The 72,089-nt window shown below is 50.2% G+C and overlaps 1 protein-coding gene across 1 annotated transcript; it reads left to right on the forward strand.

Moving 5' to 3' along the window:
• Nucleotides 1-7,614: 7,614 nt before the first annotated feature.
• Nucleotides 7,615-50,989, forward strand: LOC144673701 (adhesion G protein-coupled receptor L1-like; the record flags this gene model as incomplete). The annotated part of the gene is made up of 5 exons (XM_078535403.1): nucleotides 7,615-7,695; nucleotides 7,919-8,204; nucleotides 11,602-11,850; nucleotides 33,768-34,577; nucleotides 50,699-50,989. Coding segments are annotated over exons 1-5 (1,717 nt in total), but the record flags the coding sequence as incomplete, so codon positions are not given.
• Between the last annotated feature and the right edge of the window lie 21,100 nt (nucleotides 50,990-72,089).

Below are 72,089 nucleotides of genomic sequence, written 5' to 3' on the forward strand. Positions count from 1 at the left end.
GAGAAACCCAGTCAGATCATCAGTGCCAGAGACAAACAGACTCAGGGCGTCAGTGCCCCAGTGGAACACACTGAGGGCTGCAGTGCCCTATAGAAACTCACTCAGGGCATCAGTGCCCCAGAGAATCCTTGACAGAGCGTCAGTTACTCAGAACAATACATTCAGAACATCACTGCTAATAGAAACCCAGACAGCGCATCAGTGCCCCAGAGAAACACACTCAGGGCTTCAGTGTCCCAGAGAAACACACTCAGGTCATCAGTGCCCCAGAGAAACACACTCAGGGCTTCAGTGCCCGAGTTAAACCCAGTCAGAGCAACAGTGCCCAGAGAAACACTTTCAGAGCATCAGTGTACCAGAGAAACACACTTAGGTCAATAGTGCCGAGAGAAACACACTCAGGGCTTCAGTGTCCCAGAGAAAACCAGTCAGAGCATCAGTGCACCAGAGAAACACAGTCAGATCATCAGATCCCGAGACAAACACATTCAGGGCATCAGTGCCCTAGAGAAACTCACTCAGGGCATCAGTGCCCCAGAGAATCCTTGACAGAGTGTCAGTGACCAGAACAATAAATTCAGAGCATCAGTGTCCATGGAAACCCAGTCAGCGCATCTGTGCCCCAGAGAAACCCACTCAGAGCATCAGTGCCCCAGAAAAACACACTCAGAGCATCAGTGCCCCAGAGAAACATACTCAGGGCATCACATCCCCAGAGAAACCCAGTCAGAGAATCAGTGCCCAGAGAAACACATTCAGGGTATCAGTGCCCCAGGGAAACCCAGTCAGAGCATCAGTGCCCAGATAAACACTGTCAGAGCATCAGTGCCCCAGAGAAACACACTCCGGGTTTCAGTGCCTGAGAGAAACCCAGTCAGCGTAACAGTGCCCATTCAGTGCATTAGGGCCCCAGAGAAACCCAGTCAGAACATCATTGCACCAGAGAAACACAGTCAGATCATCAGATCCCGAGACAAACACACTCAGGGCATTAGTGCCCCACAGAAACACACTCAGGGCATCAGTGCCCTAAAGAACCTCACTCAGGGCATCAGTGCCCCAGAGAATCCTTGACAGAGTGTCAGTGCACCAGAAAAACACACTTAGAGCATCAGTGCCTAAAAAAAACCCAGTCAGAGCATCAGTGCCCCAGAGAAACCCACTCATAGCATCAGTGCCCCAGAACAATACATTCAGAGCATCAGTGCCCATAGAAACCCAGACAGCGCATCAGTGCCTCAGAGAAACACACTCAGGGCTTCAGTGCCCCAGAGAAACACACTCAGGTCATCAGTGCCGAGAGAAACTCTCTCAGATCATCAGTGCCCCAGAAAAACACACTCAGGGCTTCAGTGCCCGAGAAAAACCCAGTCAGAGCAACAGTGCCCAGAGAACCACTCTCAGAGAATCAGTGGCCCAGAGAAACATACTCAGGGCATCAGTGCCCCAGGGAAACACAAGTCAGAGCATCGGTGACCTGGAGAAATACACTCAGGGCATCAATGCCCTAGAGAGCCTCACTCAGGGCATCACATCCCCAGAGAAACCCAGTCAGAGAATCAGTGCCCAGAGAAACACAATCAGGGCATCAGTGCCCCAGCGAAACACACTCAGGGCTTCAGTGCCTCAGAGAAACACACTCAGGTCATCAGTGCCTCAGAGAAACACACTCAGGGCTTCAGTGCCCGAGAGAAACCCAGTCAGAGCAACAGTGCCCAGAGACACACATTCAGAGCATCAGTGCCCCAGAGAAACCCAGTCAGAGCATCAGTGCCCCAGAAAAACCCAGTCAGATCATCAGATCCCGAGACAAACAGACTCAGGGCATAAGCGCCCCACAGAAACCCACTCAGGGCAACAGTGCCCTAGAGAATCTCATACAGGGCATCAGTGCCCCAGAGAATCCTTGACAGAACGTCAGCGACCCAGAACAATAAATTCCGAGCATCAGTGTCCATGGAAACCTAGTCAGGGCATCTGTGCCCCAGAGAAACACTCTCAGAGCATCAGTGCCCCGGAAAAACACACTCAGAGAATCAGTGCCCCAGAGAAACACAGCCAGAGCATCAGTGCCCAGAGAAACACATTCAGGGTATCAGTGCCCCAGAGAAACTCCCTCAGAGCATCAGTGCCCCAGAGAACCCAGTCAGATCATCAGTGTCCAGAAAAACACACTCTGAGCATCAGTGCCCCAGAAAAACAAACTCAAAGCATTAGTGCCGCAGAGAAACCCAGTCAGAGCATCGCCGCCCAGAGAAACCTAGTCAGATCATCAGTGCCAGAGACAAACAGTCTCAGGGCATCAGTGACCCAGGACAATACATTCAGAGCATCAGTGCCCATCGAAACCCAGACATCGCATCAGTGCCCCAGAGAAACACACTCAGGGCTTCAGTGTCCCAGAGAAACACACTCAGGTCATCAGTGCCGAGAGAAATACTCTCAGAGCATCAGTGCCACAGAGAAACACACTCAGGGCTTCAGTGCCCGAGAGAAACCCAGTCAGAGCAACAGTGCCCCAGAGAAACCCAGTCCGAGGAACAGTGCCCCAGAGAAACCAGTCAGAGCAACAGTGCCCCAGAGAAACCCAGTCAGAGGAACAGTGCCCCAGAGAAACCCAGTCAGAGCAACAATGCTCTGAGAAACACTTTCCGAGGATCAGTGCCCCAGAGAAACCCAGTCAGAGCATCAGTGCCCCAGAGAAACCCAGACAGAGCAACAATGCTCTGAGAAACTCTTTCCGAGGATAAGTGCCCCAGAGAAACCCAATTAGGGCATCAGTGCCCCAGAGAAACACACTCAAAGCATCAGTGCCAGATGAATATTCTCAGAGCATCAGTGCCCCAGAGAAACACACTCAGGGCTTCAGTGCCGAGAGAAAACCAGTCAGAGCAATAGTGCCCCAGAGAAACAATTTCAGAGCATCAGTGCACCAGAGAAACACAGTCAGATCATCAGATCCCGAGACAAACACACTCAGGGCATTAGTGCCCTACAGAAACACACTCAGGGCATCAGTGCCCTAGAGAAACTCACTCAGGGCATCAGTGCCATAGAGAAACTCACTCAGGGCATCAGTGCCCTAGAGAAACTCACTCAGAGCATCAGTGCCCCAGAGAAACCCAGTCAGAACATCATTGCACCAGAGAAACCCAGTCAGATCATCAGATCTCGAGACAAGCACACTCAGGGCATTAGTGCCCCACAGAAACAAACTCAAGGCATAAGTGACCTAGAGAAACTCACTCAGGGCATCAGTGCCCAGAGAAACGCATTCAGTGCTTCAGTGCGCCAAGGAAACCCAGTCAGCGAGTCACTGCCCTAGAGATCCACACTCAGAGCATCAGTGCACCAGAGAATCACACTCAGGGCTTCAGTGCCACAGAGAAACCCAGTCAATGCATCAGTGCCCCAGAGAAACACACTTAGGGCATCAGTGGCCAGAGAAACACATTCAGAGCATCAGTGCACCAAGGAAACCCAGTCAGTTCATCAGTGCCCCAGAAAAACTAAGTCAGGGCATTGGTACACCAGAGAAACACACTTAGGGCTTCATTAGACCATAAGACATAGGAGCAGAAATTAGGACATTCAGCCCATCGAGTCTGCTCCGCCATTCAATCATGGCTGATAAGTTTCTCAACCCCATTCTCCCGCCTTCTCCCCGTAACCTTTGATCCCCTCACCAATCAAGAACCTATCTATTTCGGTCTTAAATACACTCAATGACCTGGCCTCCACAGCCTTCTGTGGCAATGAATTCCATTGATTCACCACTCTCTGGCTAAAGAAGTTTCTCCTCATCTCTGTTCTAAAAGGTCTTCCCTTTACTCTGAGGCTGTGCCCTCGGGTCCTAGTCTCTCCTACTAATGGAAACATCTTCACCACGTCCACTCTATCCAGGCCTTTCAGTGTTCTGTAAGTTTCAATCAGATCCCCCCCTCATCCTTCTAAACCCCATCGAGTATAGACCCAGAGTCCTCAAACGTTCCTCATATGTTAAGCCTTTCATTCCTGGGATCATTCTCCTGAACCTCCTCTGGACCCTCTCCAGGGCCAGCACATCCTTCCTGAGATACAGGGCCCAAAATTGCTCACAATATTCTAAATGTGGTCTGACCAGAGCCTTATAAAGCCTCAGCAGCACATCCCTGCTTTTATATTCTAGTCCTCTCGAAATAAATGCCAACATTGCATTTGCCTTCCTAACGACCGACTCAACCTGCAAGTTAATCTTAAGAGAATCCTGGACTAGGACTCCCAAGTCTCTTTTCACTCCAGATTTCTGAATTCTCTCCCCATTTAGAAAATAGGCTATGCCTCTATTCTTTCTACCAAAGTGCATGACCTCACACTTACCCACGTTGTATTCCATCTGCCACTTCTTTGCCCATTCTCCTAACCTGTCCTAATCCTTCTGCAGCCTCCCCACCTCCTCAGTACTACCTGTCCCTCCACCTATCTTTGTATCATTTGCAAACTTAGCCAGGATGCCTTCAGTTCCTTTATCTAGATCATTAATGTATAAAGTGAAAAGTTGTGGTCCCAACACTGACCCCAGCGGAACTCCACTAGTCACCGGCCGCCATCCTGAGAAGGACCCCCTTATCCCCACTCTCTTCCTCCTGCCAGACAGCCAATCTTCTATCCATGCTAGTACCTTGCCTCTAACACCATGGGCTCTTATCTTACTGAGCAGCCTCCTGTGCGGCACCTTGTCAAAAGCCTTCTGGAAGTCCAAGTAGATAACATCCATTGGCTCTCCTTTGTCTAACTTACTCGTTACCTCCTCAAAGAATTCTAACAGATTTTTCAGGCATGACCTGCCCTTGATGAAACCATGCTGACTTTGCCCTATTTTACCATGGACTTCCAAGTATTCTGAAATCTCATCCTTAATAATGGACTCTAAAATCTTACCAACGACCGAGGTCAGGCTAATCGGCCTGTAATTTCCCGTCTTTCGCCTCACTCCCTTCTTAAACAGGGGGGGTTACATTAGCGATTTTCCAGTCCTCTGGGACCCTCCCTGACTCCAGTGATTCCTGAAAGATCGCCATTAACGCCTCCACTATCTCTTCAGCTTTTTCCTTCAGAACTCTGGGGTGTAATCCATCTGGTCCAGGTGATTTGTCCACCTTCAGACCTTTCAGTTTTCCTAGCACCTTCTCCTTGGTAACGGCCACCATACTCACCTCTGCCCCCCGACTCTCTTGAACTTTGGGGATGTTACTCGTGTCTTCCACCGTGAAGACTGACGCAAAGTACCTATTCAGTTCCTCCGCCATTTCTTTGTTCCCCACTACTACTTCTCCAGCGTCATTTTCCAGCAGCCCAATGTCCACTTTTGCCTCTCTCTTACCCTTTATATATCTAAAAAAACTCTCGCAATCTTCATTTATATTACTGGTTAGTTTACCCTCATATTTAATCTTCTCCCTCCTTATTTCTTTTTTAGTTGTCCTCTGTTGGTCTTTGTAGGCTTCCCAATCCCCTGGTTTCCCACTGTTCTTCGCCGCATTGTATGCTTTCTCTTTAGCTTTTATGCTGTCCCTGACTTCCCTTGTCAGCCATGGTTGCCTTGTCCTCCCTTTAGTATGCTTCTTCTTCCTAGGGATGAATTTTTGCTGTGTCTCCCAAATTACTCCCAGAAACTCCTGCCATTGCTGTTCCACTGTCTTTCCTGCTAGGCTCATCTCCCAGTCAATTCTGGCCAGCTCCTCCCTCATGCCTCTGTAGTTGCCTTGATTCAACTGTCATACCGTTACATCTGATTCCAGCTTTTTCCTCTCAAATTGCAGGGTAAATTCTATCACATTATGGTCACTTCCTCCTGAGGGTTCCTTCACCTTAAGCTCCCTTCTCAAATCTGCCTCATTACACATCACTAAATCTAGAATTGCCAGTTCCCTAGTGGGCTCCACCACAAGCTGCTCCAAAAAGCCATCTCGTAGACATTCCACAAATTCCTTTTCTTGGGATCCACTACCAACCTGATTTTCCCAGTCTACCTGCATATCGAAATCCCCCATGATCACTGTAACCTTGCCTTTCTTACACACCTTTTCTATGTCCTGGTGTATCTTGTGCCCCACATCCTGACTACTGTTCGGAGGCCTGTACATAACTCCCATTATGGTTTTTTTACCTTTGCGGTTCCTCAACTCTACCAACACAGATTCTACATCATCTGACCCGACATCATTTCTTGCTATCGATTTAATTTCATTTCTTACTAACAAAGCAACCCCACCCCCTCTGCCAACCTGCCTATCTTTTCGATAGGATGTATATCCTTGGATATTTATCTCCCAGTCCTGATCCACTTGCAGCCATATCTCCGTAATGCCCACCACATCATACCTGCCAATTTCAATCTGCGCCACAAGCTCATTTACCTTATTTCGTATACTGTGTGCATTCAGATACAACACCTTCAGTCCTGTATTTCCCGTCCCCTTTCTCATTGTTGTCCTTTTATCTGATGTGCTTGAAGTTAGATTCCTAGCTCTTTCCAAACACTCTGTCCTATTTTGTGTTCTGGAGACTTTAACAGCCTCTCGTGCGCTCTCCTTTCTTTTCAGTTTTTTCATAATTTTCCATGAAGTTGAATCCACCCCCCCACACGCTAACCTGCTGCTTTGTTTCCCATTAGTCATACTTCTTGGAGTTTTACCCTTCCCTTCCCCCCACCACTTTCTAGTTTAAAGTCCTGTTGACCAGCCTATGTACCCTTTTCGCTAGAACATTGGTCCCAGATCGATTCAGGTGGAGACCGTCCCAACGGTACAGATCCCTCCTGTTCCAATACTGATGTCAGTGCCCCACGAAATGGAACCCCTCTTTACCGCTCCACACCTTTAGCCACGTGTTTACTTCCCTTATTCTCGCGTCCCTATGCCAATTTGCACGTGGCTCGGTTAGTAATCCATAGATTATAACCCTTGAGGACCTGTTCTTTAATTTAGTTCCTAGTTCCTGATAATCCCCAAACAAGTCCTCTTTCCTAGTCTTACCTATGTTATTTGTCCCGACGTGGACCACAACAGCTGGATCCTCCCCCTCCCTCTCCAATATCCTTTCAAGCCGGTAAGAGATGACCCTCACCCTGGCACGGGGCAGGCAACATACCATGCGGGACTCTCGATCCTGCTTACAAAGGAAGCTATCAATTCCCATAATTATAGAATCCCCTACAACTACCACTTGTCTTTTTGCTCCCCCCTCTTGAATGGCCACAGAGAAACATTCTCAGTGCCCCATACCCCAGAGAAACACTCTCAGAGCATCAGTGCTCAGAGTAACACACTCAGAGCATCAGTGCATCGAGAAAAACACTCACGGCATCTGTGCCCCAGAGAAACATAGTCAGAGAGTGAGTGCCCCAGAGAACCACTCTCAGAGCATCAGTGCCACAGAGAAACACAGCCAGAGCATCAATGCCCCAGAGAAACACACTCAGGGCATCAGTGCCCTAGAGAGACTCACTCAGGGCATCACATCCCCAGAGAAACCCAGTCAGAGAATCAGTGCCCAGAGAAACACATTCAGAGAATCAGTGCCCCAGAGAAACCCAGTCAGATCATCCGTTTTCCAGAGAAACACACTCCGGGCATGATTGTCCCAGAAAAACACACTCAAAGCATTAGTGCCCCAGAGAAACCCAGTCAGAGCATCAGTGCCCAGAGAAACCAAGTAGGAGCATCAGTGCCCCAGAGAAACCCAGTAGGAGCATCAGGGCCACAGAGAAACACACTCAGAGCATCAGTGCCCCAAACAAACCCAGTAGGAGCATCAGTGCCCCAGAGAAACACACTCAGGGCATCAGTGCCCCAGAGAAACCCAGTTAGAGAATCAGTGCCCCAGAAAAACACACTCAAAGTATCAGTAGCCCAGAGAAACACACTTGGTGCATCAGTTCCCAGAGAAACACACTCAGAGCATCAGTGCACCAGGGAAACCCAGTCAAAGCAGCAGTGCCCCAGAGAAACCAACTCAAGGCATCAGTGCCCCAGAGAAACCCAGTCAAAGCATCAATGCCCCAGAGAAACCCAGTCAGAGCATCAGTGACCCTGAGAAACCCTGTAAGAGAGTCAGTGCACTAGAGAACCACTCTCAGAACATCAGTGCCCCAGGGAAGACCAGCCAGAGCATCCGTTCCCCAGAGAAACCTAGTCAGAGCGTCAGTGCGCCAGAGAAGCCCAGTCAGAGCATCAGTGCCCCAGAGAAACCCACTTAGAGCATCAGTGCACCAGAGAAACACACACAATGTATCAGAGCCCCAGAGAAACATACTTAGGGCATCAGTGCACAGAGAAACACATTCAGAGCATAAGTGTGCAAGGGATACCCAGTCAGAGCATCAGTGCCCCAGAGAAACACACTCAGGGCTTCAGTGCCTCAGAGAAACACACTCAGAGCATCAGTGCCCCGATAAACACGCTCAGAGCATCAGGGCACCAGAGAAACCCAGTCAGGGCATCAGTGCCCAGAGTAAAACATTCAGAGCATCATTGCCCCAGAGAAACACACTTAGGGCATCAGTGCCCCAGAGAAACTCAGGGGCCAGTGTACATAGAAACACATTGAGAGCATCAGTGCCCAGAGGGACACATTCAGGTCATCAATGCCACGGAGAAACACACTCAGATCATCATTGCCCCAGAGAATCACACTCAGAATGTCAGTGCCCAGAGAGACACATTCAGGTCATCAGTGCCCCAGAGAATCACACTCAGGGCATCAGTGCCCCAGAGAATCACACTCAGAATATCAGTGCCCAGACAAACATGCTCAGGGCATCAGTGCCCAAGAGAAAACACTCAGAGCATCGGTGCCCCAAAGAAACACAATCAGTGCATCAATTTCCCAGAGAAGCCCAGTCAGAGCATCAGTGCCCAGAGAAAGACACTCAGGGCACCAGTGCCCCAGTAAAACACACTCAGGGTATCAGTGCCCCACAGAAATACACTCAGAGCATCAGTGTCCCAGAGAAACAAATTCAGAGCATCAGTGCCCTTGAAAAAACCAGGCAGAGCATCAGTGCCCCAGTGAAACACACTCAGGACATCAGTGCCCCAAGAAACACACTCAGGTCATCAATGCCACAGAGAAACACACTCAGATCATCATTGCCCCAGAGAGTCACACTCAGGGCATCAGTGCCCCAGAGAGTCACACTCAGAATATCAGTGCTCAGACAAACATGCTCAGGGCATCAGTGCCCAAGAGAAACACACTCAGGGCTTCAGTGCCCCAGAGAAACACGCTCAGAGCATCAGGGCCCCAGAGAAACCCAGTCAGGGCATCAGTCCCCAGAGTAAAACATTCAGAGCATCAATGCCCCAGAGAAACACACTTAGGGCATCAGTGCCCGAGAGAAACCCAGGGGCGAGTGCACATAGAAACACATTGAGAGCATCAGTGCCCAGAGAGACACATTCAGGTCATCAATGCCACAGAGAAACACACTCAGATCATCATTGCCCCAGAGAATCACACTCAGAATATCAGTGCCCAGAGAGAGACGTGCAGGTCATCAGTGCCCCAGAGAATCACACTCAGGGCATTAGTGCCCCAGAGAATCACACTCAGAATATCAGTGCCCAGACAAACATGCTCAGGGCATCAGTGCCCAAGAGAAACACACTCAGGGCATCGGTGTCCAAGAGAAACACAATCAGTGCATCAATTTCCCAGAGAAACCCAGTCAGAGCAATAGTGCCCAGAGAAAGACACTCAGGGCATCAGTGCCCCACAGAAATACACTCAGAGCATCAGTGTCCCAGAGAAACACATTCAGAGCATCAGTGCCCCTGAAAAAACCAGGCAGAGCATCAGTGCCCCAGTGAAACACACTCAGGACATCAGTGCCCCAGTGAAACACAGTCAGGACATCAGTGCCCCAAGAAACACACTCAGGTCATCAATGCCACAGAGAAACACACTCAGATCGTCATTGCCCCAGAGTATCACACTCAGGGCATCGGTACACCAGAGAAACACACGCAGGGATTCAGTGCGGCAGAGAAATATTCTCAGAGCATCAGTGCCCAGAGTAACACACTCAGAGCATCAGTGCACCGAGAAAGACACTCACGGCATCAGTGCTCCAGAACAATACATTCAGAGCATCAGTGCCCCAGAGAAACATATGCAGGGCTTCAGTGCCCCAGAGAAACCCAGTCAGAGCATGAGTGCCCAGAGAAACACATGCTCAGCATCAGTGCCCCAGAGAAACCCAGTTAGAGCATCAGTGCACCAGAGAAACACACTCAAAGAATCAGAGCCCCAGAGAAACATACTTAGGGCATCAGTGCCCAGAGAAACACATTCAGAGCACCAGTGCGCAAGGGAAACCCAGTCAGAGCATCAGTGCCACAGAGAAACACACTCAGATCATCAGTGCCCCAGAGGGTCACACTCAGAATATCAGTGCCCAGACAAACATGCTCAGGGCATCAGTGCCCAAGAGAAACACACTCAGGGCATCGGTACACCAGAGAAACACACTCAGGGCTTCAGTGCGCCAGAGAAACATTCTCAGAGCATCAGTGACCCAGGGAAACACAGCCAGAGCATCAGTGCCCCAGAGAAACACACTCAGGGCATCACTGCCACAGAGAAACACAGAGCATCAATGCCCCTGTTAAACACTCTCAGGCCATCAATGCCCCAGAGAAAAACTCTCAGGGAATCAGTGCCGCAGAGATACACACTCAGGGCATCAGTGCCCTATAGAAACCCTCTCAGGGCATCAGTGCCCCAGAGAATCCTTGACAGAGCGTCAGTGCTCCAGAAAAATACATTCAGAACATCAGTTCCCCAGAGAAACACACACAGAGCATCACTGCCCCAGAGTAACATATTCAGAGCTTTAGTGCCCCAGAGAAACCCAGTCAGAGCATGAGTGCCCAGAGAAACACACTCAAAGTATCAGAGCCCCAGAGAAACATACTTAGGGCGTCAGTGCACAGAGAAACACATTCAGAGCATCAGTGCCCCAGAGAATCACACTCAGAGCATCAGTGCCCAGAGAAACACACTCAGAGCATCAGGGACCCAGAGAAACCCAGTCAGAGCATCAAAGCCCAGAGTGAAACATTCAGAGCATCAGTGCCCCAGAGAAACACACTCAGAGCATCAGTGCACCAGGGAAACCCATTCAGAGCATCATTGCCCAGAGAAACACACTCAGGGCACCAGTGCCCCAGTGAAACACACTCAGGGTATCAGTGCCCCACAGAAATACAGTCAGAGCATCAGTGTCCCAGAGAAACACATTCAGAGCATCAGTGCCCCTGAAAAAACCAGGCAGAGCATCAGTGCCCCAGTGAAACACACTCAGGACATCAATGCCACAGAGAAACACACTCAGATCATCATTGCCCCAGAGAATCACACTCAGGGCATCACTGCCCCAGAGAGTCACACTCAGAATATCAGTGCCCAGACAAGCATGCTCAGGGCATCAGTGCCCAAGAGAAACACACTCAGGGCATCAGTACACCAGAGAAACACACTCAGGGCTTCAGTGCGCCTGAGAAACACACTCAGAGCATCAGTGCACCGAGAAACATACTCACGGCATCGGTGCACCAGGGAAACCCAGTCAAAGCAGCAGTGCCCCAGAGAAACCAATTCAAGGCATCAGTGCCCCAGAGAAACCCAGTCAAAGCATCAATGCCCCAGAGAAACCCAGTCAGAGCATCAGTGACCCTGAGAAACCCTGTCAGAGAGTCAGTGCACTAGAGAACCACTCTCAGAACATCAGTGCCCCAGGGAAGACCAGCCAGAGCATCCGTTCCCCAGAGAAACCTAGTCAGAGCGTCAGTGCGCCAGAGAAGCCCAGTCAGAGCATCAGTGCCCCAGAGAAACCCACTTAGAGCATCAGTGCACCAGAGAAACACACTCAAAGTATCAGAGCCCCAGAGAAACATACTTAGGGCATCAGTGCACAGAGAAACACATTCAGAGCATAAGTGTGCAAGGGAAACCCAGTCAGAGCATCAGTGCCCCAGAGAAACACACTCAGGGCTTCAGTGCCCCAGAGAAACACACGCAGAGCATCAGGGCACCAGAGAAACCCAGTCAGGGCATCAGTGCCCAGAGTAAAACATTCAGAGCATCATTGCCCCAGAGAAACACACTTAGGGCATCAGTGCCCCAGAGAAACTCAGGGGCCAGTGCACATAGAAACACATTGAGAGCATCAGTGCCCAGAGAAACACACTCAGATCATCATTGCCCCAGAGAATCACACTCAGAGCATCAGTGCCCCAGAGAATCACACTCAGGGCATCAGTGCCCCAGAGAATCACACTCAGAATATCAGTGCCCAGACAAACATGCTCAGGGCATCAGTGCCCAAGAGAAAACACTCAGAGCATCGGTGCCCCAAAGAAGCACAATCAGTGCATCAATTTCCCAGAGAAGCCCAGTCAGAGCATCAGTGCCCAGAGAAAGACACTCAGGGCACCAGTGCCCCAGTAAAACACACTCAGGGTATCAGTGCCCCACAGAAATACACTCAGAGCATCAGTGTCCCAGAGAAACAAATTCAGAGCATCAGTGCCCTTGAAAAAACCAGGCAGAGCATCAGTGCCCCAGTGAAACACACTCAGGACATCAGTGCCCCAAGAAACACACTCAGGGCATCAGTGCCCCAGAGAGTCACACTCAGAATATCAGTGCCCAGACAAACATGCTCAGGGCATCAGTGCCCAAGAGAAACACACTCAGGGCTTCAGTGCCCCAGAGAAACATGCCCAGAGCATCAGGGCCCCAGAGAAACCCAGTCAGGACATCAGTGCCCAGAGTAAAACATTCAGAGCATCAGTGCCCGAGAGAAACCCAGGGGCCAGTGTACATAGAAACACATTGAGAGCATCAGTGCCCAGAGAGACACATTCAGGTCATCAATGCCACAGAGAAACACACTCAGGATATCAGTGCCCAGAGAGACACATGCAGGTCATCAGTGCCCCAGAGAATCACACTCAGGGCATTAGTGCCCCAGAGAATCACACTCAGAATATCAGTGCCCAGACAAAGATGCTCAGGGCATCAGTGCCCAAGAGAAAACACTCAGGGCATCGGTGCCCCAGAGAAACACAATCAGTGCATCAATTTCCCAGAGAAACCCTGTCAGAGCATCAGTGCCCAGAGAAAGACACTCAGGGCACCAGTGCCCCAGTAAAACACACTCAGGGTATCAGTGCCCCACAGAAATACACTCAGAGCATCAATGTCCCAGAGAAACGCATTCAGAGCATCAGTGCCCCAGAGAAACATATTCAGGGCATCAGTGCCCCAGAGAATGACACTCAGAATATCAGTGCCCAGACAAACATGCTCAGGGCACCAGTGCCCAAGAGAAAACACTCAGGGCATCGGTGCCCCAGAGAAACACAATCAGTGCATCAATTTCCCAGAGAAACCCTGTCAGAGCATCAGTGCCCAGAGAAAGACACTCAGGGCACCAGTGCCCCAGTAAAACACACTCAGGGTATCAGTGCCCCACAGAAATACAATCAGAGCATCAGTGTCCCAGAGAAACACATTCAGAGCAGCAGTGCCCCAGAGAAACATATTCAGGGCATCAGTGCCCCAGAGAATCACACTCAGAATATCAGTGCCCAGACAAACATGCTCAGGGCATCAGTGCCCAAGAGAAACACACTCAGGGCATCGGTGTCCCAGAGAAACACAATCAGTGCATCAATTTCCCAGAGAAACCCAGTCAGAGCAACAGTGCCCAGAGAAAGACACTCAGGGCATCAGTGCCCCACAGAAATACACTCAGAGCATCAGTGCCCCAGTGAAACACAGTCAGGACATCAGTGCCCCAAGAAACACACTCAGGTCATCAATGCCACAGAGAAACACACTCAGATCATCATTGCCCCAGAGTATCACACTCAGGGCATCGGTACACCAGAGAAACACACGCAGGGATTCAGTACGGCAGAGAAATATTCTCAGAGCATCAGTGCCCAGAGTAACACACGCAGAGCATCAGTGCACCGAGAAAGACACTCACGGCATCAGTGCTCCAGAACAATACATTCAGAGCATCAGTGCCCCAGAGAAACATATGCAGGGCTTCAGTGCCCCAGAGAAACCCAGTCAGAGCATGAGTGCCCAGAGAAACACATGCTCAGCATCAGTGCCCCAGAGAAACCCAGTTAGAGCATCAGTGCACCAGGGAAACACACTCAAAGATTGAGAGCCCCAGAGAAACATACTTAGGGCATCAGTGCCCAGAGAAACACATTCAGAGCACCAGTGCGCAAGGGAAACCCAGTCAGAGCATCAGTGCCACAGAGAAACACACTCAGATCATCAGTGCCCCAGAGGGTCACACTCAGAATATCAGTGCCCAGACAAACGTGCTCAGGGCATCAGTGCCCAAGAGAAACACACTCAGGGCATCGGTACACCAGAGAAACACACTCAGGGCTTCAGTGTGCCAGAGAAACATTCTCAGAGCATCAGTGCCCCAGGGAAACACAGCCAGAGCATTAGTGCCCCAGAGAAACACACTCAGGGCATCACTGCCGCAGAGAAACACTGTCAGAGCATCAATGCCCCTGATAAACACTCTCAGTCCATCAATGCCCCAGAGAAAAACTCTCAGGGAATCAGTGAAACACACTATCAGAGCCCCAGAGAAACATACTTAGCGCATCAGTGCACAGAGAAACACATTCAGAGCATCAGTGCCCCGATAAACACGTTCAGAGCATCAGGGCCCCAGAGAAACCCAGCCAGAGCATCAGTGCCCAGAGTAAAACATTCAGAGCATCAGTGCCCCCAGAGAAACACAGCCAGAGCATCAGTGCCCCAGACATACAGACTAAGGGCATCAGTGCCCCAGAGAAACCAAGTGAGAGCATCAGTGTCCCAGAGAAACTCAGGGGCCAGTGCACATAGAAACACATTGAGAGCATCAGTGCCCCAGAGTAACGCACTCAGGGCATCAGTTGCCCAGAGAAACACACTCAGGGCATCGGTGCCCCAGAGAAACACACTCAGGGTATCAGTGTCCCAGAGAAACACACTCGGGGCATCAGTGCTCCCGATAAACACACTAAGGGCATCAGTGCCCCAGAGAAACCCAGTCAGAGCATCAGTGCCCCAGAGGAACTCAGGGGCCAGTGCCCATAGAAACACATTGAGAGCATCAGTGCCCAGAGAGACACATTCAGGGCATCAGTGCCACAGAGAAACACACTCAGGGCGTCGGTGCCCCAGAGAAATACACACAGGTCATCAGTGCCCCAGAGAAACACAATCAGTGCATCAATTCCCCAGAGAAAACCAGTCAGAGCATCAGTGCCCAGAGAAATACACTCAGGGCTCCAGTGCCCCAGTGAAACACACTCAGAGAATCAGTATCCGAGAGAAACACATTCAGAGCATCAGTGCCCCTGAAAAAACCAGGCAGAGCATCAGTGCCCCAGTGAAACACACTCAGGGCATCAGTGCCCAGAGAAACACACTCAGGACATCAGTGCCCAGAGAAACACACTCAGGGCATCAGTGCCCAGAGAAACACACTCAGGACATCAGTACCCCAAGAAACACACTCAGAGCATCTGTGCCACAGAGAAAGACACTCAGTGCATCAGTTCCCCAGAAATAACCAGTCAGAGCATCAGTGCCCAGAGAAACATACTCGGGTCATTAGGGCCCAGAGAAACACCCTCAGGGCATCAGTGCCCCAGAGAAACACAGTCAGAGCACCAGAGCCCCAGAGAATCACAATCAGGTTATCAATGGCCCAGGGAAACGCACTAAGGTCATCAGTGCCCAGAGAAACACCTTCAGAGCATCAGTGACCCAGAGAAACACACTCGGGGCATCAGTGCACCAGATGAACACACTAAGGGCATCAGTGCCCCAGAGAAACACACTCAGGGCATCAGTGCCCCGGAGAAACACACCCGGGGTATCAGTGCCCCAGAGCAACATACTCAGAGCATCAGTGCCCCAAAGAAACACACTCAGGGCGTCAGTGGCCTGAGAAACACAGTCAGAGCACCAGAGCCCCAGAGAACCACAATCAGGTTATCAATGGCCCAGGGAAACGCACTCGGGTCATCAGTGCCCAAAGAAACACCTTCAATGCCCCAGAGAAACTCACTCAGAGCATAAGTTCCCAGAGAAACACAGTCAGAGCACCAGAGCCCCAGAGAATCACAATCAGGTTATCAGGGCCCAGGGAAACGCACTAAGGTCATCAGTGCCCAGAGAAACACCTTCAGAGCATCAGTGACCCAGAGAAACACACTCGGGGCATCAGTGCACCAGATGAACACACTAAGGGCATCAGTGCCCCAGAGAAACACACTCAGGGCATCAGTGCCCCGGAGAAACACACCCGGGGTATCAGTGCCCCAGAGCAACATACTCAGAGCATCAGTGCCCCAAAGAAACACACTCAGGGCGTCAGTGGCCTGAGAAACACAGTCAGAGCACCAGAGCCCCAGAGAACCACAATCAGGTTATCAATGGCCCAGGGAAACGCACTCGGGTCATCAGTGCCCAAAGAAACACCTTCAATGCCCCAGAGAAACTCACTCAGAGCATAAGTTCCCAGAGAAACACACTCAGGGCATCAGTGGCCCAGAGAAACGCACTCAGAGCATCAGTGCCCCTGAAAAAACCAGGCAGAGCATCAGTGCCCAGAGAAACACACTCAGGACATTAGTGCCCCAAGAAACACACTCCGAGCATCAGTTCCCCAGAAATAACCAGTCAGAGCTTCAGGGCCCAGAGAAACACACTCAGGACATCAGTGCCCCAGAGAAACCCAGTCAGACCATCAGTGCCCAGAGAAACACTCTCAGGGCATCAGTGCCCAAGAGAAACACAGGGGCCAGTGCCCAGAGAAACACATTCAGAACATCAGTGCCCCAAAAGATCAGTGCCCCAAAAACACAGCCAGAGCATTATTGCCCAGAGAAAACCTGTCAGACCATCAGTGCCCCAGAGAAACCCAGTCAGAGCATCAGTGCCCAGAGGAACACAGTCAGGGCATCAGTGCCCCAGAGAAACACACTCTGAGCATCTTTGCCCCAGAGAAAGCCAGTCAGAGCATCAGTGCCCAGAGGAACACAATCAGGGCGTCAGTGCCCCAGTGAAACACACTCAAAAGGATCAGCGCCCCAAAAACACACTCTGAGCATCTTCACCCCAGAGAAAGCCAGTCAGAACATCAGTGCCCCAGAGAAACACATTCATGGCATCAGTGCCCAGAGAATCACATTGAGAGCTTCAGTGCCCCAAAGAGACACATTCAGGGCATCAGAGAAACTCAGGGGCTAGTGCCCAGAGAAACACAATGAGAGCATCAGTGCCACAGAAACACAGGGGATCACTGCCAAGAGAAACACACTCAGGGTTTCAGTGCCCCAGAGAAACACATTCAGTGCATCAGTGTCCCAGAGAAACACACTCAGAGCATCACACTCACACCATCAGTGCCCCAGACAAACATATTCAGAACTTCAGTGCCCCAGTGATGCACACTCAGGTTATCTGTGCTCCAGAGAAACACACTCAGAGCATCAGTGCCCCAAAAAAACACACTCAGAGCTTCAGTGGCCTGAGAAACATACTCAGGGCATCAGTGCCCCAAAGAAACACACTCAGGGTAACAGTGCCCCAAAGAAACACATTCAGGGCATCAGTGGCCAGAGAAACAGACTCAGGGCTTCAGTGCCCCAGAAAAACACACTCAGAGCATTATTGCCCCAGGGAAAGGAATTCAGAGCATTAGGCCCCAGAGAGACACATTCATGGCATCAGTGCCACAGAGAAATACACTCAGGGCATCAGTGCACCAGAGATACGCACTGAGACCTTCAGTGCCCCAGTGAAACACAGGGGATCAGTGCCCAGAACAACGTACTCAGGGCATCAGTGGCCCAGAGAAAAACATTCAGACCTTCAATGCCCCAGAGAAACACATTCAGAGCACCAGTGCCCCAGAGAAACACACTCAGACTTTCATTGCCCCAGAGAAACACAATCAGTGCATCAGTTCCCCTGAAAAAACCAGTCAGAGCATTAGTGCCCAGAGAAACACTCTCAGGGCATCAGTGCCCAAGAGAAACACAGGGGCCAGTGCCCAGAGAAACACATTCAGAACATCAGTGCCCCAGAGAGGCTCATTCAGGGCATCAGTGCCACAGAGAAACTCACTCAGAGCATCAGTGACCAGAGAAACACACTCAGGGTATCGGTTCCCCAGAGATCACAGGGGCCAGTGCCCAGAGAAACACATTCATGGCATCAGTGCCCCAGTGAAACACACTCAAATGGATCAGCGCCCCAAAAACACAGCCAGAGCATTATTGCCCAGAGAACACCTGTCAGACCATCAGTGCCCCAGAGAAACCCAGTCAGAGCATCAGTGCCCAGAGGAACACACTCTGAGCATCTTTGCCCCAGAGAAAGCCAGTCAGAGCATCAGTGCCCAGAGGAACACAATCAGGGCGTCAGTGCCCCAAAGAAACACACTCAAAAGGATCAGCGCCCCAAAAACACAGCCAGAGCATTATTGCCCAGAGAAAACCTGTCAGAGCATCAGTGCCCCAGAGAAACACACTCTGAGCATCTTCACCCTAGAGAAAGCCAGTCAGAGCATCAGAGCCCCAGAGAAACACATTCATGGCATCAGTGCCCAGAGAATCACATTGAGAGCTTCAGTGCCCAAAGAGACACACTCAGGGCATCAGTGCCCCAAAGATACATTGGGGATCAGTGCCCAAAGAAACTGATTCAGAGCATCAGTGCCCCAGAGAAATGCACTCAGGGCACCAGTGCCCCAGAGAAACACATTCAGACCTTCAGTGCCCCAGAGAAACACACTCAGAGCATCAATGCCCCTGGGAAAGTAATTCAGAGCATTAGGCCCCAGAGAGACACATTCATGGCATCAGTGCCACAGAGAACTACACTCAGGGCATCAGTGCACCAGAGAAACTCACTGAGACCTTCAGTGCCCCAGAGAAACAGAATCAGCATTCAGTGCTCCAATGAAACACACTCGGGGCATCAGCGCCCCAAGAAACACACTCAGGTTATCAGTACCCCAGAGAATACATTCAGAGCATCAGTGCCCCTGAAAAAACCAGGCAGAGCATCAGTGCCCCAGTGAAACACACTCAGGCCATCAGTCCCACAAGAAACACACTTGGGTAATCAGTGCCCCAGAGAATCACACTCAGAGCATCCGGGCCGCAGAGAAACACTCTCAGGGCATCAGTGCCCCTGAAAAAACCAGGCAGAGCATCTGTGCCCCAGAGAAACTCAGGGGCCAGTGCCCAGAGAAACACAGTGACAGCATCAGTGCCCTAGAAACACAGGGGATCAGTGCCAAGAGAAACACACTCAGGGCATCAGTGCCCCAGAGATCACAGGGGCCAGTGCCCCAGAGAAACCGACTCAAGAGGATCAGCGCCCCAAAAACACAGCCAGAGCATTATTGCCCAGAGAAAACCTGTCAGATCATCACTGCCCCAGAGAAACGCAGTCAGAGCTTCAGTGCCCAGAGGAACACAGTCAGGGCATCAGTGCCCCAAAGAAACACACTCAGGGTATCAGTGCCCCAAAGAAACACACTCAGGGTATCAGTGGCCTGAGAAACACACTCAGGGCATCAGTGGCCAGAGAAACAGACTAAGGGCATCAGTGCCCCAGAAAAACACACTCTGAGCATCTTTGCCCCAGAGAAACCCAGTCAGAGCATCATTGCCCAGAGGATCACAATCAGGGCGTCAGTGCCCAGAGAAACACATTGAGAGCTCCAGTGCCCCAGAGAGACACATTCAGGACATCAGTGCTCCAGAGATACATAGGGGATCAGTGCCCAGAGAAACTCACTCAGAGCATCAGTGCCCCAGAGAAACACACTCAGGTTATCAGTGCCCCAGAGAAACACACTCGGGTCATCACTGCCCCAGAGAAACACACTCAGGGCATCAGTGTCACAGAAAAACACACTCAGGGCATCAGTGCCCCAGAGATCACAGGGGCCAGTGCCCTAGAAACACATTCAGGGCATCAGTGCCCCAGAGAAACACACTCAAGAGGATCAGCGCCCCAAAAACACAGCCAGAGTATTATTGCCCAGAGAAAACCTGTCAGAGCATCAGTGCCCCAGAGAAACCCAGTCAGAGCTTCAGTGCCGAGAGGAACACACTCAGGGCATCAGTGCCCAGAGGAACACAATCAGGGCATCAGCGCCCCAGAGAAACACATTCAGGACATCAGTGCTCCAGAGATACATAGGGGATCAGTGCCCAGAGAAACACCTTCAGAGCATCAGTGCCCCAGAGAAACACAGGGAATCAGTGCCTAGAGAAACGCACTCAGGGCATCAGTGCCCCAGAGAAATGCACTCAGGGCACCAGTGGCCCAGAGAAAAACATTCAGACGTTCAGTGTCCCAGAGATACACACTCAAAGCATCAGTGTCCCAGAGAAACACACTCAGAGCACAAGTACCTGATGGAAACATTTTTGCCCACACACTGTAGCGCTGCCGCCCTTTCATTTACTTGGATGTTGTGAGAATTGGGTAGATGCAACTGATGGGGTGGATTGAACACACTTCTTCACTGGACAGGAGAACACTAAGTGGGGCCCTGATAGCAGTCCTGAAAATTATAAAAGCGTTTGATAGCGTGGATGAGGAGAAATTGTTTCTCTAGGGACAACTGCTACATGGCCAGAATCACTTTGCACTGACATTAAAGAAAGGAACCGTGGCGCCTGGTAGGGTAAAATGAGCAATATCGAATTGGCAGACGTCAAAATTACCTTCCACTTGTGACTGAGTCCAGAACCAGAGAGCATGAATATATGATTGCTGCTAGCCGTGCACAAAATGGCTGCTGTATTCCCTACATTACAACAGAGACTGCATTTCATAAGTACTTCATTAGCTATAATGTCTTTTGATCTTTAACGTGGTTGTGAAAGGTGCTATCAAATAACCAGTTTCGATAGAACTTCATTGCACAGCAAGCAATGAGAGCATGAGACTCTCCCATGTTAAGTGATTAAAGCAGAGAGTATCGATATGTTTAAGAGGTGGCTTGATGAGGGAGAAGTGATTAGAGGCATGCAGGGCGGGGAGAGATAATTAGGGTGGGAGGAGGCTTGTGTGTAGCGTATATAACAGCATTGGCCATTTGCATCAGATCATCAATACATATGCTGCACATACTATATAATTCACAATCTTTTGTCTATTCATCTCACTCCATACCTTTAAAACTCTTCTAAGGAACACTTGTGACAATTGTGCTTTCAGTCCCTCCTGTTAAATATTTTATATATCTCAGAGCAATGCAGGGATGACACCAGTTTTGAGGTGTGCAACAGGTTTATTTACAAGAGTTTTAAAATATCTCTGCAATCACAAAATGTCTGCACTCATGCTTGCTGCTCAGCTTCTAGTGATGTCTATTTACTTTGCTCTGAGTCCACACCCAGGCTTAACCAATCGAGTACAGTGGGCATAGATCAGCCACCAGACACATGTAATCAAACACTGAACAATTGAACACTGCACCTCCTGAAATGCTCTCTTCTTCCTGCTCAGTATTCACCATCCTGTAAAGTTTTCCAAAACATCTGATGACAAATGAGGAACATTCTTGAGCCTGTTACCATGGGATACCCCTGCTCTCTGTGTGTTTCTCTGAGCTCAGCCATGATTAATGGCGAACCATTCATCTGTACAATCTCAATGTAAATGGTTAGGTCCAGTTAACCCAGTGTTTCATTGCCACTTTATTCATGTTTTGCATCACCAAGTTGCTTTTAAAGGTGTGATCAATGCTCACTCTCTGTTTTGCCCTCGAACAGTGAGGAAACTTCAAAAAGGACCCTTTTGGAGTTGAACCCCTTTACTCTTCTTGTTTTTTCCTCATTCTTTCATGGGACATGGGTGTCACTGGCAAGCCCAGCATTTGTTGCCCTTCCCTAACTGCCCTTGAACTGAGTGACTTGCTAGGTCATTTCAGAGGGCAGTTGAGAGTCAACCACATTGCTGTGGGCCTGGAGTCACATGTAGGCCAGGTAAGGATGGCAGATTTCCTTCCCTAAAGGACATTAGTGAACCAGATGTGTTTTTACAACAATTGATAGTAGTTTCATAGTCACTATTCCTGAGGCTAGCTTTCAATTCCACATTTACTAATTGAATTTAAACTCCACCAGCTGCCATGGTGGGATTTGAACCCTTGTAGCCAGAGCATTAGTCTGGGCCTCTGGATTACTAGTTTAGTTACATTGCCACTACACCACCATGTTTACCACACTCAGCCATTACATCCACATGACAATCTATCTGCCATCTCACAACTCTTCTACATCAGTCACTCTGCTGATCATAATTTCTAATTGCTAGCTGCACACACAGGACTGTGTCTTCATCGAGCTTAACGCCACTACTTTAGACACCCCGTTACCTCTCCTATCGCACTGTTACCACTCCTATCGCACTGTTACCTCTCCTATCGCACTGTTACCTCTCCTATCACACTGTTAACTCTCCTATCACACTGTTACCTCTCCTATCACACTGTTACATCTCCCATCACACTGTTAACTCTCCTATTGCATTGTTCACTCTCCTATCACACTGTTACCTCCATTTCAGAATGAAACCAGTCGGGTGCGGTCCCACCCAGCTAGGTGACAGTGGAGAGGGGCTGGAGGAGGATGGTGCAGTCAACTGTGTCCAAGGCTGAGAACAGATCAAGAAGGGCAAAGAGGGAAAGTTTACCCTTTGTACCCCAAGGGTCTATCCTTGCATCCACCCCCCCACCACCCACCCTATTCCTTATCTACTTGTTGTCCCTTGGCAACATCATCCAACAACACACTGCCAGTTTCCATATGTATGCTGACACCCAACTCTACCACCACCTCTCTCGACCCTTCCACATTCTCTCAATCGTCAGACTGCTTATCCGATGCCCAGTATTAGAATGAGCAGAGAAGTCCTTTAACTAAATATTGGCAAAACCGAGGCCATTGCCTTAGATCCATGTGACTGACTCCATCCCTACCCCCTGGCAACAGTCTGAGACTGAACTAGACTGGTTGTCAGCCTCGGGGGAGGATTTTCCCCTCGTTGGGCGGGCCTGGGAGAGGGCGTGCAACAGTCCGCCGCCCGCAATCGGGCCCCGACTGCGATTTCACGCTGGCTGTCCAATTAACGGCCAATTAACGCGTGCTGAAATGCTCAGCATGCCTGGGAGGGTGGGGAGGAGGGTGAGCGCGGGGAAGTCAGCGCGCGGACGTGCTCAGTGAAAGCTCCCTGAGGGCACAGGGCCAACTCGGGGAGCTGGAGATTTTTATCAGGAAAAATAAAGAATAGAATGAGAAGGGAAACATGTCCCCTTCTGTGACTCTGTCATTTGAGCAGGGACATGTCAAAAATTAGTTTTAAAAGTTTTTGTTTTTAGTCACTGGTCGAAATCTCAACCCGCCCGTGGATGAGGTTTCGCAAAGAAAAAACACAAAGGCTGCTTGGGCCTATTCGCCTGCCCGCCAACCAAACAGTTGGACCGGCAGCAAAAAGTTCCATTTAATTAATTGATTAAGGGCCTTAATAGGCCTCTTAATTGTCGGCGGGCGCGCTGCCACCTCTCGCACGTGCCCACCAAGAGAAATATTGTGAGAGTGCGCAATGATGTCGGGACACTCGCCCGATGTCATCGCACACTTTTTTACGCACGCTCGGGTCAGGCACGCGCCCGCCTGACCAGTGAAAAATTCTGCCCTTGGTGTTGTATTTGACCCCGAGTTAAGCTTCCAACCACACACCCCCACCATCACCAAGACTGCCTATTTCCACCTTCCCCTCTCTTTAATCACTTCCATCCCTCCTAGATATCTGAGCTTCTCCGACCCTGGACTCTTGAGCATCCCGGATTATAATCGCTGTGCGATCGGTGGTCATTGCTTCACTGCCTTGGCCCTGAGTGCTGGCATTCCCTCTCTAAACCTCGCTACCTGTCTATGCCTCCTTCCTCCCTAATATATAGACATATAATATACAGAGAAATATAGATAAAGTGATCTGCCTAAGGCTGGATCATTGGTGGAGGAATGTCCTGCAGTCTCACACTTTTCTCTTTAGTTGTTCATAGGAGCCTTCCGTTTTCAATTGTTTAATGTCATCATTCTCTTTCACCCTCTTGGTCTACATTCTCTAACTTTTCTTCAATCACCTCTTTCAGCGAGTTCTCATACCTTCGAATTTGGCCAATCCAACCTTGCTGCCTTTTCTTGAATTTATTCCCTGACAACCTTCCTGCCTCCACCGTCTTTATTTCTCCACCATGTTGTTCACTAACAACAACAACAACTCAAATTTATATCGCACCCTTAACGTAACGAGCCATCCCAAGGCGCTTCACAGGAGCGTTATGACACTGAGGTACAAAAAGAGATATTAGGCCATTAGGCCAGATATACCAAAGCTTGGTCAGAGAGGTAGGTTTTGAGGAGCGTCTTAAAGTAGGAAAATGAGGTAGAGAAGCGGAGAGTGTAGGGACGGGATTCCAGAGCTTGGGGCCGAGGCAACTGAAGGCCCAACCACCGATGGTTGAGCGATTAAAATTGGAGGGGGGTGGACAAAAGGCCAAAATTAGAGAGCAGATATCTCGGAGGTTTGCGGGCTGGTGGAAATTACAGAGATAGGAAGGGGCGGGAGGCCATGGAGGCATTTGGAAACTAGAATGAGAATTTTAAGTTCAAGACATTCCTTCACCAGGAACTAATGTAGGTCAGTGAGCATAGTGGGTGATAGGGGAACAGGCAGCGGATGACCTCAAGTTTACAGAAGGTGGAATGTGGGAGTCCAGCCAGGAGTGCATTGGGAGAGCTAAGTCTCGAGGTAATGAAGGCATGAATGAGGATTTCAGCCGCAGTTGAGCTGAGACAGGGGCCAAGTCGGGTGATGTTATGGAAGTGGAAAGAGGCAGTCTTAGAGATGGCACGAGAATGAGATCAGAAGCTCATCTCGGGATCAAATGTGACGACAAAGGTCCGAACAGATTATCTTAGTCTCAAATTATTGCTGAGGAGAGGAATGGAGTCAGTAGCTAGGGAAAGCTCCTGTGAAGTACCTTAAGGCGTTTTACTGCGTTAGAAGTGCTATATAAATGCAAGTTGCTGTTGTTCTGAGTATGTTCCCCTGTGCTACTCAAGCTCTGAGTGTGTTTTTCTGCTGCTGTTTGCTTTGATGATGTTCCGCCTCCTCTGTTCTGTTCAGGTGAGAGGTGAAGCCTTTGGGAATTTTCTAAAATGAAGCTATAATTGAGTATTGCTGAAAATAGAGACATGCTGTTGAAGCTTGCCCCCATGAGGACAGATTCACAAGAATACCAAATCTCAAAAGGAACAACAATTCATACTGCATGAGAAGAGAGTGCTGATTGGTTGACAAGTGGACTCTGATTGGTAGAGGTGTTGCCATGGAGAATGCACCAGGGAAGAGTTAACTGCCAAGCTTCGAGATTTCGTTTTCTTGCAAATCTGTCTCGATGAGTGGAAGACGAAAAGCTTCAACAGTATGTCCCTTATCTCAGCAATACTGGAGGTATAATGATTTAATTATTATTTAGGATGGAGAGGAAACAATGGATAAAAGAGTTTCCAAGAAAAGTGTGTTAGCATAGAGATAATAAGGCTGCGATTTCCTCCTTCGGAATATAATAAGGAATTGAAAGATGTTCCAAAAATGCAGCATTTGTGAATCCTTCACTTTACCCATCACTTATTGTGAATAAATGCCAGCTGTGGCTCAGTGGGTAGGACTCTCACCTCTGGAACCAGAGGTGTGTGGGTTCAAGGCCCACTCTCTGGATTTAAGCACAAAGTGAAACTGGGCCTCCAGCACAGCGCTGAGGGAGTGCTGCACTGTCACAGGTGCCCGTCTTACACAGGATGAGACATTAAACGGTGCTGACTTTACTCTCGGTGGCTGTAAAAGATCACACGGCACTATACCAGAGAGCACAGGAGTTCTCCTGGTGTCCTGGCCAATGTTTACCCCTTAATCAATATTAAAAAGAAAGAGATCCTTCCTGTTTGTCGGAGCTTGCTGGGCACAAATTCGCTGTTGCACTTCTTACCTTGTAACAGTGACCATTGGCTGAAGATTGCTTTTGGATGTTGTGAAGGGCACTATATAAAGGGTAGATTTCCTTCCCAGTGGAGGATTGTGCCAGAGGGAGGGAGGGGGACTCAACAGCAATTAACCCCCACCATCCCATATATAGCTCTTAACAGCACCTTCGCCAACATTGCTCACCCACTGGAAGAGACTACCCTCGATCCTTCTTCTCCTGTTAATAGAGCATGTCTGGGCTGCAGATTGGCTGCCCTGCTTACGTACGCACCAACTGTATTCCACAAACACAAAGTTCCACCTCAGGTGATTAATGGCTAAGCCGTGGGGATCAAAGGCAAAGTCCGTCTGGATAGAATTTTAGCTCGACAACAGGAAACAGAGCTAACTTAACCAGGAATATTTCAGACTGGAGAAAGGGTATATTTAGGAGACCCTAGCCCTCAGCCTCCATGTCATCCATGCCTCAGTCAGTCACACACTCTCCCTGAGTTTAGAAGTCTCCAGTCTAGCGCAAAATCTAGACTGGCACCTCAGTACAGCACTGACGGAGTATATTAATGGCTTGGTTGGGGTTCTCATGAGCAAAGTCTTCAAGTTTACAGATGATGGCAAAACACGAGCCAGGGAAAATAAAAGATTCAAACTGATTTTGATACTTTACATTAATTGGGCCAAGAGATGGCAAATGCAGTTTAATGCGGATAAATCTAAACTAATTAGGAGTAAAGAACCAAAGGAGGAGTTTGTTTTAAGCAGAACAGTGGTGCTCAGAGAGAGATAGAAACATAGAAACTAGGAGCAGGAGTAGGCCATTCGGCCCTTCGAGTCTGCTCTGCCATGCATTATGATCATGGCTGATCATCCAACTCAATAGTCTGCTCCCGGAGATCGTCCTGTTAAATCTATGAAGCGACCAACTCTGCCTTACCTTTTCTTCCAATTAATTCTCGGGATGTGAGCATCTCTGACACTTATTGTCCACCACTAATTGCTGTAGAGGAATGCCCAAAAAAGTGACTGGGTACATTTGCAGACAGGAGGGCACGGTGAGGTATTGGTTACGTTACAGGACTTGTATCCCAGAGAGCACCAGTTCAAATCCCACCGGTTGAGAATTTGAAATCAGTTTACCACATAAAAAGCAGGCTTGTGAAAGTAAACGTGAGAAAGAAGCTATCAGATTGTCATGAAAATCAAGCAGGTTCACTCACACCTGTTAGGAAAGGGAATCCTGCCATCCTTACCCGGGTCTGGCTATGTGTGACTGTCAGTGCCAACATGGCAGACAATTAACTGCCCTCTGAAGTGGCTTAGTTAGCCACTCAGTTGGATCAAACTATCACCTAGAAGGACAAGGGCAGCAGATCGATGGGAACACCACCACGTGGAAGTTCCCCTCAAAGCCACACACCATCCTGACTTGGAAATATATTGCTGTTCCTTCACTGTCACTGGGTCAAAATCCTGGAACTCCCTCCCTAACAGCACTGTGGGTGTACCGATACCGCATGGGCTTGCAGCAGTTCAAGAAGGCAGCTCACCACCACCTTCTGAAGGGCAACTAGGGATAGGCAATAAATGCTGGCCCAGCCAACGAATCCCATATCCTGTGAATGAGTAAAGAAAAAACTGGGAACTGGGGCAGGGAAATGAATGCTGGACTTGCAAGTGCAAATGAATCCCGATATATGAGGGGAAAAGGAGGGTACAAACCTAAAAGAGGTCATTTTTTGTTGTTGTGTTACGTGTTGTCAGGGTCTCTGTAGATACCCTGCACTGTTCTAATTCCCTATTCATAGGGAAAATGCTATTGCCCCTAAGACAAGGTAACGGAGATAATTCTGGGTAGAATTGAAAGCGTGGTGAAGGGATAGGCTTGTTCTCTTTGAGGGGGGTGCAAATAGACTTCAATCTGACTTGAAGGAATTTGACAAACTTCACTCAGGCAAATGGTCCCCGGGGAGAGGGTCAAGGTTCAAATCCCAGGTGACAAAGGGCAAAAATTAGGGGTCAGAAGGGAAATCAAGTTTAGCTCTTTTTTTTAACCTAAAGGGTATTAGGGTTGTGGAATAAATTACCTGGGAATAACATTGAGTCAACAGAACAGAGACAATGGGATGCATTTCTGGAGAATGGGGCTGAGGGATATAGTGAAAGGAAGATGAATGGGGTTGATCCATCAGTAATGGGGTAGCCTTGGATGATTTTAGTGGCCTTTTCCTGTTCCTAAGAAGGCTTCTGTTCCCTAACTAATTAGTTTTCAATCCTAGCAGCTACTAGTTTGTTGTGAGACTTACAAAAGGAGATATACTAACACCGCCAACATTTCAGCACCAACCCTGATTGGAGCACAAACTCTTACTTAATGTACCTGTTAAAATGATGGAGAAATGTCAAACTCTAATATCAAAGTTATTTTGAATTTAGGTGTCAGCTGTGGCTCAATGGGTAACATTCTTGTCTTCGAATCTTAAGGTTGTGGGTCCCAATCCTACTCCACAGATTTGAGCACACAATCCAGGCTGACACTTCAGTGCACTCCCACCATGGTGCAGGGAGTGCTGCACTGTCGTAGGTGCCACCTTCTGGATGAGGTGTTAAACTGATGTTAACCGATGATGCAGGTGTCTGCCCTCTCAGGTGGGCGTAAAAGATCCCATGGCCGTATTTCAATGAACAGTTATTCCCAGTGCCCCTGGTCAATATTTATCCAATTGACATCACACAAAAAAAAGCAGATTATCTGGTCATTGTCACATTGCCGTTTGTGGGATCTTGCTGTGCACAGATCGGCTGCATCACAATAATGACGACACTTCAAAAGTACTTAATTGGCTGCGAAGCCCTTTGGGACATTATGTCTTTATGTTAACAACATGCCACCAATTCTTTTTTAACAGAATGCGCAAGTGGTTTGTTTAAGTGGTTTAAATCCTTTTGCGCAGATGCACCTAAAAGATAACTTAAAGAGGCCAACTAGCACGTAACCTGTAAGGGGATTTTTGGGTTGCTGTGCAGCTGCAGAGTTAGAGGGTAATATTGCTTGTGAAAGGGGCTATATAAATGCAAATTCCTACTTCCTAAGCTATAAGGACCACGCAAAGTGTAGACAAAACTCAATCCTGTACTGGAGTTATTAGTCCACTAGCTCAGTTGATAGCGCTCATGGTTAAGTTAGGACATTGTGAGTTCAAATGCTACTCCGGGGTTTGAGCACATAACTGAGGCTCAGTACTGAGGGGGTGCTGCATTGTCGGAGGCACCATCCTTGAGATGAGGTGGTTCAGGTGGGTGTTAAAGGTCAGAGAAGAGCAGGGGGTTCTCATGTCCTGACCAACAATGATTTCTCAGCCAATACCAACCAAGATGTAGCAAGCAGTCCATCATCTTGTTGCCTTTTGAGGAGTCTTACCGTGTACAAAAATGGTGCTACACTTGTCAACATAAGAATTGGCTACATTCACAAGATGGTGGTTCATTATGTTTTGTTATGTTGGGAAGTTTTGATGCTTTATAAGTACAGCTCTCTTCCCTCATTGTACTGATTAACATATGGGCTTCCAGTGTGATTGACAGGGTTACAGTAGAACAATGCCAAGACACACATACATGCGCAGAGCCAAACATACACCCACCAAAACACACACATGCACATACATACACCCCACACAAACATACACACCACACACATAAACACATACACTCCACACCCACAAACACACACACCCACACACCCGCAAAAGCACACATACACCCCACACAAACGCACAGCCCACACACACACACACACACACACACACACAGACGCACACACACACACACACAGAGCAAAATACAACCCCACAAACACGTCCCACAAAAAGACACACACGAACAGCCATATACAGCCCCACACAAACGCACAACTCAACCACACATACACACAAAAAACACACAGAGCCAAACGCAGCCAGACACACACACACACATACACAAACACAAGAAAATACGTACACTCATAAAGTTTAGTGTGCAGTTTGGAGCTTATTCTGATTAAAATTGTCTCCACCTCTCACACTGACTGTCATTCACACATTGACCGTCACTCTCAGACTGACCATCATCATCACAATCACCATCACGCTCAAACTGACCGCCACACTCACACTGACATCACTCTTACATTGACTGTCACCCCTCACACTGCTCATTACTCTCATACTGACCATCACGCTTCCCACAGACCATCACACTCTCACTGAAGAAGAATCATAGGGACTCGAACCATTAACTCTGTTTCTCTCTCCACAGATGCTGCCAGGCCCGCTGAGTTTGTCCAGCATTTTCTGCTTTTATTACACTCTCACTGACCATCACTCTCACATTGAACAGTACTCTTAGGCTGACTGTCACTCTCACACTGATCATCACCCCTCAAACTGATCATTACTCTCACACCAACCATCACTCTCACTGCCCGTCACCCTCACTCTGACCATCACTCTCAGACTGACTATCAATCTCACACTGACCATAATTCTCATGCTGATAGTTACCCTGATGCTGACCTTCACCGTCACACTGACCATTGCTCTCACACTGACTATCTCCCTCACACTTAACACTACTCTCACACTGACCACTACTCTCACACTGACTATCGCTCTCACACTGACCATTGCTCTCACACTGACCCTCACCCTAAAACTGACCATCACTCTCACACTAACCGTCACTCTCACAATGGCGATCACCCTCACAGTGACCACCACCCCACACCGACTGCCACTCTCACACTGACCGTCACTCTCACACTGACTGCCACACTCACTCTGACCGTCACTCTCACACTGACCATCACCCTCACACTGATTGCCACCCTCACACTGATCATCACTCTCACACTGACCATCACTCCCACACTGGCCATCTCTCTCACACTGACCATCATTCTCACACTGACCATCACTCTGACACTGAGCGCCACTCTCACACTGACCTATGCACTCAAACTGACCATCACCCTCACACTGACCCTCACATTCAAACTCACTGTCACCCTCACACTGATCATCACCCTCACACTGACCATCCCTCTCACCCTAGCCATCAATTGTACAGTGACCGTGACTCTCACACTGACCATCACCCTCACACTGACCATCGCCCTCACACTAACCATCACCCTCACACTGACCAGCTTATATTGATATCCCAAAGCTGAGAAGATCTCACATTCTCCCACTGTGTCTGATTTGGTCTGTATGGAAACTCAAAGATCATTGTTGGACATTGTTGGTTCTAATGTAAAAGGCGTAACCTGTTATTTTGGTTTTGTAAACTGGAAATTATTGCCTTACACATAATTAATGTCAGAGAGAATCATTTAGCCTGTCACTGTGTGACACTGAGATATTATCATCAGGTCTCTGGTTATCACTCACTTCCTGTTTACATAATACTGAAGTACTTGAAATGCAGAAACATGCCATTCGGCCTAGCAGCTTAAACTCTTGTTGATCCTCTTCCCACCCCACTTCATTGCACCCCATCAGCATATCCCTCTATTCCTTTCTCCCTCTTATGTTTATCTAACTTCTCCGTACATGGATCGAGACCTCAACAACTCCCTTGTGGGAGCGAGCTCCACCAACCAAGAAGGTTTCTCCTGAGCTCCTTATTGGGTTTGTTACTATCTGCCTTATACTTTGACCACCCCAGGTTCTAGACTCGCCCGCAAGCGGAAACGTGTTTTCTATATCAGCCCTATCAAACCCTTTCATAAAGATCTCGACCAGGCCATCCCCTCAGCCTTCTCTGTTCTAGATTGGAGAACCGCAGTCTGCTCCAACTTTTCCAATAGGTATAACCTCTCACTTCCGATATTATTTCAGTAAATCTCTTTTTAGCATCTTCTCCAGTGCCTTTTATAATATGGAAATCGCAAGTGTGTTCTCGGCAAGGTTCTTCACAAGTTTAACTTATCTTGAATCTTGCTGGTACAGAGAGACATGTTTCTGACGCTTTCTGTCTTGCACGCCTCAGGACAAACAAAAGAATGCCAGATTTCAGACGAGCGCAATGTATACCACCAAGAGAAAAGGATGCTGATTGGTTGGCAAGTCAAGTCTGATTGGCCAAGGTGTTCTCCATAGCAATGCTGCGGCCAATCATTGTCGATTTGCCAATGGATCCACATCCTTTTCTCCGTGGTATAAAATGTTGTGATCGTCTGAAATTTGGCATTCTTGCATTTGTTCTGATCAGTTCAAGAGGAGAAGCTTTGGCAACGTGCCTCTCTTTCCAGCAATATTTAACACACCTCTGCTTTTCAACCCTATCCCTCTAGAAATGAGCCCCAATGTTTGGCTTCTTGCTCGTACTGCCTTGTTGACCTGTGTTCCTATTTTTAATGATTTGTGTATCTCTACCCCCAGATCTCTCAGCTCCTCTCCCTCATTTAGATACATATTTTCTGAGGACTATATGAATTCTGTAGTCATCTTACCTCAGTCTACTATCCCACACGTGTCTAGACTGAAGGTCATTTGCCAAATATACACCCATGCTGCAATTTTATTAATGCCTTCCAGTTAACCTGTCTTGGTATCTCCTTGTTATTCTGTTACCCCCATCACTGAATCTCTCTGTTCCCCCAATGCGTTGTCTTTGTTCCTCATCACTGAGTCACACTGTTACCCCATTAAACCTTGGATTATGCCCGCAGCCGTGACCAGCTTCCATTCATTCAGCTTTTGTTCAGTTGCTGCCTTTCCACCTGCTGGGGTGCAGACCTGTAGGGGGCGGAATTAAAACGGTCACCCCATAAGAGGATGAAGAGACTGCTGACAGGTTATTAGGCAGTAGAACTCCCCTTGTGTAGGAGCCTGAATCCCATGCTCACCCATCGTCACGAGCACCATCTCGAGCGAGAGTGGCGCGATGCTGACCGGCATCCGTAGGCTGACCTTTGCTCCCCTTAACCCAGGGCACTTAAGCCAGAGCAGGGTTTATTCCACCTCAAGCCAATGGTGTGAGACCTTTGACATTGAAGTGACCACCATTCAAGGCCCAAATTCCCCCTCGAAGAAAAATCAATAAATGGAGCAAAGTCAATTGGTTAACAGATCAGGTGGGGCCTATCGCAAGTGGTTGCCTCAGTTATTTCACACCATTGCCTGCAGTTAACATTAACCCCCTCCCCCCCCACCCCCCCTCAGTGTCTCTATCATCAGCTGCACTTCCTGGGCATGGGAGGGGAGTTGGAGCTTTGCCCTGGGATATGGTGCCAGTCTGTTATCCATTCACTCCAAACAACAGGTTTGTCCCGAAAGGCCAGGTTCAGACCCTGAGTTGGCAACAACCCTGATGACGCAGAGAAACATCATTGACGAAACCTGGTCAATGAAAGCGGTGATGAATGCATTCAACTTTCCCCGAGTGAATGATGGTCAGAATACCAGCTCATGATTGGATTGCAAGCATTAGCTCGTAGCAGACTGGGTCTGTCAGTGAATCAAATATCAAATCATGTCTGACTGTTTGATATGATGTTATACACTATATGTTTTTATTAAGGATAAAAGTGATCAGTTTTTGTCTCTATCCCACTTGCTCCGTAGTATTCGTCTGCCCTGGGACGTTGCAAAAGGTCTTCGAGCCGACCAATGTCTTCGAGTCGGAGCATGAGGCTGGCGCATGGTGCAAGGATCCGCTTCAAGCCGGCGACCGCATTTACTACATGCCGTGGATCCCGTACCGCACCGATACGCTGACAGAATACGGATCATGGGGGGACTACACCGCCGGCCGGCCCACCACCTCTTACCGCCTGCCCCACCGTGTGGACGGCACCGGCTTCGTGGTGTACGACGGCGCCGTCTTCTACAACAAGGAGAGGACTCGCAACGTGGTGAAGTTCGACCTGCGGACCCGCATCAAGAGCGGCGAGGCCATCATCGGCGGCGCCAACTACCACGACACCTCGCCCTACCGCTGGGGGGGCAAGACCGACATCGACCTGGCCGTCGACGAGAACGGGCTGTGGGCCATCTACGCCACCGAGCAGAACAACGGCAAGCTGGTGGTGAGCCAGCTCAACCCCTACACCCTGCGCTTCGAGGGCACCTGGGAGACGGTGTACGACAAGCGCTCGGCCTCCAACGCCTTCATGGTCTGCGGCGTCCTCTACGCCGTGCGCTCCGTCTCCAAGGAGGACGACAGCGAGGTCATTGGCAACACCATTGATTTTGCCTTTAACACCAACCTGAACCGGGAGGAGCCCGTGTCCATTGCCTTCCCCAATCCATACCAGTACGTCTCATCTGTAGACTACAACCCCCGGGACAATCAGCTCTACGTCTGGAACAACCATTTTGTGCTGAGGTACTCGCTAGAGTTTGGACCCCCCGACCCCACCACAGGTAGGACCTGTTCCTCATACTCAAACTTTGTCACCTCTTGGGAGACTCATTCTACATTATGGCTTGGTGGCGGAGTTTGGGATAGGATAAACAGTTATTTTGGATTTGGCGTGATGTGGTTTTGCATTTTAACCTTCACCGCCAACCCCCCTCCTCCCCACCCCCACCAAAATATTAGTTTCATTTGTTTTTTTAGTCCAGTATTAATGCTATCATGTGGAGGTCTTGTGGACCAGTGGGTGGTGTCCTGCCTTCTGAACCAGAAGCCCTGTGTTCAAATCCCACTTGAGGATTTGGCAACCAAGGAAGGTGCAATCGTAACAATCCTTCCAATACGCGCCAATGGCAGGCGGTAAGAGCGGGAGAGATTCCTGGTCAGCCGTGTGATGGAAAGAATATTGGAGCCTCCACCATCACTATCCACAGCTCCGGACTGCAACACACATGGAATGTGTTTGTTGCCACAGCAACTTGGAACCCTTGGGGGGTGCCGGTTGACTTGGCAGCCGGTGTGGATCAGATTGGTGCAAACAGTGTGGGGTTCGATCCCGCTTCTGGCTGGGGTGGACTCAGGACCTGCCTCCTTGCCCTGCCCCGAGTGGAGGTCATGGTGCTGTGGCTCGGACAAGTCTTCAGGCAGAGAACTCAAGAAGAACATGAACTCAATCGTGTACATTTTTTATTTGGGACCCCCTGGATCGAAGGGCTTTTCATGGGATTCCAGGGAGAGCTTCGCTGTTTTGTAAGACATCCCTAAAATGAGTCATTCCTTACAATGGAGTCCAGGGTGTTATATCTACCAGTGGAGTGTTATTGAATCTCCAATGAAACCTTTATTTTCTTTTTATTTTTTGCTTTCTTTACATCGCTTTTAACTTATAAAGCTTATTTTGGCACATCTCCCCAGGTGTTAGTGGGGAGGAGCTTGCAGGTTCGACAGGGCAGAGTGTGCCTTTGCCCTGCCAGGCCGATGCCAGGTTGTCAGTCCAGTTTTATTCTTACTTGACTTTTCCATAGCAGTTTGATACAATTGAGTGGCTCGCTATGCCTCTTCAGATGGAAGTTATGAGTCAGCCATATTGCTATGGGTCAGGGGTCACGTATAGGCCAGACCGGGTAAGGATGGCAGATTTCCTTCCCTAAAGGACATTTGTGAACCAGATGAGGTTTTGCAACAAGCTTTATGGTCATCATTACCGATACTAGCCAAACTTTTATTTAAATCTCAAACTGTTATAGTGGGGTTTGAACTCACACCTATCAAAATATTAGTCCATGTACTCCAATCGTAAGTAAATTGGTGAAGTATGAAACCTGACACTAATATTTTTCTTGATAATGGGTTTATTCACAGAATGCAGCATTTCATTTGTCTGCTTCCTACCTACCAACAGCCCAGTGTCCCAGCAGTCTCTATAAGTGCTCGAAGAATTTATACATACATTGCCCTTCATTTGTACCTTAACAATTTAATTAACATACAATTAACAGTCCAGGCTCCTGGTTTAGTAGTTCAGTAACAATGCTATTATGTCTGCAGCATTTGTGTAGCTTCAACAAAACAGTGAGATGTGACTGTATCTGCAGTCAGACAATGAGGTGTTATTGTGCATACTGATACCATGGACTGTTGCCAAGTGATGCTAGCGTTTCATTCTGTACGTTGCAGACTCACTCTGTATGTTGTTATTCTACCTGTACAGTGCAACAGCAGGGAGTTTCACATGCAAAGTGACTATGATGTCCTCTTCTGCTTATGTATGAATCAGCGAGTTGCTGTTTTACCTCAACCACACTCCCTCCTCCCTCCCTTTTATGATCAGATTACTTGGCATTGGGGCCAGACAGCATGACCACAAGCCCAATTGACAGCTGCCAAAATTGTTCACCTGGCCCATTCCTGAGCCACTGCTTCCTTACAACAGGGCATAGATGGAGGTCTGGCTAACTAACAGGGAGAGTTGCGATAAATGGGTAATTTCAGGTTGGCAAACTGTAACGAGTGGGATGCCACAGGGATCAGTGCTGAGTCCTCAACTGTTTGCAATTTATATGAAGGGACAGACTGCACTGTGGCCAGATTTGATGATGATACAAAGATAGGTAGGAAAGCAAGCTGTGGGGAGGATACCAAGAGTCTGTAAAGGGATATAGACAGGTTAAGTGGGCAAAAAAATTGGCAGGTGGGTATGATATGGGAAAAATGTGAGGTTGTCCACTTGGGCAGGAAGGATAGAAAAGCAGAATATTATTTATGTGGAGAGAGACTGCAGAATGACGCGGTACAGAGGGATCTGGGTGTCCTTACACAAGAAATTCAAAAAAGCCAGCACACAGGTACAGCAAGTAATTAAGAAGGCGAATGGAATGTTGGTCTTTATTGCAATGGGGATGGAGTAGAAAAGTAGGGAAGTCTTCCTACAACTGCAAAGGACTTTGAGTAGTTTTGGGCTCATTATTTAAGGAAGGATATGTTTGCATTGGAGGCAGTTCAGAGAAGGTTCACTCGGCTGATTCCTGGAATAAAGGGGTTGTTTAATGAAGAAAGGTTAAGCAGATTGGGCATATACACATTCCAGTTTAGAAGAATGAGAGGTGATCTTATTAAAACATAAGATTCTGAGGGGCATTGACACAGTAGAGGTTGAGAGGCTGTTTTCCTTCGTAGGGGAACCTAGAGCTTGGGGGCACAGTTTCAAAGTGAAGGGTCCCCATTTAAGATGGAAATGAGAAGGAATGTCTTCTCTCAGGGGATCATTAATGTTTGGAATCCTCTTCCCCAGCGAGCAGTGGAGGATGGGTCATTGAATATATTTACCGCTGAGTTAGACAGACTTTTGATCAACAAGGGAGTCAATGGTTATGGGGGACAGGCAAGAAAGTGGAGTTAAGACCACAATCAGCTCAGTCATGATCTTGTTGCATGGCAGAGCAGGCTGGAGGGGCCGAATGGCCTACTCGTACTTATTATGTTCTTATGTAATCACACTCTCTGCCCTACCTTATGTTAGCTGTAAAACAGAAAGACCCCCCCCCCACCCCCCCAATCCAAACCAATCATGGTGTCATCTGGAGCTCAGGTCCATTCTCACTTCTGATTCAGACGGTCATGAGTTCACTTCAGAGACTTGAACCCATAATCCAGGCTGATGTTCCAGCGCGGTACTGAGGCAGTGCTGCACTGTCGGACGTGCCATCTTTCAGATGAGACATTAAACCATGGCCCGTCTGCCTTCTCAGGTGGACAAGATCCCATGGCACTTGATAACAACTCCATTTTTGCCTTACCTTGAGGCCACTGGAATGGTTAAAGGTGAGCTAAACGGACAACAACAACTTATACTTATGTAGCGCCTTTATCATAATAAAACACCCCAAGGCACATTACAGGAGCATCGTAAAACCAAGTGTCATACCAAGCCGCGTAATGATGTATTAGGTCAGGTGGCCAAAAGCTTGGTCTAGGAGATAGGTTTTAAGAAATCTCTTAAAGGAGGAAAAAGAGGTAGAGAGGGAGGAGAGATGTAGGGAGGGAATCCCAGAGCTTGGGGCCCAGGTAACTGAAGGCCCAGCTACCAGTGGTGGAGCGATTAAAATCAAGGATGCTCAAGAAGCCAGGATTAGAGGGACGCAGATACCTCAGAGGGTGGTGGGGCTGGAGTAGATTACAGAGATCGGGATGGCCATGAAAACCAGGGTGGGAATGTTAAAATCAAGATGTAGCCTGGCAGGGAGCCAGTGCAGGTCAGTGAGCACAGTGGGTGATAGAGGAACAGGACTTGCTACGAGTTAAAACAAGGGCAGCAGAGTTTTGGATGACCTCAAGTTTACAGATGGTAGAATGTGGGAGGCCAGCCTGGAATAGTCAAGCCCAGAGATAAAGAATTCATGAATGAGGGCTTCAAGAGCAGATGAGCAGGACATTAAATTCATCACATGCCATCAGGAGCCCAATACAAAAGCTCTAGAAAATGTTGATCTTGAGCACAGAGAGCAAGGTGTGTAAGTCCAGAATCAGAGAGTGGAGACTGGTTTTGAGGTAGTTCAGCAGCAGGAGAACAGGATAACATCTTCTTGAAGTAATCCTATTCTCCAAGCTGCCAGGTTTGATATTGATATTGATTTGGCTGCCCATGCTGTGGCTGGCGTTTGGAAAGGTCAACTCGCACGACGAACAATAAGAAACTCAGATAGATTTCCCCAGGTCTAGCTGCACTGTGAAGAGAGTAAAAGCTTTGAAAAGTGGATTATGTGTAGAGCAATGAAACACCATTCGGGCTACCACACCCATTGTGTTCCAGCTCCGCATTGCCAGAAAATTAAGCAACTCTGAAACTGGTCTTTGGTCCATTTGTTCTCAGGATAGGCATTTATTGTTCATCCCTAGTTGCCCTGTAAAGGTGACTGGGCCATTGAATGTATATTCAAGGCAGCGTTAGACATTTTTTTGATAGACAAGGGAGTCGAGGGTTATGGTGGGGGGAAAGACAGCAAAATGGATTTGAGACCACAACCAGGTCAGCCATGATCTTACTGAATGGGGGAGCAGGCTCAAAGGGCTGAATGGCCTACTCCTGCCCCTAAGTCCCATATTCCTATGTGATGGCGAGGGACTCCAGGACTTGAGCTTTGTAAATGCCACAGAAGCTTTGAAGGCTCAGGAGGGGAGGCCAGACATTGCAGAGAATGCAGCCAGTCGTCAAGATGGGGCTGGCCAAGTTAAGCTTCTGGCCAGTGGAGAGCCCAAAGATATTTGTTGCGTATTTTATATCTCAGAGTTATGCAGAAATGACACTAGTATATGTTTAACGGATTTTGTTCACAGTGCTTTAAAATGTGTTTTTTTTATTCATTCACGGGATGTGGGTATCACTGGCTGGGCCAGCATTTATTGCCCATCCCTAATTGCCCTTGAGAAGGTGGTGGGTGAGCTGCCTTCTTGAACCGCTGGAGTCCATGTGGTGTAGGTACACCCACAGTGCTGTTAGGGAGGGAGTTCCAGGGTTTTGACCCAGAGACAGTGAAGGAACGGCGATACATTTCCAAGTCAGGATGGTGAGTGACATGGAGGGGAACTTCCAGGTGGTGGTGTTCCCATCTATCTGCTGCCCTTGTCCTTCTAAATGGTAGTGGTCATGGGTTTGGAAGGTGCTGTCGAAGGAACCTTGGTGAATTCCTGCACTGCATCTTCTAAATGGTACACACTGCTGCTACTGTGTGTCAGTGGTGGGGCTGCTTTGCCCTGGGCTGTCTGCTCCGTGCTTACAGCTCCGACTTCCAGGAATTTCTACAGTTGGATTGCTTTTCTCCGAGTCCACACTTTAACCAGGCTTAACCAATCGAGCACAGTGTGCATCAATAGTAAACAGACTAACATAATCAAACACAGAAAAAAAAATTGAACGATTGGACACGACAATGTTGATGGTCAGAGACTTAGTCACAGAGGCGATGGGGATTAATGGAAATCTGTTTGCAAATGCTTGTTCAGAAGAAATCCAGGGAGACAATGATTTGTGCAAACCTCAGGGCACTACAGAACGACTGTTCCAGATCTCACACCTTCTATCCACTAGCCTGATTCTTCAAACCCCATTCCAGGACCCAGCCACAAAAACTAGGCTGTAATTTCAGTGGAGTACTGAGGGAGTGCAGCATTGGTGGACACGCTGTCTTTCAGGTAAGGAATTAAACATAGTCTGCTGATTAAAGTTGAGGTAAAAGATTCTAATAAAACCAATCAAGGAAGAACAGGAAAGTGCTCCTAATGTCCTGGCAAACATTAATCCATCGAACAACACCAATAAAACTGATTGACTGATTATTTAGCTCATTGCTGGATTTGGAATAATTCACGGTAGATCAGATAGCTGCCAGTGTAGATTTTTAAAATTTACTTCAGAATTTATTCTGTTCGCTTCCTGCAGGCATAATTGAACATAGCCGGTCCAGAATAGCTCTAGAACCTTGCTGATCTCCCACAATAACTCCAGTCAGCCCAACCTTCAGAGAAATGATATAAGCAGCCAATGTCATTCCATTCTTCTCAGGGATTCTAACTCCAGAGGCTTGAGCACACAACCCAGGCTTACACTCCCAGTGTAATACCAAGGACATGCTGCGCTGTTGGAGGTGCCGTCTTTCAGATGGGATATTAAACTGAGGCCCCATTTGCCCTCTCAGCTGTACGCAAAAGATCCCGTGACATTACTTGGAAGAAGAGCAGGGGAGTTGTGCCCGGGGTCCTGGTACTTCTGAATCATCATGATTAAAAAATAGATTATCTGGTCATTATCACATTGCTGTTGGTGGGAGCTTGCTGTGCACAAATTGGCTGCTGTGTTTCTTACATTACTTTAATCCAAAAGTACTTCATTGCCTGCAAAGTGCATTCACAGAGTTGTTACAGTGCAGGAGGCCATTCAGCCCCTTGTGTCTGTGCCGGCTCCCCATAGGAGCAATTCATCGAGTGCCAATACCCTCCCTTCTCCCCGTAGCCCTGCATACTTTCCCTTTGTGGATAACTATCCAATTCCCTCTTGAAAGCCACGATTGAATCTGCCTCCACCACACTCTCATGCAGCACATTCCAGATCCTAACCACTCCCTGCGTGAAAAAAGCTTTTTCCTCATGTGGCCATTGCTTCTTTGGGTCGTTCTGAGGTCATAAATGGCATGAGATAACCGTCTCATTTATTTATTTGCTTTTGTTCTTGTTTTCTTATTCCTGGACACTCCTTCAGCTCATCCACTGATGGAGCAACATCCTGGACCTTGAATACTCTTCACATAATGGTGGAATCCAAAGACCGTGTGGCAGCTGTTTGTGTGTTCACAGGATACTCCGACTGAGCTCAGGACCCCTGAAGCTGAGGGCTCCACTGCAGATGTTCCAGGCATTTGCCATCCCCCTGAACGGACTGAATTCCAGTTGCCCTCCTGCACGGTCCCAGGGGTACAACACGCGGACCCTTTTTCTCCATCTGCTCTTGGGGTAAGGGCGATGTTGACAAGGCCACAACTATTGCCCCATCCCTGGTTGCCCTTGTTTCTGCCTGGCCCCCTTCCGATCCCAGCCTTTGTGAACAACGTAAGAGATGGCAGCAGGAGTAGGCCATGAAATCACCACCCCTCTCCACACCCACCCACACCCACCCACCCCCACCCACCCCCGCCCACCCCCACCCACCCCCACAACCACAAGCCTGCACCACCCTTCAATAAGAACATGGCTGACCTGGCTGTGACCTCAACTCCACTTTCTCGCCCTCACCTTTAACCTTTAACTTCCTTGCCGATCTAAAAAAATGGCCTCACGTTCCGCTCTGTCCCCAGCTCAAACCCCACCCTTGCTTCTGCGCAGATGGTTCTCCATTGACCCCGCCAGGAATTAGACCCAGCGACGATGAAGGGACAGCGATATTTGTCTTCAAGGCAGGAGGCTGTGTGATTTGGAGGAAAACTCAGGGGGGTGTTAGTTGTGGGAGATTTACATTGATATAAAGGAACCAAGCGCTCATGAGGGATTGTGTAAACACATTGCAGGTTCATACATTAAGACTAGGCGCGGGCGAACTGTTGTACATGGGTAAAAAGCTTGAAGACAGCAGCACCAGAGCCGTGTGCACTGTGTTCTGCTCACAGGTCAAAGTGAAACTGAGACTGGATCACATGACACACTTCCCTTCCAGTGACAGCATGCTGCCATCCCTTAAAGGTATATTAACGACAGTAGTGTTCCTGTGACTGTGGTGCTCTTGCCCTCAGTAGAAGAGGGGCATGCTGCCATCCCTTAAAGGTATATTAATGACAGTAGTGTTCCTGTGACTGTGGTGCTCTTGCCCTCAGTAGTAGAGGGGCATGCTGCCATCCCTTAAAGGTATATTATGACAGTAGTGTTCCTATGACTGTGGTGCTCTTGCCCTCAGTAGTAGAGGGGTGCATGAGTAGGAGATGTTGTCAAGGTGATCTTCATGTGTGGCTGCGCTGCATCCTATGATAGCACATGGTCCAGCCACAGTAACGGAAGGGGTGGCACGGGGTTCAGGCCCCCTGCCAGGGAATGCCGATCAAGCATTCCGCGGCGGCCCTGAATGGCCGGTGACCTTTGACTGACCCGCCCAGATGAGCAGCGAATGTTTCACTGCGCGGATTGACGCCAGCCAGGCCTCGCAGACGTGGCCCAGGGGGCGAGCAGCGGCCGCGCCCTGTGGAGGGGACTGGGCAGCACCTCCCGTGATCGGGCCCTCTCCGTTGCCGCGGCAACCAGCCAGCCCGAAAGGTTAAAACAGATGGAGCTTTGACAGCGCTGCGCCGACAGAATAAAATTGCTGCAAATAAAATCACCCCAGCCACGGGATGAATAATTCACCGCAGTATGTTGTTGCTTGAGAGAGTTTGGCGTTTAAGGCCTAAATAATTCAGTTTCACCTCCAGGTCAGAGGGGAGGAGCAGCAGATCAGAGCTGTCTAATCTGGTGAGCTGTGTACAGTGTTCGCGGGCTGTAATCTGTGGAAGGAACTGTTTAATGGATAAGAAATGATTTTATAATCTATCGTCAAGGAGCATAATTGCTCCCCAAGCAGCAAACAGCCTACACACGCCCGGAATTCAGATGATGCAACAAAGCTGGAGGCCTCCAGTTCCGGGTGGCTGCCAACTCTGCCAGGCCACGTTCCTGGAGGTTTTAAGTCCTATGATACCCCACCTCCCACTGCCCTGCCACCCCCACCCCTCAACGCTCTCGCTAACACTCGCCCGACGCGCCCACCCTCACAGTGCCCCACCACCCCTTGGCAGATCAGAAAGCAGGCTGGGCGTGACTCAGTCGAATAAACCTTTACTCTCAGGCAGCCTATTTTCCCCCAGCTCCTATCTTTCTATTTTCTGACCAGTGAGGGAAACTGGAACTGAGAAAAAAACATTTTTAAAAATTTTCTTTTTGTTTTTTGATGCTCCTGTGATTTTTAAAACATTTTCTCCAGGGTTTTGCTCCCAGCAGAGCGTCCTGGAGATTGAGCTTCAATCCCTGGAGACTCCAGGGCTGCCCTGGAGGGTTGGCAACCCTGCCAAGTGTCCAGCGGACAGCTTGTTTTGTACGTTCATGGGATGTGGGCTTCACTGGCTGAGCCGGCATTTAATGCCCATCCCTAATTGTCCTTGAGAAGGCAGTGGTGGTCTGCCTTCTTGAACCGTTGCAGCCCATGTGGTGTAGGTACACTCACAGTGCTGTTAGGGAGGGAGTTCCAGGATTTTGACCCAGCGACAGTGAAGGAACTGTAATATATTTCCAAGTCAGGATGGTGAGTGACTTAGAGGGTAACTTCCAGGTGGTGGTGTTCCCATGTGTCTGCTCCGCTTGTCCTTCTAGATGGTAGAGGTCGTGGGTTTTGGGAGGTGCTGTCGAAGGACCTTGGTGAGTTACTGATTGCACTCATCAGAATCGCAGAATCACAGTGCAGAAGACGCCCTTCGGCCCATCGAATCTGCACCGACACATGGCAGCTCAGGATGCTGTGTGCGGTCCTGTCCCATCTCTCACCCTCCTCTTTAATTGCCTACGAAATAGAGGCCAGGTCACAGCCATTCAAAGCTGTGACACGTGAACCACATGGGGCTATTCAGAATTGGATGGAAACATGGGTGGAATTTTACGGTCCCCCTCCCCCCACTGGCTGATTTGAAGGCAGGGCAGGGGTGGTGGGTGCTTGTAAAATGCAGAATGTAGCCTGCCCACCTGGACCTGTCACCCATATTCCAGGGGGTGTGAGGCATTGGGCGGCCCACCCGCTCTTGGGCCTATTGAGGCCCTTAAGTAGCCAATTAATGGCCCCTTAAGTGCTCCCCTGCTGCTATTTCACCCAGGGCAGGTGGAGGCCCAATGCCAAGCTTGATGCCCGATACCTTCAGCTGTGCAGGTTGGTGTCGGGAAAGGGTGCAGGGGACCTTCTTTGGGGGTCCCACATACCCATCGGCGGCGCCCACCTTCCCCCAAGTTCATACCCCCTCCTAAACCCTGGCACCATGGCGCCCTCAAACCTGGACCCCAACTCATTCAGCCCCTCGCTGGAGCTGGGCAGCCAGGCCCCACCAACACGCCGGACTTCCCTTCAGTCCGGACTCCATGAGCTCCTCTGCTTTGGGAACTGGCTTTACTCCCAGCAGTGACCCCCACTCGAACCTGGCGCTGCTCGGACGACGGATGGCCATCCAAGAGGCCGGCAGCTCTCTCAGGCAGCACGTCCTGCCCAGATTGAGACAGGTAGCCTTTCTCTTAGCCAATTAAAGTCCTGTTCAGCATTAAATAGCTTCAGGGAAGTCGGTATTGGCGGGGATGTATTCTCTGATGACTCTTTATACAGCAAGGTGGGAAACCCCGTATCTGAAAAGCTTACCCCATGTGAAAACATAGAATATATTGGGTGGGACAGTGGGGAGTCGCACAGTATCTGGGGTACAGTGCGGAGTCGGAAAGTATCTGGGGACAGTGCGGAGTCGGAAAGTATCTGGGGACAGTGCGGAGCCAGACAGTATCTGGGGACAGTGCGGAGTCGGATAGTATCTGGGGTACAGTGCAGAGTCGCACAGTATCTGAGGTACAGTGCGGAGTCGGACAGTATCTGGGGACAGTGCAGAGTTGCACAATATCTGGGGAGAGTGCGGAGTCGGACAGTATCAGGGGTACAGTGCAGAGTCGGACAGTATCTGGGGACAGTGCAGAGTCGGACAGTATCAGGGGTACAGTGCAGATTCGGACAGTATCTGGGGACAGTGCGGAGTCAGACAGTATCTGGGGACAGTGCGGAGTCGGACAGTATCTGGGGACAGTGCGGAGTCGGACAGTATCAGGGGGACAGTGCGGAGTCGGACAGTATCAGGGGTACAGTGCGGAGTCGGACAGTATCTGGGGACAGTGCGGAGTCGGACAGTATCTGGGGTACAGTGCGGAGTCGGACAGTATCTGGGGTACAGTGCGGAGTCGGACAGTATCAGGGGGACAGTGCGGAGTCGGACAGTATCTGGGGTACAGTGCGGAGTCGCACAGTATCTGGGGTACAGTGCAGAGTCGCACAGTATCTGGGGTACAGTGTGGAGTCGCACAGTACCTGGGGTAGTGTGGAATCACACAGTATTTGGGGTACAGTGCGGAGTTGCACAGTATTTGGGGTACAGTGTGGAGTCACCGAGTATCTGGGGTACAGTGCGGAGTCGCACATTATCTGGGGACAGTGCGGAGTCGGACAGTATCTGGGGGACAGTGCGGAGTCGGACCGTATCTGGGGGACAGTGCGGAGTCGCACAGTATCTGATGTACACTGTGGAGTCGCACATTATCTGGGAACAGTGCAGAATCGGACAGTATCTGGTGTACAGTGCAGAGTCGCACAGTATCTGGGGGATAGTGCGGAGTCGGACAGTATCTGGGGGACGGTTCGGAGCCGCACAGTATCTGGGGGACAGTGCGGAGTCGCACATTATCTGGGGTACAGTGCGGAGTCGCACATTATCTGGTACACTGCGGAGTCGGACAGTATCTGGGGTACAGTGCGGAGTCGCACAGTATCTGGGGTACAGTGCGGAGTCGCGCAATATCGGGGACAGTGCAGTGTCACACAGTATCTGGGGGACAGTGCGGAGTCACACAGTATCTGCGGGACAGTGCAGAGTCGCACAGTATCTGGGGTACAGTCCGGAGTCACACAGTATCTGGGGGCCAGTGCAGAGTCGCACAGTATCTGGGGGACAGTGCAGTGTCGCGCATTATCTGGGGTACATTGTGGAGTCACACAGTATCTGGGGTACAGTGCGGAGTTGTGCAATATTGCTGGAGGGACAGGAGAGATGGAAAATCTTTTAAAATTATAATGAACCTTAATTTGTTGTAACAAGATATCCCACAGTACCTGCTATTAGTTAGGCAGATCCTTGCACCTTTATTTTTTTCTGCGAATACTTGATGGTATCTTTAATGTAGTCCCCAATCACCATTTTGTACACATTGATCCGTCTGATTAGCTATAGCATATGACGAGGCATTCTGTGATATAAGAAAATGCTGCTATGGGGGCTTCAAGATGTGAGGCTGAGTTTTCAAAGCAGGGTTGAGCACCTGACATCCGGTGCATTCCCAATCCTGCACCACAGGTGTGTTCAAATGTAAGTACTCCTGATTGGACCGGAGGTGAGTTTGACGCCCAATTAATGGCGCTGAGTGTTACCAGGAGGCGGGAGCTGCCTGCAGAGCTCAAGCGTTAAGGGCAAATGGCAGCCATGATGGGGACTGCTCAAAGGGGCACACCCTTTGAAAGTTGCAACGTCTTCTGAGGGCGGCGGGATCCCACTGCGGGAACATTGTTTTCAAATCGGCCCCGCACCCCTTCCTGACACCCCCACTAGCAATTAGCAATCCGAACCATGGAGCCTACCTGTGCACCTCCCCAGTGTCCTTGATGTCATCGGATGGAATCTTAAGGAGGTGACTGGAGGGGAGTTCCAGACAAAGGCAGGGCCAGTATTCAGTCCGTTGACACAACCTGCAGCCTTCTACTAATTTTGGGAGATTCATCTTGGCATGGCCAGGGGAAGAAGAATCATCAGAACAGGCTTTACTGCTGCTGGTGGATTTAAGAAACTCCAGAAACTGAGAAAAGCACCTAGAGACCGTCACTCAAAGTTACTACTTGGCGAAAAACATAAGAACTAGGAACAGGAGTAGACCATTCGGCCCCTCGAGCCTGCTCCGCCTTTCAATAAGATCATGGCTGATCTTGTGTTTCGATTTCCACATTCCCATCTACCCTCGATAACCTTTGATTCCCTTCCCGAACAAGAATCTGTCTACCTCTGCCTTAAAAATAATAAGAATTTAATAAATAAGAACAAGATCCCCACAAAGTGGGGATACAGGAACCCACTGGAAGCTGGGATCAGCTGTGGACTGTTTGCTAAAAGGACTGTTATCCTGTAGAGAGTACGATGTGTGGTAAGTATACAAGCGGAATATTCCTCTTTATAGTTTAAAGTAATATAAGTTGCCAACAAAAAAACCATTGAGTTAATTGTGATTTTCGTCATTTGTTACAGTAAAGTATTTGAAACATGAAATCTTGACATTTCATACTTTCAGCTGTTAACTGGAAGTTCAGATTTCTTTTTAAAAGTTATCAGTCTCTACAGAGATTGTAAAGCTATTCATTTCCTGATATCTAACCTAGTTCTGGTACTCCCCAACCTATTTAATTGCAACAAACTGTCGAGAGGAACACAATCTACTCCCTCATCATTGTATAAACCTCATTCAAATCAGCCCTAAGTCAGCACTTCTCTGAAGCCTAGAGTCTCATTTCTTTTAGCTCCTCCTGATAATTAGAAAGGCTGTGGACAGTATTGTATCTGAACTAGATTGGAAGTGGAAGGCCAGATGGAAAGGATGGAATAAGCAATCTCTATTGTTTCTGTCACATAGGGACAGTCAAGCGTATTGGGGTAGATTCTGCACTTGAGGCACAATTGGTGAACAAGATTAAAATTGCATTCAAAGCGTTTCTTTCTACTCCAACTCAATTGCGTATTGCTGAATGTGAGATTTGACATGAACAGCACAATCGGGCAGCCCTGTCAAACATAATCCTTTTGCTTTAAAAAATATTCCTTAACATGTTTAAGACTTGTCAGAGAGGGAGTGCAACGGAGGTTCACTAAACTAATTCCTAGGATGGTGGGATTGTCCTATGAGGAAAGATTAAATAGACTATTCTCTGGAGTTTAGAAGAATGAGAGGCAATCTCGTTCAAACATGCAAAATTCTTACAGGGCTCGACAGGGTAGATGCAGGAAGGATCTTTCCCCTGGCTGGGGTGGGGGGTGGGAGTCTAGAACCAGGGGACACAGCCTTTGAATAAAGGGCAGGCCAATTAAGATTGAGATGAGGAGGATTTTCTTCACTCAGAGGGTGGTGAATATTTGGAATTCTCTGCCCCAGAGGACTGTGAAGGCTCAGTCATCGAGTATGTTTAAGACAGAGATCAGTAGATTTCTACATACTAAAAACTTCAAGGGATACAGGGATAGTGAAGGAAAATGGTGTTAAAGTAGAAGATCATCCATGATCTCATTGAGCGGCAGAGCGGGATTGAAGCACTGAATGGCCTACTCCTGCTCCTATTTCTTATGCTCCTAAGAGTGGTAACCTGGTGCAGTTTGATTAATCCAGCTGAAAATGAGTCTATCGGGGGAAAAAAGCATATTTAATCGGAGGGCCCTGTCCACCACCTGTTAGTAATTCGATTTTAAATAACTGAAAATAATTTTCAAGAACTAAACAGAACCATTTCCCGGTTATTTTGATTTACATTGGTCAGTTGGCTTCATAAATTTAAATAAATTCTATTCAAACCTTTTCAAAGGTGCAATTTACTGTCCCCTGTGCCCAAACCAATCAGCTTAATTCTAAAACCCTCCTTGAAGAAGTCACAAACGCTGATTAATTCAATCTGGAGATGCCGTCAGTCTTTCTTTTTATTCACAGGATATGAGCTTTGCTGGCTGGGCCAACATTTATTGCCCATCCCTAATTGCCCTTGAGAAGGTGGTGGTGAGCTGCCTCCTTGAACCGCTGCAGTCCATGTGGTGTAGGTACACCCACAGTGCTGTTAGGGAGGGAGTTCCAGGATTTTGACCCAGAGACAGTGAAGGAACGGCGATATATTTCCAAGTCAGGATGGTGAGTGGCTTGGAGGGGAACTTCCAGGTGGTGGTGTACCCATGTTTCTGCCGCCCTTGTCCTTCTAGATAGTAGTGGTCATGGGTTTGGAAGGTGCTGCCTAAGGAGCCTTGGTGATCTCCTGCAGTGCATCTTGTAGATGGTACACATTGCTGCCACTGTGCAGCTGTGGTGGAGTGAGTTAATGTTTGTGGAAGGAATGCCAATCAAGGGGGCTGCTCTGTATTGAGCTTCTTGAGTGTTGTGGGAGCTGCACTCATCCAGGCCAGTGGAGAGTATTCCATCACACGCCTGACTTATGCCTTGTAGATGATGGACAGGCTGTGGGGAGTCAGGAGGTGAGTTACTCACCGCAGGATTCCTAGCCTCTGTCCTGCTCTTGTAGCCACAATATTTATATGGCTAGTCCAGTTCAGTTTCTGGCCAATGGAAATCCCCGGGATGTTGATAGTTTTGTGGGGAAGGTGGAGGTTGGAGGCTGTGCTAACCCCAAGGACGATGATTTTTTTAAAAGTGCAAAAGAAGGTGGAAATAATAACTTGCACTTGAAATTCCTCGATCCTTTGCGCTGGTTTTTCAGGAAAATTGTGTTTAAGGGAACTGTGCAACCTAGCAGAAACTCAAGCCGTTTTATTTATCCTGCTTGTGACTGTTAGCCTGATGTTTAACTAATGTTCTCCATTCCAGCTCTGACTGCTTTTCCAGATGGGATTCTGGAATTAGGAACATCCCTTGGCTGTTTCCCAAAACACCACCAGTTGGAGTAGTCGTGTCTGTAGGATTAGGAGGGTCTTGCGTATCATTCATGCAAGATCACGGGGGGGATTTCTGAGAGATTGTGAGAAGGTTCTACGGGACTAAGAGGGACTTGTGTGGGATTCTGGGGGTTTTAGCAGGATTGTGGCATTCACTGAGCTTGGGGTGACATTCCAAGTCACGACCAAGGGAGCACGACCGAGGGAGCACCGCACGGTCGGAGGTGCCATCTTTCAGATGAGACATTAAACCCGTTTGTTCTCTCAGGCAGAGACAAAGTATTCGAGGAAGTAGAGCAGTGGAGTTCTCCCCAACGTTCTGGCCAATATTTATCCCTCACCATCATCACAACATTGGATTATCTGGCCTTTATCACGGTGCAGTTTTTGGGAGCTTGCTGTGCGCAAATTGGCTGCCGCGTTTCCGACGTTACAACAGTGACTCCACTTCAAAAGTATGCCATTGGGGGAGGGGTGGGGTAAAGCATTTTGGGATGACCTGAGGTTGTGAAAGGCACTCTATGAATGTAAGGTTGTTCTGGTCTTTTCTGCCTTGGTAGGATTCCAGTAAATCTGTTAGCTGTGCTTTAACCTGACATTTTTCAATGGTTTGAGAAAATACAAACAGTGAGTATTTTTCTCTCCAGCACAAGTCACAGTGGCTGCTACAAGCAACACGGCCGCAGCAAAGCCAACCATGGTAACCACGACAACCACTACCAGGAAAGCTCCCCTCACCACCATCGCCGTGGGTGCAATTAACCAGCTGGTACCAGATCAGCGGCCCGTCACGGCCAATATCCCCAACACCAGGCGGACACCTCTATCTAACCAACTGCCGTCACCACAGAGATACTGTGAGCCGACAGAGGCCCGGGGCATAAAGTGGCCATCGACACAGCAAGGTGTACTGGTGGAGCGACCATGTCCCAAAGGAACGAAAGGTATGAGGCTGGCTTTAGTAAAAGGTGTACTGGTTAGGATTGTTTTCTGCTGCCTCAATGTGCTGAAATTCATGAGCAATCAGCCCTCAGTCAATCTAAAAAGTTACGCACCGGCACTGCCTGGCATCAGTTCCTCAGTTCCCAACACTGCTTGGCATCAATTCCTCAATTCCCATCACTGCCTGGCATCAGTTCCACAGCTCCCGCACTACCTGGCATCAGTTCATCAGTTCCCGCACTGCCTGGCATCAGTTCATCAGTTCCCATCACTGCCGGGCATCAATATGTCAATACCCACACTGCCTGGCATCAATATCTCAGTTCCCATCATTGCCTGGCATCAGTTCCTCAGTTCCCATCACGGCCTGGCATCAGTTCCTCAGTTCGAATCACTGCCAGACATCAGTTCATCAGTTCCCAAATGGCCTGGCATCAGTTCCTCAGTTTCCGCAATGCCTGGCGTCAGTTCCTCAGTTCCCACACTGCCTGGCATCAGTTCCTCAGTTCACATCACTGCCAGGCATCAGTTCCTCAGTTCCCACAATGCCTGGCATCAATTCCTGATTTCCCACACTGCCTGGCATCAGTACATCAGTTCCCATCACTGCCTGGCATAAGTTCCTCAATTCCAATCACTGCCTGGTATCAGTTCCTCAGTTCCCACACTGCCTGGCATCAGTTCCTCAATTCCCGCACTGCGTGGCATCAGTTCCTCAGTTCCCATCATTGCCTGTCATCAGTACCTCACTTCCCACAGTGCCCGGCATCAGTTCCTAAGTTCCCACACAGCCAGGCATCAGTTCCTCAGTACCCGCACTGCCTGGCATCAGTTCCTAAGTTCCCATCACTGCCTGGCATAAGTTCCTCAGTTCCAATCACTGCCTGGTATCAGTTCCTCAGTTCCCACACTGCCTGGCATCAGTTCATCAGTTCCCATCATTGCCTATCATCAGTACCTCAGTTCCCACAGTGCCCAGCATCAGTTCCTAAGTTCAGACACTGCCTGGCAAAATCTTCTCCGTTCCTACACTGCCTGGCAACAGTTCATCAGTTGCCATCTCTGCCAGGCATCAGTTCCTCAGTTCCCACATTTCCACACATCAATATCTCAGTTCCCGCACTGCCTGGCATCAGTACCAAAGATCCCGCACTGCCTGGCATCAGTTCCTAAGTTCCAACACTGCCTGGCATCACTTCCTCAGTTCCCGCACTGCCTGGTATCAGGTCCTCAGTTCCCACACTGCCTGGCATCAGTTCATCAGTTCCCATCACTGCCTGGCATCAGTTCCTAACTTCCCACGCTGCCTTGCATCAGTTCATCAGTTCTCACACTGCCTGGCATCAGTTCATCAGTTCTCAGACTGCCTGTCATCAGTCCCTCAGTTCCCACAGTGCCCAACATCAGTTCCTAAGTTCACACACTGCCTGGCAAAAGCTTCTACGTTCCCACACTGCCTGGCATCAGTTCATCAGTTCCCATCACTGCCTGGCATCGGTTCCTAACTTCCCACGCTGCCTGGCATCAGTTCCTAATATCCCGCGCTGCCTGGCATTAGTTCCTTAGATCCCATCACTGCCTGGCATCATTTCAACACTTCCCATCACTGCCTGGCATCAGTTCCTAAGGTCCCGCACTGCCTAGCATCAGTTCCTAAGGTCCCACACTGCGTGGCATCGGTTCCTAAGATCCCATCACTGCCTGGCATTAGTTCCTTAGTTCCCATCACTGCTTGGCATCAGCTCATAGTTCCCATCACTGCCTGGCATCTGTTCCTAAGTTCCCACACTGCCTGGCATCAGGTCCTCAGTCCCATCACTGCCTGGCATCAGTTCCTCAGTCCCATAAATGCCTGGCATCAGTTCCTTAGTTCCCGCACTGCCTGGCATCAGTTCCTAAGACCCCTCACCGCCTGGCATCAATTACTAAACTCCCACACTGCCTGGAATCAGTTCCTCAGTCCCATCACTGCCAGGATTCAGTTCCTCAGTCCCATCACTGCCGGGCATCAGCTCTTCAGTTCCGCACTGCCTGTCATCAGTTCCTTAGTTCCTGCACTGCCTGGCATCAGTTCATAGTTCCCATCACTGCCTGGCATCAGTTCCTCAGTTCCCACACTGCCTGGCATCAATTCCTCAGTCCCATCACTGCCTGGCAACAGTTCCTTAATTCCCGCACTGCCTGGCATCAGTTCCTAAGTTCCCGCACTTCCTAGCATCGGTTCCTCAGTTCCCACACTGCCTGGCCTCAGTTCCTAAGATCCTGCGCTGCCTGGCATCAGTTCCTAAGCTCCCGCACTGCCTGGCATCAGTTCCTCAGTCTCCGCAATGCCTGGAAACAGATCCTCAGTTCCCGCAACGCCTGGTGTCAGTTCCTCAGTTCCCGCACGGCCTGGCATCAGTTGCTCAATTCCCATCACTGCCTGGCTTCAGTTCCTCAGTTGTCACACTGCCTGACATCAATTCATCAGCTCCCAAACTGCCTGGCATCAGTACCTCAGTTCCCATCACTTCCTGGCATCAGTCTTTCAGTTCCCGCACTGCCTGGCATCAATTCCTCAGTTCCGCATCAGTTCCTCAGTCCCATCACTGTCAGGCATTAGTTCCTAGTTCCCATCACTGCCTGGCATCAGTTCATAGTTCCCATCACTGCCTGGCATCAGTTCCTCAGTTCCCACACTGCCTGGCATCAGTTCGTTAGTTCCCGCACTGCCTGGCATCGGTTCCTCAGTCCCATCACTGCTTGGCATCAGCTCCACAGTTCCCGTACTGCCTGGCATCAGTTCGTTAGTTCCCACACTGCCTGGCATCGGTTCCTAATATCCCGCACTGCCTGGCATCAGTTCCTCAATTCCCGCACTGCCTGGCATCAATTCCTATGCTCCCGCACTTCCTGGCATCAGTTCCTCAGTTCCCACACTGCCTGGCATCAGTTCCTAAGTTCCCACACTTCCTGGTATCAGTTCCTCAGTTCCCACACTGCCTGGCGTCAGTTCCTCAGTCCCATCACTGCCGGGCATCAGCTCTTCAGTTCCGCACCGCCTGTCATCAGTTCCTTAGTTCCCGCATTGCCTGGCATCAGGTCCTAAGTTCCCACACTGCCTGGCATCGGTTCCTAAGATCCCATCACTGCCTGGCATTAGTTCCTTAGTTCCCATCACTGCCTGGCATCAGTTCATAGTTCCCATCACTGCCTGGCATCAGTTCCTCAGTTCCCACACTGCCTGGCATCTGTTCCTAAGTTCCCACACTGCCGGGCATCAGGTCCTAAGCTCCCGCACTTCCTGGCATCGGTTCCTCAGTTCCCACACTGCCTGGCATCAGTTCCTATGTTCCCATCACTGCCTGGCATCAGCTCCTCAGTTCCCGCACTGCCTGGCATCAGTTCCTTAGTTCCTGCAGTTTTCTGGCATCGGTGCCTAAGCTCCCGCACTGCCTGGCATCAGTTCCTCAGTCTCCGCAATGCCTGGAAACAGATCCTCAGTTCCCACAATGCCTGGCGTCAGTTCCTCAGTTCCCGCACTGCCTGGCATCAGTTGCTCAATTCCCATCACTGCCTGGCTTCAGTTCCTCAGTTGTCACACTGCCTGACATCAGTTCCTCAGTTCCCACACTGCCTGGCATCAGTTCCTCAGTCCCATCACTGCCTGGCATCAGCTCCTCAGTTCCCGTACTGCCTGGCATCAGTTCGTTAGTTCCCGCACTGCCTGGCATCGGTTCCTAAGATCCCGCACTGCCTGGCATCAGTTCTTCAATTCCCGCACTTCCTGGCATCAGTTCCTCAGATCCCACACTGCCTGGCATCAGTTCCTCAGGCCCATCACTGCCGGGCATCAGCTCTTCAGTTCCGCACTGCCTGTCATCGGTTCCTTAGTTCCCGCATTGCCTGGCATCAGTTCCTAAGTTCCCATCACTATCAGGCATTACTTCCTTAGTTCCCATCACTGCCTGGCATCAGTTCATAGTTCCCATCACTGCCTGGCATCAGCTCCTCAGTTCCCTTGCTGCCTGGCATCAGTTCCTTAATTCCTGCACTGCCTGGCATCAATTCCTATGCTCCCGCACTTCCTGGCATCGGTTCCTCAGTCTCCGCAATGCCTGGAAACAGATCCTCAGTTCCCGCAGTGCCTGGCGTCTGTTCCTCAGTTTCCGCACTGCCTGGCATCAGTTGCTCAATTCCCATCACTGCCTGGCATCAGTTCCTCATTTCACATCACTGCCTAGCTTCAGTTCCTCAGTTCACATCACTGCCTGACATCAGTCCTTCAGTTCCCGCACTGCCTGGCATCAGTTCATAGTTCCCATCACTGCCAGGCATTAGTTCCCATCACTGCCTGGCATCAGTTCATCAGTTCCCATCACTGCCTGGCATCAGTTACTAAATTCCCACACTGCCTGGCATCAGTTCCTCAATTCCCATCACTGCCTGGCATCAGTTCCTAAGTTCCCGCACTGCTTGTCATCAGTTCCTCAGTTCCCATACTACCTGGCATCGGTTCCTCAGGTCCCGCACAGCCTGTCATCAGTTCCTCAGTCCTATCACTGCCTGGCATCAGCTCCACAGTTCCCGCACTGCCTGGCATCTCTTCCTCCATTCCCATCACTGCCAGGCATCAGTTCCTAACATCTCGCACTACCTGGCATCAATACCTAAGCGCCTGCACTGCCTAGCATCAGTTCCTCAGTTCCCACACTGCCTGAAATCAGTTTCTAAGTTCCCACACTGCCTGGCATCAGTTCCACAGTCCCATCACTGCCTGGCATCAGTACCTCAGTTCCCGCACTGCCTGGCATCAGTTCCTAAGTTCCCGCGCTGCCTGGCATCAGTTGCTCAGTTCCCGAACTACCTGGTATCAGTTCCTAAGATCCCGCACAGCCTGGCATCAGTGTCTCAGTTCCCGCACTGCCTGCCATCAGTTCCTAAGATCCTGCATGGCCTGCCATCAGTTCCTGACTTCCCGCACTGCCTGGCATCAGTTCCTCAGTTCCTGCACTGCCTAGCATCAGTTCCTAAGTTCCCACACTGCCTGGCATCAGTTGCTAAGTTCCCGCACTGCCTGGTATCAGTTCCTAAGATCCCACGCAGCTTGGCATCAGTGTCTCAGTTCCCGCACTGCCTGCCATCAGTTCCAAAGATCCCGCATGGCCTGGCATCAGTTCCTCAGTTCCTGCACTTCCTGGTATCAGTTCCTAAGTTCCAACGTTGCCTGGCATCACTTCCTCAGTTCCCATCACTGCCTGGCATTAGTTCCTTAGCTCCCATCACTGCCTGGCATCAGTTCATCAGTACTCATCACTGTCTGGCATCAGTTCCTTAGTTCCCGCACTGCCTGGCATTAGTTCATCAGTTCCCACACTACCTGGTACCGGGTCCTCAGTTCCCGCACAGCCTGGCATCAGTTCATCAGCTCTCACACTGCCTGTCATCAGTACCTCAGTTCCCACAGTGCCTGCCATCGGTTCCTTAGTTCCCGCACTACCTGGCATCAGATCCTCAGTTCCCAAACTGAAGGGCAGCAATTCCTCAGTACTCACACTGCCTGGCACCAGTTCATCAGTTCCCATCACTGCCTGGCATCAGTTCCTAACTGCCCACACTGCCTGGCATCAGTTCCTCAGATCCCATCACTGCCTGGCATCAGTTCCTCAATTCACACACAGCCTGGCATCACTTCCTAAGTTCCCGCACTGCCTGGCATCAGTTCCTAATAACATGCACTGCCTGGCATCGATTCCTCAGTTCACTCACTGCCTGGCATCAATTTGTCAGTTCAAACACTGACTGGCATCAGTTCCTCAGTTCCCGCACTGCCTGCCATCAATTCATCAGTTCCCATCACAGCCTGGTATCAGTTCCTAAGTTCCCACACTGCCTGGTATCAGTTCCTCAATTCCCATCACTGCCTGGCATCAGTTCCTCAATTCACACACAGCCTGGTATCAGTTCCTAAGTTCCCACACTGCCTGGTATCAGTTCCTCAATTCCCATCACTGCCTGGCATCAGTTCCTCTGTTCGCACACTGCCTGGCATCAGTTCCTCAGTTCCCACACAGCCTGGCATCAGTTCACCAGTTCCCACACTACCTGGCATCGGTTCCTCAGTTCCCGCACAGCCTGGCATTTGTTCATCCGCTCTCACACTGCCTGTCATCAGTACCTCAGTTCCCACAGTGCCTGGCATCGGTTCCGAAGTTGACACACTGCCTGTCATCAGTCTCTCAGTTCCAACAGCGCCCGACATCAGTTCCTAAGTTCACACACACTGCCTGGCAAAAGCTTCTCAGTTCACACACTGCCTGGCATCAGTTTATCAGTTCTCACAGTGCCTGGCATCAGCTCCTCCGATCCCACACTACCTGGCAGCAGTTCCTCGGTTCCCATCAATGCCTGGCATCAGTTCATCAGTTCCCACACTGCCTTGCATCGGTACCGCAGTTACCACACTGCCTGGCATTAGTACCAAAGATCCCGCACAGCTTGGCATCAGTTCCAAAATTCCCGCACTGCCTGACAGCAGTTCTTAAGTGCCAACACTGCCTGGCATTACTTCCTCAGTTCCCGCACTGCCTGGCATCACTTCCTCAGTTCCCGCACTTCCTGGCATCAGTTCCAAAAATCCCGCACAGCCTGGGTTCAGTTCCTAAGTTCCCGCACTGCCTGGCATCAGTTCCTCAGTCCTATCACTGCTTGGCATCAGCTCCTCAGTTCCCGCACAGCCTGCCATCAGTTCCTAAGATCCCGCACGGCCTGGCATCAGTTCCTAAGATCCCGCACGGCCTGGCATCAGTTCCTCAGTTCCTGCACTTCCTGGCATCAGTTCCTAAGTTCTAACACTGCCTGGCATCACTTCCTCAGTTCCCATCACTGCCAGGCATTAGTTCCCTAGTTCCCATCACTGCCTGGCATCAGTTCATCAGTTCCCATCACTGCCTGGCATCAGTTCCTAAATTCCCACACTGCCTGGCATCAGTTCCTCAATTCCCATCACTGCCTGGCATCAGTTCCTAAGTTCCCGTACTGCTTGTCATCAGTTCCTCAGTTCGCACACTGCCTGGCATCAGTTCCTTAGTTCCCACATTGCCTGGCATTAGTTCATCAGTTCCCATACTACCTGGCATCGGTTTCTCAGTTCCCGCACTGCCTGGCATCAGTTCCCAAGTTCCCGCACTGCCTGGCATCAGTTCCTCAGTCACATCACTGCCTGGCATCAGTGTCTCAGTTCCCATCGCTGCCTGGCATCAATCCCTAAGTTCCCGCACTGGCTGGCATCAGTTCCTCAGTTCCCACACTGCCTAGCATCATTTCCTCAATTCCCAAACTGCCTGGCATCGTTTCATCAGTTCTCCCACTGCCTGTCATCAGTACCTCAGCTCCCACGGTGCCCGGCATCGGTTCCTAAGTTCACACGCTGCCTGGCAAAAGCTTCTCAGTTCCCACATTTCCATGGCATCAGTTCATCAGTTCTCACACTGCTTTGCATCAGATCCTCCATTCACACACTGCCTGGCCTCAGTTCCTAAGATAATATCACTGCCTGGCATTAGTTGCTTAGTTCCCATCACTGCCTGGCATCAGTTCCTCAATTCTCACATTGTCTGGCATCAGTTCCTCACTTCCCACATTGCCTGGCATCAGTTCCTCAATTCTCACATTGTCTGGCATCAGTTCCTCACTTCCCACATTGCCTGGCATCAGTTCCTCAGTCCCATCACTGTCTGGCATCAGCTCTTCAGTAAACGCACAGCCTGGCATCAGTTCCTCAGTTCCGACGCTACCTGGCATCACTTCCTCAGTTCCCGCATAGCCTGGCATCGGTTCATCAGTTCTCACACTGCCTGTCATCAGTACCTCAGTTCCCACAGTGCCTGGATCAGTTCCACAGTCCGCACACCGCCTGTCATCAGTACCTCAGTTCCCAAACTGCATGGCAGCAATTCCTCAGTACCCACACTGCCTGGCACCAATTACTCAGTTTGCGCACTGCCTGGCATCAGTTCCTAAGATCCTATCACTGCCTGGCATAAGTTACTTAGTTCCCATCACTGCCTGGAATCAGTTCATCAGTTCCCATCACTGCCTTGCATCAGTTCCTCACTTCCCACACTGCCTGGTATCAGTTCCCCAGTCCCATCACTGCCTGGCATCAGCTCTTCAGTTGCCGCACTGCCTGGCATCAGTTCATCAGTTCCCATCACTGCCTGGCATCAGTTCCTAAGTTCCCGAACTGCCTGGAATCAGTTCCTAATAACATGCACTGCCAGGCATCGATTCCTAAGTTCACTCACTGCCTGGCATCAATTCATCAGTTCCCACACTACCTGGCATCAGTTCCTCAGTTCCCATCACTGCCTGGTATCAGTTCCTAAGTTCCCGCACTGCCTGGCATCAGTTCCTCACTTCCCACATTGCCTGGCATCAGTTCCTCAGTTCCCATCCCTGCCTGGTATCAGTTCCTAAGTTCCCGCACTGCCTGGCATCAGTTCCTCACTTCCCACACTGCCTGGCATCAGTTCCTCAGTTCCCATCACTGCCTGGCATCAGTTCCTCACCTCCCACACTGCCTGGCGCCAGTTCCTCACTTCCCACACTGCCTGGCATGAGTTCCTAACTTACCGCACTGCCTGGCATTAAGTTCCTCAGTCCCATCATTGCCTGGCATCAGCTCTTCAGTTCCCGCACTGCCTGCCATCAGTTCCTCAGTTCCCATCACTGCCTGGCATCAGTTCCTAAGTTCCCAAACTGCCTGGAATCAGTTCCTAATAACATGCACTGCCTGGCATCGCTTCCTAAGTTCACTCACTGCCTGGCATCAATTCATCAGTTCCCACACTACCTGGCATCAGTTCCTCAGTTCCCGCACAGTCTGGCATCAGTTCCTCAGTCCTATCACTGCCTGGCATCAGCTCCTCAGTTCCCGCACTGCCTGGCATCAGTTCCAAAAATCCCGCACAGCCTGGCATTAGTTCATCAGTCCTATCACTGCTTGGCATCAGCTCCTCAGTTCCCGCACAGCCTGCCATCAGTTCCTAAGATCCCGCACGGCCTGGCATCAGCTCCTCAGTTCCCGCACTGCCTGGCATCAGTTCCAAAAATCCCGCACAGCCTGGGATCAGTTCCTAAGTTCCCGCACTGCCTGGCATCAGTTCCTCAGTCCTATCACTGCTTGGCATCAGCTCCTCAGTTCCCGCACAGCCTGCCATCAGTTCCTAAGATCCCGCACGGCCTGGCATCAGTTCCTAAGATCCCGCACGGCCTGGCATCAGTTCCTCAGTTCCTGCACTTCCTGGCATCAGTTCCTAAGTTCTAACACTGCCTGGCATCACTTCCTCAGTTCCCATCACTGCCAGGCATTAGTTCCCTAGTTCCCATCACTGCCTGGCATCAGTTCCCATCACTGCCTGGCATCAGTTCCTAAATTCCCACACTGCCTGGCATCAGTTCCTCAATTCCCATCACTGCCTGGCATCAGTTCCTAAGTTCCCGTACTGCTTGTCATCAGTTCCTCAGTTCGCACACTGTCTGGCATCAGTTCCTTAGTTCCCACACTGCCTGGCATCAGTTCCTCAGTCACATCACTGCCTGGCATCAGTGTCTCAGTTCCCATCGCTGCCTGGCATCAATCCCTAAGTTCCCGTACTGGCTGGCATCAGTTCCTCAGTTCCCACACTGCCTAGCATCATTTCCTCAGTTCCCAAACTGCCTGGCATCGTTTCATCAGTTCTCCCACTGCCTGTCATCAGTACCTCAGCTCCCACGGTGCCCGGCATCGGTTCCTAAGTTCACACGCTACCTGGCAAAAGCTTCTCAGTTCCCACATTTCCATGGCATCAGTTCATCAGTTCTCACACTGCTTTGCATCAGATCCTCCATTCACACACTGCCTGGCCTCAGTTCCTAAGATAATATCACTGCCTGGCATTAGTTGCTTAGTTCCCATCACTGCCTGGCATCAGTTCCTCAATTCTCACATTGTCTGGCATCAGTTCCTCACTTCCCACATTGCCTGGCATCAGTTCCTCAATTCTCACATTGTCTGGCATCAGTTCCTCACTTCCCACATTGCCTGGCATCAGTTCCTCAGTCCCATCACTGTCTGGCATCAGCTCTTCAGTAAACGCACAGCCTGGCATCAGTTCCTCAGTTCCGACGCTACCTGGCATCACTTCCTCAGTTCCCGCATAGCCTGGCATCGGTTCATCAGTTCTCACACTGCCTGTCATCAGTACCTCAGTTCCCACAGTGCCTGGATCAGTTCCACAGTTCGCACACCGCCTGTCATCAGTACCTCAGTTCCCAAACTGCATGGCAGCAATTCCTCAGTACCCACACTGCCTGGCACCAATTACTCAGTTTGCGCACTGCCTGGCATCAGTTCCTAAGATCCTATCACTGCCTGGCATAAGTTACTTAGTTCCCATCACTGCCTGGAATCAGTTCATCAGTTCCCATCACTGCCCTGCATCAGTTCCTCACTTCCCACACTGCCTGGTATCAGTTCCTCAGTCCCATCACTGCCTGGCATCAGCTCTTCAGTTGCCACACTGGTGGCATCAGTTCATCAGTTCCCATCACTGCCTGGCATCAGTTCCTAAGTTCCCGAACTGCCTGGAATCAGTTCCTAATAACATGCACTGCCAGGCATCGATTCCTAAGTTCACTCACTGCCTGGCATCAATTCATCAGTTCCCACACTACCTGGCATCAGTTCCTCAGTTCCCATCACTGCCTGGTATCAGTTCCTAAGTTCCCGCACTGCCTGGCATCAGTTCCTCACTTCCCACATTGCCTGGCATCAGTTCCTCAGTTCCCATCACTGCCTGGTATCAGTTCCTAAGTTCGCGCACTGCCTGGCATCAGTTCCTCAATTCCCACACTGCCTGGCATCAGTTCCTAAGTTCCCATCACTGCCTGGCATCAGTTCCTCACCTCCCACACTGCCTGGCGCCAGTTCCTCACTTCCCACACTGCCTGGCATGAGTTCCTAACTTCCCGCACTGCCTGGCATTAAGTTCCTCAGTCCCATCATTGCCTGGCATCAGCTCTTCAGTTCCCGCACTGCCTGCCATCAGTTCCTCAGTTCCCATCACTGCCTGGCATCAGTTCCTAAGTTCCCAAACTGCCTGGAATCAGTTCCTAATAACATGCACTGCCTGGCATCGATTCCTAAGTTCACTCACTGCCTGGCATCAATTCATCAGTTCCCACACTACCTGGCATCAGTTCCACAGTTCCCGCACAGCCTGGCATCAGTTCCTCAGTCCTATCACTGCCTGGCATCAGCTCCTCAGTTCCCGCACTGCCTGGCATCAGTTCCAAAAATCCCGCACAGCCTGGCATCAGTTCCTCAGTCCTATCACTGCTTGGCATCAGCTCCTCAGTTCCCGCACAGCCTGCCATCAGTTCCTAAGATCCCGCACGGCCTGGCATCAGCTCCTCAGTTCCCGCACGGCCTGGCATCAGTTCCTCAGTTCCTGCACGTCCTGGCATCAGTTCCTAAGTTCTAACTGCCTGGCATCACTTCCTCAGTTCCCATCACTGCCAGGCATTAGTTCCATAGTTCCCATCACTGCCTGGCATCAGTTCATCAGTTCCCATCACCGCCAGGCATCAATCACTACGTTCCCATCACTGCCTGGCATCAGTTCCTAAGTTCCCACACTGCTTGTCATCAGTTTCTATGTTCCTACACTGCCTGGCATCAGTTCCTCAGTCCCATTACTGCCTGGAATCAGTTCCTCAGTTCCTGCACTGTCTGACATCAGTTCCTAAGTTCCCGCACTGCCTGGCATCAGTTCCTAAGTTCCCGCACTGCCTGGCATCAGTTCCTCACTTCCCACACTGCCTGGCATCAGTTCCTCAGATCCCATCACTGCCTGCCATCAGTTCCTCAATTCGCACACAGCCTGGCATCACTTCCTAAGATCCCGCACTGCCTGGCATCAGTTCCTAATAACATGCACTGCCTGGCATCGATTCCTCAGTTCACTCACTGCCTGGCATCAATTTGTCAGTTCAAACACTACCTGGCATCAGTTCCTCAGTTCCCGCACTGCCTGCCATCAATTCATCAGTTCCCATCACTGCCTGGCATCAGTTCCTAAGTTCCCACACTGCCTGGCATCAGTTCCTCAATTCCCATCACTGCCTGGCATCAGTTCCTCTGTTCGCACACTGCCTGGCATCAGTTCCTCAGTTCCCACACTACCTGGCATCGGTTCCTCAGTTCCCGCACAGCCTGGCATCAGTTCCTCAGTCCCATCACTGCCTGGCATCAGTGTCTCAGTTCCCATCGCTGCCTGGCATCAATCCCTAAAATCCCACACTGACTGGCATCAGTACCTCAATTCCTATCACTGCCTGGCATCGGTTCCTCAGTTCACACACTGCCTGGCAAGAGTTCCTAAGTTCCCTCACTGACTGGAATCAGTTCGTCAGTTCCCATCATTGCCTGGCATCAGTTCCTAGGTTCCCGCATGGCCTGGCATCAATTCCTCAGTTCCCTCACTGCCTGTCATCATTACCTCAGTTCCCACAGTGCCTGGCATCGGTTCCTAAGATCACAAGGGCCTGGCATGGATTTCTCAGTTCCGACGCTACCTGGCATCACTTCCTCAGTTCCCACATATCCTGGCATCGGCTCATCAGTTCTCACACCGCCTGTCATCAGCACCTCAGTTCCCAAACTGCATGGCAGCAGTTCCTCAGTACCCACACTGCCTGGCACCAGTTACTCAGTTTCCGCACTGCCTGGCATCAGTTCCTAAGATCCTATCACTGCCTGGCATAAGTTACTTAGTTCCCATCACTGCCTGGAATCAATTCATCAGTTCCCATCACTGCCTGGCATCAATTCCTCACTTCCCACACTGCCTGGCATCAGTTCCTAACTTCCCACATTGCCTGGCATTAAGTTCCTCAGTCCTATCACTGTCTGGCATCAGCTCTTCAGTAAACGCACAGCCTGGCATCAGTTCCTCAGTTCCGACGCTACCTGGAATCACTTCCTCAGTTCCCGCATAGCCTGGCATCGGTTCATCAGTTCTCACACTGCCTGTCATCAGTACCTCAGTTCCCACAGTGCCTGGATCAGTTCCACAGTTCGCACACCGCCTGTCATCAGTACCTCAGTTCCCAAACTGCATGGCAGCAGTTCCTCAGTACCCACACTGCCTGGCACCAGTTACTCAGTTTCCGCACTGCCTGGCATCAGTTCCTAAGATCCTATCACTGCCTGGCATAAGTTACTTAGTTCCCATCACTGCCTGGAATCAGTTCATCAGTTCCCATCACTGCCTTGCATCAGTTCCTCACTTCCCACACTGCCTGGTATCAGTTCCTAACTTCCCGCACTGCCTGGCATCAGTTCCTCAGTCCCATCACTGCCTGGCATCAGCTCTTCAGTTCCCGCACTGCCTGGCATCAGTTCATCAGTTCCCATCACTGCCTGGCATCAGTTCCTAAGTTCCCGAACTGCCTGGAATCAGTTCCTAATAACATGCACTGCCAGGCATCGATTCCTAAGTTCACTCACTGCCTGGCATCAATTCATCAGTTCCCACACTACCTGGCATCAGTTCCTCAGTTCCCATCACTGCCTGGTATCAGTTCCTAAGTTCCCGCACTGCCTGGCATCAGTTCCTCACTTCCCACATTGCCTGGCATCAGTTCCTCAGTTCCCACCACTGCCTGGTATCAGTTCCTAAGTTCCCGCACTGCCTGGCATCAGTTCCTCACTTCCCACACTGCCTGGCATCAGTTCCTCTGTTCCCATCACTGCCTGGCATCAGTTCCTCACCTCCCACACTGCCTGGCGCCAGTTCCTCACTTCCCACAATGCCTGGCATCAGTTCCTAACTTCCTGCACTGCCTGGCATTAAGTTCCTCAGTCCCATCATTGCCTGGCATCAGCTCTTCAGTTCCCGCACTGCCTGCCATCAGTTCCTCAGTTCCCATCACTGCCTGGAATCAGTTCCTAATAACATGCACTGCCTGGCATCGATTCCTAAGTTCACTCACTGCCTGGCATCAATTCATCAGTTCCCACACTACCTGGCATCAGTTCCTCAGTTCCCGCACAGCCTGGCATCAGTTCCTCAGTCCTATCACTGCCTGGCATCAGCTCCTCAGTTCCCGCACTGCCTGGCATCAGTTCCAAAAATCCCGCACAGCCTGGGATCAGTTCCTAAGTTCCCGCACTGCCTGGCATCAGTTCCTCAGTCCTATCACTGCTTGGCATCAGCTCCTCAGTTCCCGCACAGCCTGCCATCAGTTCCTAAGATCCCGCACGGCCTGGCATCAGCTCCTCAGTTCTCGCACTGCCTGGCATCAGTTCCAAAAATCCCGCACAGCCTGGGATCAGTTCCTAAGTTCCCGCACTGCCTAGCATCAGTTCCTCAGTCCTATCACTGCTTGGCATCAGCTCCTCAGTTCCCGCACAGCCTGCCATCAGTTCCTAAGATCCCGCACGGCCTGGCATCAGTTCCTCAGTTCCTGCACGTCCTGGCATCAGTTCCTAAGTTCTAACACTGCCTGGCATCACTTCCTCAGTTCCCATCACTGCCAGGCATTAGTTCCATAGTTCCCATCAGTGCCTGCCATCAGTTCCTAAGATCCCATCACTGCCTGGCATCATTTCCTAAGTTCCCACACTGCTTGTCATCAGTTTCTAAGTTCCCACACTGCCTGGCATCAGTTCCTCAGTCCCATCACTGCCTGGAATCAGTTCCTCAGTTCCTGCACTGTCTGGCATCAGTTCCTAAGTTCCCGCATTGCCTGGCATCAGTTGCTATGTTCCCGCACTGCCTGGCATCAGTTCCTATGTTGCCGCACTGCCTGCAATCAGTTCCTCAGTCCCATCACTGCCTGGCATCAGTGTCTCAGTTCCCATCGCTGCCTGGCATCAATCCCTAAGTTCCCACACTGACTGGCATCAGTACCTCAATTCCCATTACTGCCTGGCATCGGTTCCTCAGTTCACACACTGCCTGGCAAGAGTCCCTAAGTTCCCTCACTGACTGGAATCAGTTCGTCAGTTCCCATCACTGCCTGGCATCAGTTCCTAGGTTCCCGCACGGCCTGGCATCAATTCCTCAGTTCCCACACTGCCTGTCATCATTACCTCAGTTCCCACAGTGCCTGGCATCGGTTCCTAAGATCACAAGGGCCTGGCATGGATTTCTCAGTTCCGACGCTACCTGGCATCACTTCCTCAGTTCCCACATAGCCTGGCATCGGCTCATCGATTCTCACACTGCCTGTCATCAGTACCTCAGTTCCCAAACTGCATGGCAGCAGTTCCTCAGTACCCACACTGCCTGGCACCAGTTACTTAGTTTCCGCACTGCCTGGCATCAGTTCCTAAGATCCGATCACTGCCTGGCATAAGTTACTTAGTTCCCATCACTGCCTGGAATCAATTCATCAGTTCCCATCACTGCCTGGCATCAGTTCCTCAGTCCCATCACTGCCTGGCATCAATCCCTAAGTTCCCACACTACCTGGCATCAGTACCTCAATTCCCATCACTGCCGGGCATCGTTTGCTCAGTTCCCATCATTGCCTGGCATCAGTTCCTCACTTCCCACATTGCCTGGCATCAGTTCCTCAGTTCCCATCACTGCCTGGCATCAGTTCCTAAGTTCCCAAACTGCCTGGAATCAGTTCCTAATAACATGCACTGCCTGGCATCGCTTCCTAAGTTCACTCACTGCCTGGCATCAATTCATCAGTTCCCACACTACCTGGCATCAGTTCCTCAGTTCCCGCACAGTCTGGCATCAGTTCCTCAGTCCTATCACTGCCTGGCATCAGCTCCTCAGTTCCCGCACTGCCTGGCATCAGTTCCAAAAATCCCGCACAGCCTGGCATTAGTTCATCAGTCCTATCACTGCTTGGCATCAGCTCCTCAGTTCCCGCACAGCCTGCCATCAGTTCCTAAGATCCCGCACGGCCTGGCATCAGCTCCTCAGTTCCCGCACTGCCTGGCATCAGTTCCAAAAATCCCGCACAGCCTGGGATCAGTTCCTAAGTTCCCGCACTGCCTGGCATCAGTTCCTCAGTCCTATCACTGCTTGGCATCAGCTCCTCAGTTCCCGCACAGCCTGCCATCAGTTCCTAAGATCCCGCACGGCCTGGCATCAGTTCCTAAGATCCCGCACGGCCTGGCATCAGTTCCTCAGTTCCTGCACTTCCTGGCATCAGTTCCTAAGTTCTAACACTGCCTGGCATCACTTCCTCAGTTCCCATCACTGCCAGGCATTAGTTCCCTAGTTCCCATCACTGCCTGGCATCAGTTCCCATCACTGCCTGGCATCAGTTCCTAAATTCCCACACTGCCTGGCATCAGTTCCTCAATTCCCATCACTGCCTGGCATCAGTTCCTAAGTTCCCGTACTGCTTGTCATCAGTTCCTCAGTTCGCACACTGTCTGGCATCAGTTCCTTAGTTCCCACACTGCCTGGCATCAGTTCCTCAGTCACATCACTGCCTGGCATCAGTGTCTCAGTTCCCATCGCTGCCTGGCATCAATCCCTAAGTTCCCGTACTGGCTGGCATCAGTTCCTCAGTTCCCACACTGCCTAGCATCATTTCCTCAGTTCCCAAACTGCCTGGCATCGTTTCATCAGTTCTCCCACTGCCTGTCATCAGTACCTCAGCTCCCACGGTGCCCGGCATCGGTTCCTAAGTTCACACGCTACCTGGCAAAAGCTTCTCAGTTCCCACATTTCCATGGCATCAGTTCATCAGTTCTCACACTGCTTTGCATCAGATCCTCCATTCACACACTGCCTGGCCTCAGTTCCTAAGATAATATCACTGCCTGGCATTAGTTGCTTAGTTCCCATCACTGCCTGGCATCAGTTCCTCAATTCTCACATTGTCTGGCATCAGTTCCTCACTTCCCACATTGCCTGGCATCAGTTCCTCAATTCTCACATTGTCTGGCATCAGTTCCTCACTTCCCACATTGCCTGGCATCAGTTCCTCAGTCCCATCACTGTCTGGCATCAGCTCTTCAGTAAACGCACAGCCTGGCATCAGTTCCTCAGTTCCGACGCTACCTGGCATCACTTCCTCAGTTCCCGCATAGCCTGGCATCGGTTCATCAGTTCTCACACTGCCTGTCATCAGTACCTCAGTTCCCACAGTGCCTGGATCAGTTCCACAGTTCGCACACCGCCTGTCATCAGTACCTCAGTTCCCAAACTGCATGGCAGCAATTCCTCAGTACCCACACTGCCTGGCACCAATTACTCAGTTTGCGCACTGCCTGGCATCAGTTCCTAAGATCCTATCACTGCCTGGCATAAGTTACTTAGTTCCCATCACTGCCTGGAATCAGTTCATCAGTTCCCATCACTGCCCTGCATCAGTTCCTCACTTCCCACACTGCCTGGTATCAGTTCCTCAGTCCCATCACTGCCTGGCATCAGCTCTTCAGTTGCCACACTGGTGGCATCAGTTCATCAGTTCCCATCACTGCCTGGCATCAGTTCCTAAGTTCCCGAACTGCCTGGAATCAGTTCCTAATAACATGCACTGCCAGGCATCGATTCCTAAGTTCACTCACTGCCTGGCATCAATTCATCAGTTCCCACACTACCTGGCATCAGTTCCTCAGTTCCCATCACTGCCTGGTATCAGTTCCTAAGTTCCCGCACTGCCTGGCATCAGTTCCTCACTTCCCACATTGCCTGGCATCAGTTCCTCAGTTCCCATCACTGCCTGGTATCAGTTCCTAAGTTCGCGCACTGCCTGGCATCAGTTCCTCAATTCCCACACTGCCTGGCATCAGTTCCTAAGTTCCCATCACTGCCTGGCATCAGTTCCTCACCTCCCACACTGCCTGGCGCCAGTTCCTCACTTCCCACACTGCCTGGCATGAGTTCCTAACTTCCCGCACTGCCTGGCATTAAGTTCCTCAGTCCCATCATTGCCTGGCATCAGTTCTTCAGTTCCCGCACTGCCTGCCATCAGTTCCTCAGTTCCCATCACTGCCTGGCATCAGTTCCTAAGTTCCCAAACTGCCTGGAATCAGTTCCTAATAACATGCACTGCCTGGCATCGATTCCTAAGTTCACTCACTGCCTGGCATCAATTCATCAGTTCCCACACTACCTGGCATCAGTTCCACAGTTCCCGCACAGCCTGGCATCAGTTCCTCAGTCCTATCACTGCCTGGCATCAGCTCCTCAGTTCCCGCACTGCCTGGCATCAGTTCCAAAAATCCCGCACAGCCTGGCATCAGTTCCTCAGTCCTATCACTGCTTGGCATCAGCTCCTCAGTTCCCGCACAGCCTGCCATCAGTTCCTAAGATCCCGCACGGCCTGGCATCAGCTCCTCAGTTCCCGCACGGCCTGGCATCAGTTCCTCAGTTCCTGCACGTCCTGGCATCAGTTCCTAAGTTCTAACTGCCTGGCATCACTTCCTCAGTTCCCATCACTGCCAGGCATTAGTTCCATAGTTCCCATCACTGCCTGGCATCAGTTCATCAGTTCCCATCACCGCCAGGCATCAATCACTACGTTCCCATCACTGCCTGGCATCAGTTCCTAAGTTCCCACACTGCTTGTCATCAGTTTCTATGTTCCTACACTGCCTGGCATCAGTTCCTCAGTCCCATTACTGCCTGGAATCAGTTCCTCAGTTCCTGCACTGTCTGACATCAGTTCCTAAGTTCCCGCACTGCCTGGCATCAGTTCCTAAGTTCCCGCACTGCCTGGCATCAGTTCCTCACTTCCCACACTGCCTGGCATCAGTTCCTCAGATCCCATCACTGCCTGCCATCAGTTCCTCAATTCGCACACAGCCTGGCATCACTTCCTAAGATCCCGCACTGCCTGGCATCAGTTCCTAATAACATGCACTGCCTGGCATCGATTCCTCAGTTCACTCACTGCCTGGCATCAATCTGTCAGTTCAAACACTACCTGGCATCAGTTCCTCAGTTCCCGCACTGCCTGCCATCAATTCATCAGTTCCCATCACTGCCTGGCATCAGTTCCTAAGTTCCCACACTGCCTGGCATCAGTTCCTCAATTCCCATCACTGCCTGGCATCAGTTCCTCTGTTCGCACACTGCCTGGCATCAGTTCCTCAGTTCCCACACTACCTAGCATCGGTTCCTCAGTTCCCGCACAGCCTGGCATTTGTTCATCCACTCTCACACTGCCTGTCATCAGTACCTCAGTTCCCACAGTGCCTGGCATCGGTTCCGAAGTTGACACACTGCCTGTCATCAGTCTCTCAGTTCCAACAGCGCCCGACATCAGTTCCTAAGTTCACACACACTGCCTGGCAAAAGCTTCTCAGTTCACACACTGCCTGGCATCAGTTTATCAGTTCTCACAGTGCCTGGCATCAGCTCCTCCGATCCCACACTACCTGGCAGCAGTTCCTCGGTTCCCATCAATGCCTGGCATCAGTTCATCAGTTCCCACACTGCCTTGCATCGGTACCGCAGTTACCACACTGCCTGGCATTAGTACCAAAGATCCCGCACAGCTTGGCATCAGATCCAAAATTCCCGCACTGCCTGACATCAGTTCTTAAGTGCCAACACTGCCTGGCATTACTTCCTCAGATCCCGCACTGCCTGGCATCACTTCCTCAGTTCCCGCACTGCCTGGCATCAGCTCCTCAGTTCCCAAATTGCAGGGCAGCAATTCCTCAGTACCCACACTGCCTGGCACCAGTTCCTCAGTTCCCGCACTGCCTGGCATCAGTTCCAAAAATCCCGCACAGCCTGGGATCAGTTCCTAAGTTCCTGCACTGCCTGGCATCAGTTCCTCAGTCCTATCACTGCTTGGCATCAGCTTCTCAGTTCCCGCACAGCCTGCCATCAGTTCCTAAGATCCCGCACGGTCTGGCATCAGTTCCTAAGATCCCGCACGGCCTGGCATCAGTTCTGCAGTTCCTGCACTTCTTGGCATCAGTTCCTAAGTTCTAACACTGCTTGGCATCACTTTCTCAGTTCCCATCACTGCCAGGCATTAGTTCCCTAGTTCCCATCACTGCCTGGCATCAGTTCATCGGTTCCCATCACTGCCTGGCATCAGTTCCTAAACTCCCACACTGCCTGGCATCAGTTCCTCGATTCCCATCACTGCCTGGTATCAGTTCCTAACTTCGCGCACTGCCTGGCATCAGTTCCTCAGTCCCATCACTGCCTGGCATCAGCTCTTCAGTTCCCGCACTGCCTGGCATCAGTTCATCAGTTCCCATCACTGCCTGGCATCAGTTCCTAAGTTCCCGAACTGCCTGGAATCAGTTCCTAATAACATGCACTGCCAGGCATCGATTCCTAAGTTCACGCACTGCCTGGCATCAATTCATCAGTTCCCACATTACCTGGCATCAGTTCCTCAGTTCCCATCACTGCCTGGTATCAGTTCCTAAGTTCCCGCACTGCCTGGCATCAGTTCCTCACTTCCCACATTACCTGGCATCAGTTCCTCAGTTCCCACCACTGCCTGGTATCAGTTCCTAAGTTCCCGCACTGCCTGGCATCAGTTCCTCACTTCCCACACTGCCTGGCATCAGTTCCTCAGTTCCCATCACTGCCTGGCATCAGTTCCTCACCTCCCACACTGCCTGGCGCCAGTTTCTCACTTCCCACACTGCCTGGCATCAGTTCCTAACTTCCCGCACTGCCTGGCATGAAGTTCCTCAGTCCCATCATTGCCTGGCATCAGCTCTTCAGTTCCTGCACTGCCTGCCATCAGTTCCTCAGTTCCCATCACTGCCTGGCATCAGTTTCAAAGTTCCCAAACTGCCTGGAATCAGTTCCTAATAACATGCACTGCCTGGCATCGATTCCTAAGTTCACTCACTGCCTGGCATCAATTCATCAGTTCCCACACTACCTGGCATCAGTTCCTCAGTTCCCGCACAGCCTGGCATCAGTTCCTCAGTCCTATCACTGCCTGGCATCAGCTCCTCAGTTCCCGCACTGCCTGGCATCAGTTCCAAAAATCCCGCACAGCCTGGGATCAGTTCCTAAGTTCCTGCACTGCCTGGCATCAGTTCCTCAGTCCTATCACTGCTTGGCATCAGCTCCTCAGTTCCCGCACAGCCTGCCATCAGTTCCTAAGATCCCGCAC

Source organism: Cetorhinus maximus, unplaced genomic scaffold, assembly GCF_964194155.1.
Source record: "Cetorhinus maximus unplaced genomic scaffold, sCetMax3.hap1.1 HAP1_SCAFFOLD_432, whole genome shotgun sequence".
Lineage (NCBI taxonomy): Eukaryota > Metazoa > Chordata > Chondrichthyes > Lamniformes > Cetorhinidae > Cetorhinus > Cetorhinus maximus.